The 52459-nt window shown below is 40.4% G+C and overlaps 3 protein-coding genes and 1 long non-coding RNA gene across 6 annotated transcripts; 2 read left to right on the forward strand and 2 right to left on the reverse strand.

Moving 5' to 3' along the window:
* Positions 1–235: 235 nt before the first annotated feature.
* LOC145438707 (general transcription factor IIE subunit 1-like) lies at positions 236–10930 on the forward strand. The gene is made up of 12 exons (XM_080316055.1): positions 236–413; positions 515–605; positions 1512–1610; positions 1704–1775; positions 2343–2472; positions 3325–3407; positions 3568–3686; positions 6506–6662; positions 7612–7758; positions 8975–9048; positions 9109–9274; positions 10646–10930. The coding sequence occupies exons 1-12, from the start codon at positions 349–351 to the stop codon at positions 10679–10681; spliced, it is 1239 nt and encodes a 412-aa protein (XP_080172181.1). The 5' UTR covers positions 236–348; the 3' UTR covers positions 10682–10930.
* A 4559-nt stretch (positions 10931–15489) lies between these two features.
* LOC145438709 (uncharacterized) lies at positions 15490–25787 on the reverse strand. 2 transcript variants are annotated; one of them, XM_080316056.1, is made up of 7 exons: positions 25242–25787; positions 25090–25141; positions 20402–20546; positions 19231–19353; positions 17936–18027; positions 17735–17872; positions 15490–15917 (listed from the first exon to the last, which is right to left on the reverse strand). In XM_080316056.1, the coding sequence occupies exons 2-7, from the start codon at positions 25110–25112 to the stop codon at positions 15596–15598; spliced, it is 843 nt and encodes a 280-aa protein (XP_080172182.1). In that variant the 5' UTR covers positions 25113–25141; positions 25242–25787; the 3' UTR covers positions 15490–15595. The 2 variants fall into 2 exon arrangements, with proteins under 2 accessions (XP_080172182.1, XP_080172183.1); XM_080316057.1 differs by lacking the exons at positions 25090–25141; positions 25242–25787 and adding an exon at positions 21143–22259.
* A 6816-nt stretch (positions 25788–32603) lies between these two features.
* Positions 32604–34343, reverse strand: LOC145440032 (uncharacterized). Its single transcript, XM_080317689.1, has 4 exons — positions 34189–34343; positions 34007–34128; positions 33576–33773; positions 32604–32899 (listed from the first exon to the last, which is right to left on the reverse strand). Exons 1-4 carry the CDS (start codon positions 34219–34221, stop codon positions 32854–32856), a joined length of 399 nt encoding a protein of 132 aa, XP_080173815.1. The 5' UTR covers positions 34222–34343; the 3' UTR covers positions 32604–32853.
* Positions 34344–42600: 8257 nt separating this feature from the next.
* On the forward strand, positions 42601–51893 carry LOC145438710 (uncharacterized). Of its 2 annotated transcripts, XR_013915005.1 has the most exons (4): positions 42601–45370; positions 45611–45761; positions 47407–47586; positions 51711–51893. It is a non-coding gene; the product is annotated as an uncharacterized LOC145438710 (long non-coding RNA). The 2 variants fall into 2 exon arrangements; XR_013915004.1 differs by having other exon boundaries at positions 42601–45761.
* Positions 51894–52459: the final 566 nt, after the last annotated feature.

Here is a 52459-nt window from a genome sequence, read left to right on the forward strand (position 1 = left end):
TTATTTTTGCCTACAAAACTGAAAACTGTCAAGTAGAAGTAGAAGTAGTCTAAAATCATAACTACTTAAAAAGTAGTGTGAGTAGGAAAAATCTACTTCAAGTACTTCAAAAAGTAGAAGTACTTCGTTACTGACCACCTCTGTGAATGAAAGCATAGTGACTGACTGACTGTGGGGGTAATTTGTGCTGATCTAAATCGGTGTGCCGCATATGACACTTTAGATTTGTTATGACTTGAAAACAATGAAAAGTCACTCTGCTCTCCTGTAGCTGCAGTGTAGTGTGTAGCCTGCTGTTTACAATTCGTCTAGTAATAAATACGCAGGATCTAACACCCACGCTAAGGGATGAGCACTGTAGCGGATGAGGGTGAGCTTCGAGAAGTTCCTGATTCTCTCCATAAGCTCATCAGGTATGATTTTGTTCGAGGATTTCTCACAAGAACATGACGCTAGTCGCTACGGCTACCAACACCGTTGCATTATATAAAGTACCGCATCTGGATTGTTTCAGATTAATAGTGCGCGGATTTTATGGCGTGGAACATGGGCTTGTTGTTGATGTACTGGTCAGAAATGCCTGCGTCAAGGAGGAAGATATCCAGGTATGAAGTATGCTTGGGTGATTGGGTTTGGGTCTAGTTTACCACTCTACTTTCTTATCCACACCATAAAGATATCAACACCACGAATCAGGGCTCCCTATGGTCATGTCAAAATTTAAGGCACATACAATCGCTTTACGATTAGAGATTAGTTTAAGCCCGTTGAGGTGTCATGAAATTAGGGTTGGCGTTTGGGATTAGAGGGTATTCTCGTCAGGGTTGGGTAAAATAAGGGTAAGCGGTTAGGGTTTAGTTAGGCTTGTTAAGATATCGTATAGTTAAGTTGGAGCCTACCGTTACATTATAGGGTTAGGGTTAGGTTCAAAGTTAAGGGGTTAGTAATTAGGTTGGCCCCCCCGCGCCCCGTTAGGGTATCATAGGATTAGGGACTAAGACCCAGACTCTAATCCAATTATAAACTCAAATTAAATTTAGACATGTTCATGCGGAACTCTGATTGGTCATGGTCATGTTGTCGTGGATAAGAAAGTAGACTAGACCCGTATGCTTGCATTGCAGATTAGATTACAGGCACAATCGAATGAGCTGATTTGGAATATTATTTGGAAAAATTTGCATAATTAAAAAAACCTTATAATATATGTTGATTCACGGAATAATTTTGGGCCCCCTTCGAGCTCGTCCCCCCAATTGAACAGTTTGGGGTGCGGCAGTTACGGTCTTGATTATATGATTCCAACGAATCCAACGCATCATGATATGTGATGTATGGTACCAGTACCCATTTGTTTGAAAGCATCTTTGCAAACTGAAAAGTGATAGAAAAAAATTCATGCCATAATCTCAGTTATTCCTTCATGCCACATGACCAGCGAGGTGTCTGGAATGATGTTTGACCCTACGGTATATTTAATGAATTTACTTGAGAATATATTTTTATAACAGGAGCTTCTCAAGTTTGACAAGAAGTATCTTCGCTCGATGTTGGTTACTCTGAAGAATGATAAGTTATTGAAAACGAAATTATGCTGCCTTGAAACTGAGGTATGGGGGCTAGCTGAGTAGTTTTACAGCATACTACATGGCGTGTCTTGTGACTTTAAAACTGAAAATTTACGATTTGATATTCATTTTCAGGAAGGGAAGGTGCTACGTCATAATTACTACTACATCAACTATCGGAGTATAAGTAATATCATCAAATACAAGGTAAGTGTAAACTGTAAACAGTCCGTGCCAACCCGACCTGGACAACTAGATAAATAAACTAGATTTAATTTAACTATTAGAGCGAAATGCAGATAATCTAATTTTAAACTGTTTCTTTGCTCTAATTCTAACACTAATCTAATTTGTGACATGTTTCTACGCTGTAATGTTAATTCTAATTTAATTTCTGGTTTTCCTGAAAGTGCTACCGGGGAACTGTGTTGTGCGAAACAAGCCAAGTTTACTGACTTTTGCCATTGTCGTGCTTATGAAAATGAACTCTTGATTTCTTATGCACTGAATTTCATTCGATTTCCAAGTTTTCAGTAATTCCAATCTAATTCCTATCGTTATCTAATTTGGAGAAAACTGTAGCTATAATTGTAATTCTAATCTATTAAAAAAACATGTTCCAGCTCCTTCATGAGTATAGTTATATTCCAATATTTGTGGTGTCGATCTTGCCGAGATCATTCCTACTTTTAAGACACACTCCGCAAAAGCTGTGATTACATATTACCATTTTTGAAATAATGACCGTCACTGTGTGGCGCTTTTTTCAAACAGCTTCATCACATCTTGAAGAAGATTGAAACGCAAGAACGCGATTCAACCAACCGCGCCGCATTCAAATGTCCGCAATGCCAAAACACATACACCGATTTAGATGTCAATTACCTAATGGATCCAATGACTGGTAAGAAGATTGTACTTTGATGATTTAGTAGCGACAGAAGAAATAATTATGCTTACAATTATTGGCTGGTACATACACGAGGCTGCGTTAAATCGAGTGCCCGAGTGATTTGATTCTGAATCGAGTATTAGGCTTCGGGTCAAGTATTTGGGTATCTCTCATTATGAAGTCACAGCAGTATGAATGATGCGGTAAGTTCAAATATGTACCTTTATGCTACCACAAAGAACCTAATGCCAGTTCTATATCACACAAAATTTATTTAGCACTGTTTAGACCAGTGGTTCCCAACGTGGGCGATATCGCCCCCCAGGGGGCGATTTGGCGGTCCAGGGGGGCGAAAATGACGAAGGGGGCGATAGGGGGGCGAAAATGGACAAAGGGGGCGACAGTTTGTATGCCCATTTTTCGGTACACAAAATTTGGGGGGCGATGATCGGTGTTAAGCTTGAAAAGGGGGCGATGGTTCGAAAAAGGTTGGGAACCACTGGTTTAGACCTTAACTACTACATTCATAATTTTCAAACTGCAAGAGCTTCGCGATTACCGGCTGGAATTGATTCAAATTTGGTGTGGAGCGTTATTTTAGTCAACCTAACAATTTAATCAGTGAATCCCCCCCAAAAAAGTTATTTTTGAACAACCCTGATAGCCAGTCAAGGCCCAAGTAGGCAAAACTCTCTCGTTAACAAAGTAGCGTGCTTCCTACTACATTACTGACCGCCTCTGCTTTCAAAACTTACCTACTGATCGGAATCATCCCCTTGGCTGGATTGTGTTACTACTATTTCCAACATGTCATGACATATTCGCTAAAAAGTATTATTGATTTTTGCAATTCTTCCACCGTAGGAACATTGCAATGTACGTTCTGTAAATCCGAAGTAGAAGAAGATGTTTCTAATGAAGTCGCAAGAGACTCGAGAACATTACAAGTAAGACTTTCATGAGATGATTTTGTTGACGTCTGATTTCACTTTCGTTATTTCTCGACTAACTGCACACCACTCCGATTTGTCTGTGGTCCTAGCAAGCAATATTTTCCTGGGTACCGGTATTGCAAATGTGTCGCGCACGTTCTTGTCTTCATTCCAGGCTAAATTTAACGAGCAGATGGACCCGATCTATAAGATGTTGAAGAGCACAGAGAATATTCGCCTTTCCTTAGAAGTATTAGAGCCGGAACCCATGCATATACATCATTTACATCCCGAGTAAGTACTTTCCAGTAGCAAATCTAGCAGTAGCTGCCTAATCGATTCTGCGGTACTGTTGATGGATCAAGGCGAGTTTTAGGTGTCTTAACTCTGGTTTAATATTATTAGTCTAATGGTCTACACCAGTGGTTCCCAACCTTTTTCGACCCATCGCCCCCTTTTCAAGTTCAACACCGATCATCGCCCCCCAAATTTTGTGAACTGAAAAATGGGCATACAAACTGTAATCACCGGTGGGTTGACTAAAAAAAAAAAAGGTCAACTTTTCGGCTCGATGTCGAATTTCACTCTTGCAACCAATTTTTCGTGGGTTGACTAAAAAAAAGGTCATTTCTCCGACTTGACTCCAATATAGCCGTTTTAACGCGTCATCACCCCCTTCGCTATTTTCGCCCCCTGTCGCCCCCTTTGTCGATTTTCGCCCCCCTATCGCCCCCTTCGTCATTTTCGCCCCCCTAGACCGCCAAATCGCCCACGTTGGGAACCACTGGTCTACACTCTACATCAGGCCTGGGCAAAGTGCGGCCCGCGGCCAAATGCGGCCCGCGAAGCCATTCTGTGCGGCCTGCGAAGGGTTGCTTGGAATTTGAAATTCATTTAACCTGCTTTTTGAATGTTGATGCAGGGACTCAAACCATAGGCTGTATCAACTAAACAGGTAATTCCAATAATTTGAAGCATGTTCATTCATATGCCACGATTACGCTGCCTACGTACCTCGCATGCGTAATCCAGATTCAATATAAAGGCAATTTGGCAAAGTATGAGTAGCAATTATATTCACAAGAAATCACTATTTCCATATAGTTTAGGTCAAACCTTCTTTGTTGCCATTGCCACATTACGCATTATTCGGTATGTGTTTCAAATTGTTATGTGAGGTGTTTCCAAATCCCTAATTCGAAAAACAAGTCCATCAGTGCTCGCGATTACTATACAACTCATCATATCTATCACCCATAAAAGATGAACGGGCATGTCAAAAATAGAAAGCTGTAATTCAAAGAAGGTTTAGAGCACTAAATATTTGTACACTGGAGTTAGGGGTAAACCCGTCCTTTTAGTTTTTGCCGAGCACGAATTTAAGAAAAACTGCAAACTTCTCTCAACATCAAGGCTATTTGAGCTGCACACTGTTCGGAATGCAGCAACCAAGACAAGCTTTGTACTGTCCCATATACATTTCAGTGCAGTGGTTCTCGAACTGCGGGGCGTGAATGCATCTGAAGGGAGGCGCGAAGCTGAAGATAAATGAAAAAATTTTTCGCGCTCAACGCATTTTAATCGTAACTTATAGTTTATTGCTATGTTTATTGTCCGACTTTGATATTACAGAATTCTCTCATCAACAACGATAACCTTCCATGCCATCAAACTATCCGTCGGGATGCTGGTTGCTATTTTCAATATGTTTTTCACTATCATGAAGGGGGGCGTGTCTAAAAAAAAGTTTGAGAACCACAGTTTTAGTGTCTCGATAGAAGAACGTGGATAGGTTTCTGAAGAGAGTTCGAAATGTATCATGTTTAACATTGTTTCGAATCATGACGGCAAATAGATATTTTTTAATTAACCGCCACTTTCTCATTGCCTTGCATCAACACATTCACTCAGCAGCATTTATTAACCCTTTTGAAATCTTATGCTATTGTCAACTTTCCCAAGAATTTGAATCGGTTCACTAAAATTTCGATAAAGTCACATCTATACGTTCAATCAAGGCGTGCATGGTATCGTAGTAACAAGAAGGTTGCCCTCTAGCGTATTACGCCTTCGAAACAGTTACCCGCAAGAGGTATCATAACATCATGGGCTGCTGAACGCGAGAACAGTTTGTTTTGATCAGCAGTTATGTTCTTATAGCCTGGTGTAAACCCTGATAGCCCCGTACTGCGCTCTGGATCATGTTGCCACGTCGAAGGTAGTGATATTCTCTTTTCAACAAAACATCAATGAATGATCTAGCATTATTTATCTCGTTATAACGTGGGAAATGCCTGTCAGAATCGCTATAGGCGCACTTGTGGTCGCGCGTCGCCGGCTAATCAAGGCTGAGTGAACAATGCTGGTGATAATGATTACACAATGCATCGGCTCTCCAAACAATGACACACTATTGTGACTCTCAGTATCTAAGCGATTAACGTGCCAACCGTCTCGTGTAAAATCGTTGATAATAGAAAATATATTCAACTTATACGTATAAACCTGGTATCATATGAATCAAAAGATTGCTAGCTTTCCCTACAAACCAAAATGAGGCCGCTAGGACGTACATAAATGAAGATATCAACAGATGAAGTTGTCCGAAGCCACCAGTGGCCCCAGACTTTAAAAGGGTTAACAATGTAATTTAGAAATAAAATTAAAATACGCTGGAGAATATCGCAAGAATTTTTCACTTGGCTCGCCAACGTATTTTCTACTTCTCATTTGGCCCGCGGAGGAAAATAATTGCCCACCCCTGCTCTACATACTGGATATGGTTCTTCGTTTAAGACACTAGACCTAAACCTAGATCCATTTTTACCTAGATATATTAAACATGACTGAGCTGTAGATAGAGACAATAGCATGCTATGTAGTTCTCTTCAAACTGTGCTTCACTGTAGTCCTAGCTCTTAAGTTTAAATTACCCATCTCAGCTAATATTATCCTTTCTCAACCAAGAACATACTCATATTTATACCATTGTTTGCATTGATAGACAGAATATCATAGTTCCACTTTGTCGACAAGTAACACAGATCTTTATCATATACAAGCTGAAATAGTGTGATTTTGGTGGTATTGAAATTGGGTGGGTTTGTTTGTAGCGCAAAGCAAAATACTTCCCGGCAGAGACAGATCGGCGGAAGGCATCCTGGGTCCGGCCACTGGACCGACAAGCAAGGCGCCGCCTTGGATTATGACCAGGAGGTCACGATTAACATCGGGGATGACCAGCCCACTGAAAAAGTCGTTGCTAAAGAGGTGAGTGGATTAGCGATGATAAGACAGATAAGACGCCCTGACGGTTGCCGGTGTAAAAAGTAGTTCATATTTGTCATACGGTATTTGAAATCGTAATTATTTCGATAATTTTTGAGTACGGCGTGTCATAGATAACATGTGCATTGTGACAGATTTTTGTTTTATAACTGAGCGAAAATTTGGGGTTCTATGAAGATTTGCAGGCTAGTACAGCTTGAGAACCACTTTGAAGAGCCTCTTGGAGGTACGGAACTCCAATATACAATTGAATAAGTGAACCCGAATATTTTCAGCTGACACTCGTCAGGGGTAATCGTCAGCAACTAGTAGAGAATCGGAAAGAACATTGTATTTCAACAATCGTATCACAAAATATAACGTCACCGGCATGAAATTTCGAATAAGAGACCGTTCAACGTACTATTTTAAGATGGTACGCAGACTCCTTTTGTTGACACAGCCTTGGCTGGTGTATTTTGATAAAAGTCGACTCCAAGGCACGCAAATGAAAGTGTGAACTGCCCCTCCCGACGACGCGAAATCTGTCGTCTCGATAATTTTTCGCACAAACGGGATTATCCAACAGATGCTTGCCGACGGTAGGATTTATGGCCTTTGATTTCGGCGCATCAGCCTTGAGGGGATGAGTCAAGGGTGAGATTTTCGCCGAAAATCTAGGGATATGCTGATTTACGCGTTCCTGCAAACGCTTTGGCGTTCTTCCCACTTTACCACTTTATGTCTGACTCACATCCAGTTGTAGAATTCGAATTTGTTCTCAGCCGATTCCATCACGAAAGTGTACTATTTCAGCGGGTTCTGTTACAAAATGTGTTTGCCAGTAACCAGTTTGGTTATCTCATAAAATTTCGTGAGGCAGTTCTAGAGAGCCGGTGCCAATTGGCTGAATCCGACCACTGTCTACAGCTGTCACTTGTCGCTTTTACAGACGCCGATATGGATTCAAAAGAGCACGATTAAAGGTTCCAGCTCGGCCGCCGTAGACTCGATATCCGAAAAAACGTCCAACGCCGACGACAGGCGAAAATCGGCTACTACGACTGACGATCGACAAGATAACAACGAAGTGATCCAGGTGTGCAGATGTTTAAATAATACGATACTGGATAGGACGTATATTTTTGTCCTTGATGTTTTTGCGGCATATACACCGACCGACTCATGATAGACATACACTAGATCTGTGCATATGCATACCATGAGTGCATGATGTGAAAATTCCGCTGGACAAGGAAGGTGCGGATCTAGCCCTGTCAGGCTTTCTAAGTCTTGCACCATCCTTCCGTGTTATCCCGGTAAGGTTGAGCTCAAACGGGGAAGCCATGAATATCAGTTTTACTAATCAAGTCTTTTGTGTGGCCCAGCCGGAGATTGAGCCGATGACCTACCGATCAAGAAGGCGGACGCCCCACCGTTACGCTATCTTGTCGAGGAGTTCTTTTTTTCGCAAATCAAAATTTTTCAAATGGTACCACAATGCCACAAACACAGATTGTGATGTGGTGAAATCGAATGGCGGTGTATTCAGGGCTGTAAAGTCTTCTCACTTCAACACCGACTCGACCTTGAGGCATTTTCAATATACCGACTCCAACTCTGAATCTTGAATTTTTAAACACACCTTCGCCAGCTCCGACTTTTTTAATTTCAGCACATAATTCAGGCTCCAACATTCCTGTAATTATACTCCGAAAATTATGTGTTAATTATTACCAAGAGAATGAACATATTTATTTGAATTAAAGAAAAAAGTGCTCACAGAAAGAAATGTAGTTTGTGACGGTCCGTCTGTGTGAAAAAATCGACAGCTTGTGTAACTGTAACAACGCATTTTAGTAATCAGTTTAAAGTGGGAGTCGGAGACTTAACAAACTCCGCGACACCAGACAGTCCGTGTTCCCAACTGTGACTCCAAAGGTTTTACAAAATTCATCAAGGGAGAATTTAACAACACTATGACTCCATTGCGTTGGTTGTAGTGCCCTAGTCGAAATTTGAAGGGCGTTCAGGCCTTTCGCCAACCCCGAGTATGATATGTACCCATGTACTGTTGTCACGTTTCCAAGTACACCAATGGGAAGAAATTGAAGATTATTACTTCCAGATACGTACAGGCGACTCTAGCTTTGAAGACAGCAGTCGTATCTGGTCTACCTGTCAATACCGTTTAATGTCATTGTGGCAATTGAAAACTGTCTGATTTCGTGACTTGCACGGTTATCGTAATTGCCTCTTGTATTTCATGGTTGTCGAAATAAATAAATCCCTACGACACACCCCTACCGTTTCAGATGCTGCTCATGCAGGAGGGGAGCAAAAACCAGAACGCGCCGGCAGCCGCGGCTGCCGGACGCCAGAGCGACAGGTACGCCATCGAATTTTGTATTCTGTACTAAGGTGCGGAACTTGTGACGCTGTTTCGCAGATCCGATTCGAGCGACGATGACGAAAATGATGACTTTGAAGATGTGGACGACAATGACCCGGCCGTTACGGTGGCGGGAAGACTGTACCGGTACAGCGACGTGGCGCTGCAAGGACAGTCGCTAGTCCAGATGATGACGGCCGAGGAGAAGAAGGCGTATATCGAGGTGAGCGTCTCGCTTGCGATAATGATATTGAGTTGCGACATTAATGTCATGAATTTCTAATCAGTTTTAAGTGGTCCAATTTCCAAGACATTTTAAAACTACCTTAAATAGATGTCGAAAATGTAGCTCTGAAAAAGATTCGACTATACTAAGGTTACCATATTTGCGATCCGACTAAGAGGACGCTATTTACAAGTTGCAAAAGATATAAAGCGAACGAGAAAACGTGTGATTTACAAACTTTCGTTATTGGATTGACCTAAATAAGGTCATTTTTCGAACTCGTTTCCGCGTAGAGTCAGTTGGAGTTGACCTTTTTTAGTTAACCTTGATGTTTCGGCCGTCGCTATCCAAATGTCGCGTCGCTTATGGCATTTTTTACTTGTCCCTTTACAATCGCCTGGCTCTCGAAGCTATAGAGAGGAACGAATTGTCAAAAAGGAGAACGTTTTCGATTTTTTGAAAATGTAGGACAAATCCTCGTAATTGAGATGTATGGTAAATCTAAGTAACGTTCTCAAAAAGTGGATTTGGCCGCACTAGGGTTGTTCAACAATAACTTTTTTTTATGAATTCCGGGGAGTCACTGATTGAATTTTTAGGTTGCCATAAAAATCGCTGCACACCAAATTTCGCTCAATTCCAACAAGTTGAAAATTTTGAATTAATTTAGAAAAATTGATTTTTTTTCCAATCCTACCGTCGACCCCATGAAATTGTTTAAGTTGTCTAACAGAACGATGCATAACAATTTTTGCTCACTTTCGACCGGTAGATGCGAAGTTCTTTCAGTTGAAAGTTTTGGATTTGCAAAATGAGCATTGAATGGTTGTAATTTCGCTTGTACGAGTTGGAATCGTGTCAAATTTCTTTTGCATCGTTTTTGTAGACAACGTACCAATTTCATGGGGTAAAATTTAACGAAAAAATTTCGATTTAAAAAAAAATAAATTCAAAAATTTCAATTGTATCTGCGGTGTCTTCCGCTGATTGGAATCGAGCCAAATTTGGTGTGCAGCCTTTTTCAAGGCGGAATCCGGGAAAAACGAACAACCCTGGGTCACATACTTTAGCAGCTAACAGCACCTGTCTATAACCCACCTAACAATATCATGAGGTGATCAGAGAATTAAATTTTTTTATTTATTCAATATATAATAAATATATGACTTTCTTCTGTCGTAGCAATGCGCCTATTGGTTGGAATTGAATCAAAATTGTTGTGCAGCGTTTTTTAGGTAATCTATCAATTTTATCAAGTAGCCAGTGCGATTCGAGAGAAAAAGTCCCTACTGTTTACCTTTGAGGAATGCGGGGTATATAGCTTCTATCCATGGAAGAAGTTAGTTTGTTGACCCGTTTTTTTTTCAGATCGGTCAGCAGATGTACGATGATATGGAGCATTGAAACGGCGCGTCCGCAGAAAAGGTTTCCACGAACGTGTCGAATTTGACAGCGGCGGCCGAGACAGCCGCGCGGCGAACTTTCAACCGCGCGGAGGGTCGGACTGAAATTGCGATTTAGTCCTTGCACCGACTCCGCACGCATGATTGAAACCGCGTGTGATCATCATTTGCGGTCGTTGCCCAGCACCATGACTCGCAAGACTTAAAAGCGTTGTTTTGCTTCAAAAAAATAAACTTGTCCGAGAATTCATTTGTTTGTCGTGGGGAGTTTTTGGCGGTATCATCGACGGGTGTAATTTGTCGTTAGGCCTTGGAATAGCCGTCAGGTGTTCTGAACGAGCAGTTCGCTGGCGCATAGATTCATCACTTCCCTAGGCCGAAGGCGCAGGTTTCTCCGTTTTGATTACGATTCATTCGTTTATTAGTAGACTATGCACCATAATCAGGTATAATATGCCTTACCGTGATAGTGAGCTACGGGAGATCTACTTCGGCACTATTTATTGACGATAGGTTAGAAATCAGCCGTTTCCGCCGTTAAGGCTACATTGGTTACAATGAAAGGGGCAGCATGACTCCACTGACGAAAACGGTTTCCGACCCCTGACTTAAAACGGACTAAAATATCCTTGACCAGGACAACGTCGTCATGCAGCGTTCGTACGGTCGACGGTCGTCATCGAAACATCCATTGAGCCATTCCAGTGATCTATTAACTATACGTGCTAGAAATGTGTGAACCAGCGACGATTTCGAGGCAGGGTTGTAACCAAATCACAAGGTTTCGAGTCACAAGCCAATCAATCCGGTCGAAACCACTTTTTTCAACTCTCAAGTGATACAGAATGGCTCGCATTCACAATACCGTCATTTCTCAATCTCAACAGTTTCTGGCCCTATTTTCCAAGAAGGCTATCCGAACTGATAGACGATATATCAATAATGTGGTAACTTTACTATTCTTCGAAGTTACTATGAAATGTCTGTCTTGGCCGTCCTAGCCTCGAGTCATATGACTTGGTTCGAGTCTCGTACAATGACTCGAGTAGCCTACGAGCCGAGTCAACACACAAATTGACTCGCGTCGAGTCGCTAAAAAATCGCGACTTGATTCGAGTCACTACAACCCTGTTTCGAAGGTTACAACTATATTCCATATCGTATATACGTCGACTGTTTAGTGTAAGTTAAAACTGATATTGGCTCCGTCGGGACCCTAAACCCAGTGGTGGCCCTACGAACGGGATGGGGGGGGGGCTGGGCGAGACTTACCGGGGGAGGCCCCCTATAAGTATCTAACCGTAACTTCTGGGGGGGGTCCGCCCCCCAGACCCCCCTTTACCATCTGTTATTATTATCTATCTTTCACCACGGCACGGTTTGCCCAGGTGCTGGATTCGGTAATGTCTATTATTGCATGTGTGCGAGGATAGACTACACCAAAACTAAGTAATTCTACAGCATGCAGAGACGTGACGATTATCGGGATATGGGACTTTTCTAACAACTGCACAGATTTGATGATGATTGACACCTCTGTACGGAATCATATTCTTGCTTGGTACACGTATTTCCATGTATATTCGTTATTATTCTTAAAAAAGCGCAGAATCCGAATAGGGGGGCCCCTTCGACCAGGGGGGGGGGGCGGGCGACTGCCCACCTCGCCCACCCCAAAAGCCACCACTGCCTAAACTCGTACCCTTCCATCTAATTCAGGTTTCATAACATCTACCGAGAACTTTACATAGGCTTACTAACGATTTGTTCATTAGGCTGCAAGCGTCATACTCAACTTGGAACAATATCTGATGCGCATTGCGACCAGACATGGGGTAATCGCGATTAGTAATCGTACTCGATTACGACGATTACAGCATTTTCAAGTAATCGTAATCGCAATCGATTACATTCGAAAAAATTACGAAGTAATCGTAATCGTAATCGACTACTTCCCATATCTAATCGATTTCTTTGTGAAAGAACGATTACTTTTTATTTGTACACGGACTATGACATAAACTGAACATTCGTGAACAATTAAGGAAGATGTATTATACCAGGTTGATGATAAGATTGATAACACAAACGTCTGATTTTTAAATGCCATTGCTCATTATTACGTCAGAAGTAGCCTATTAGCTTTGCTAGTCATTGCGTAAGAAGTATCCACAGTAAATAGATATTCGATGTACGTCACGTACATTCGTGTGATTGTAAGAACACCCGCCGTGCTGTATATCAGGTTATCAACCCGTTCCACACGCCAGTACCCCGGAGCAGGATAATTGATCACCATTCTACCAAGTAACTGTGTATTGATGTTTGGTTCTGCACACGCAGTTTGGCCGTTGCTGCTTGGCGAGCAGTAGGCCTATGTAGTACGTACGTTCACCGGACAGAGATTTGAAATTTTGTACTCGTCAAATATAACATTATGGTTTCCACAACGAAGCAATAAAAATCAACAGTTGCTGATATATATCACAACCGAGCCGTTTTTGTCGTTTCTCGTAGCGGCAGCTTGCAGTACATTATCTGTATGAAGTTGAAGGCAGAATTTTATGTTCTCTTCATCTTATTCTCATATGACTCTACTTGAAACATGCGCTAATCGTTATTTCATAATTCTTTACTCAACATTGGGACCTGCCGCCATAGCCATGGGCTTATATATCATGTTAGCGTGGACTGTAGCTAGAATCAGGACCAAAACAGCTATTCGTCCCCCAGTCCAAACGTTAGTCTTTGGCCCCCATAGGGTGATATTTTCAAGTTGAAGACTGAATTTCGTGAATAACATTGGTAATCGCATTACATTATTATTAATTTTTATTCCTCTATCTCTCTGCCCCCGATGGTCAGATTTACCTGTAGAGCTGGGGGCACGTAATTCATAATTATAACGTCTGTAATCTTGTTATAATTACTTTAGTGTATGTTGTTAATTCGTGATTTCCGGTATGTTATATAATCAAAAGATATTGTTGTATCCCTACCGTAGCAGACTAAAAGAAAAACTTTCGTGAGACGCACACACAAATTGTCATGTGTTTAATGCTCTGTGGGTGTCCGGGTGGCATTTGCATTGTGGGCTCGGATTGGAAGGACTGGACTATTAGTCACGCGCACCCAGCGCGGCTATTGACGATGGACACATACCCTATGTTACGGCCAAGGTCTTTCTTTAGTAGCACACTTCGTGAAGTCGCGTGTTGGTCGAAATTGCATATGTCTTTTGGTGTGTCGTGGCACGGTATTTACTGGAACCTAAATTCCTATTGCTACAAATTATGGCTGCATTTGAAACAAAAATAAATTTAAAGCGAGCATGTTTACAACATGCCCTTGATTAAAACATGTTTTTTTTCAAGCCTTGACGTCACCAATGTGGATTGACATTGACAATTGAAAATATAGGGTAAATATAGCTCCTTTGACGAAATATCTGTACTATAACTGTTGAACCGAATATTTTGAGGGGGTTCCAACCATCTCATATCGATGTACGTCGGCCAAATCGGGTGGTAATTGTGGAAAGCATTTACACAATTATAGCATAATTTTACAACTTGAAAAAACACAATTTAGTTTTTCTTAAAGCCTTTGTTTAAAACACTGTTTAAAACAAGTTCTAAACATTGTGTTTTAGACAACCATTTGTTTTAAATGCATGCCTACTATAAATTATGTATGCTTTTTTGTTGAGGGGGAGACGTATGCAGAGAGAATTTTCAAGTTAATTAAATCTTTCGAGAATACTCTATAATTTATGTTGGTTTACGAAATACTCTGAGTCCCCTCCAAGCTCGCTCCCCACCCTATTGGGAAATTTGGGGTGCGGCGTTCATGAACCTGGCAAGAATGCAATTGGTTGGGTGCGATAAATCGTCTTCTATAAAAATGGGCAATGGGTACATTATGACGTAACAAGCAAATGACGCATCTTTTTTAAAGGAAGTTTGTTATCTCCTTAGGCCTTTTCAGCGCAATCCATATATTGTCTTCCAATATAACTTCTAAAATGCAAAATGAATGTAATCGTGAGTAATCGTGATTACTTTTCCAATGTAATCGTAATCGACTACTTCCTGATTTTGCTGTAATCGTAATCGTAATCGCGTCATTCGGAAGTAATCGTAATCGCAATCGATTACATTCATGAAGTAATCACCCCATGTCTGATTGCGACAGCTATGCTTACGTGAACGACAGGAAGGCGATCATGCTACGATTATGTTACCAATATTAGGGTTACCATACGTCCTCCTTTAGGAGGATTTGTGTCCATTTTCGGGTTCTTGAATATGTCTTCCGAGGACGCCTAAATGTCCTCCTTTCTGGCAATTCGTCCTCCTTTACAGCTTTCAGAGCCAATATAGTGGACAAGTTATAGTGAGAATGGGCATAAATGACGTGGTTCGAACGAAAGTGACGATCTTTTTTTTTAGTCAACCAACCGCAAAGTCCGAATTTTACCCCACAATCCTGAGTCTGAAAATTTTGACAAAGTGTCCTTCATTCCCGATTCCAAAATATGATAACCCTAATCCTAACCAATAGAAATCTGTGGAGTGTAACGTTGAACCAGGAAAATTGAAATTAATTCACCATAATGTCAATGACTTTCATAAGAAATTATGAATCCGAGTAAAGTTTGTCGGAATATTGAAAGAACACTGGATTCCTAGACCTGTATCCTCGGGTCAAACCCAAGCATATAGCTTACTCATTTCAAGATTAATGTACCTATGTTACCATGCACTCGCCCTTTTCGCTTGAAGTAAATTGACCAACCCAACACCCATGCAGAGCACGTATAAAATATTTTTATTCACAGGAAAATATAAATTCGGAGGCAGTATGACAAGTTGGCCAATCTCGAAATTGCTACAAACGCTCAGTTTACTTTTTGCTACTGTACCAGTAGACGTAAATTGAGATATAGATAATGAATCAGCAAACACAAGACAAGTAAAATCAAAAATATTGTAAGTCCTATACGAAGCGACGACTCCTTATAAACGGCTTTCATGAAACCATAGTCCGCGTGCTCGCATTTTGCTACTTTGTCGACAATTGACGCGTCCTTGTTGAGGAACGGAAAGGGCGTGTCCGGAATGGGACGCTCCAGAAATTTACAGAGAGGCTCCCACCCTTCTATCACGTTGAACGCCAAAAGTTGTTCTTTTGGACATGTCGCTCTGACGTATGTGTTGTGCTGTCGGTATTTGGCTCTAGATACAAGTAAAGTAAGTATGTATATGTGAGTATAAGTCTGCATGTATGTAGGCCTATGTATAGGGAGAGGGTGCTTCTCGCCACCGAGGCCTTTTGCACAATGCCTGTTAATTTATGGAACTATGTCCCTAGTGGAAACTATAACAAAATCTATCAGTGATTGAACCGTAAGCGGACTTTTCAATAGCGAGCTAAACGAGACTGGAATGTTGTATCTATATAGTGGAGGCTGCTATTCGGCAAATTCAGACTATAAAATTTCCAGCCTTTTCAAATTAGATTAGAGTTAGAATTATTGCTACAGTTATTTTTGTTTCAAATGAGATTAGAATTCGAATTACTGAATTCGCGAAAACCTGGAAATTCAATCGAGGTCTGTTCATATAAATTCACACTTCATTCTCGTAAGCACGAGAATGGCAAATGTATGTACGATTGTAAGTGGAGGATGCTTGGATCTTTTTGTACGATAGGCCCGCTGTAGCATTTTCAATGAAACCATAGATTAGATTAGAATTTAAAGTAGAGCATAGAAACATGTCGCAAAATATATTGCAATTAGATTACGGGCATTTTGCTCAGTCAAATTATACAACTAGAATTGTCAAGTTGACCAAGTCTGCTGCCACGCCATCACTCGGTTAAACAGTGAAAGATATTGGCATAGAATAGCCTTGGTCACTATGCTGTCACTGATCGGCGACGTGGCTATTATAAACCCACTGCGTTCATTTCGCACAACTCTTCTCGATCAGTTCACGAGAACAGGTCGATCCACGATAGAATTACATATCACTACACGAGATGATACCTTGCTTCTGACATGTGCGCAATCATTATATTAACGCGACAAGATAAATGTCGAAAGCGCTGTTTACATCTTCAAGTTCTTATCGACGGGATGTCTTAAAGAGGTCATTGTGCCTTTCAATCCATATCTTGATAACATATCAAAGCGAAATACGAGTTGCAAGTTGATAATTTGTAGTTCCGTGGGCAAGGAACGCGTGGTGACACCACTGGTTATAGATCGAATCTTGAGTTATTGCTAACCCATTTGATATTTATTTGTCTTTCCCTGAATAATAATAACACTTACTGGCTTCATCAATTCTCCGTAAAAAATAAATAATCGACACATTCCTTCCATTATTCGCATAATTTCTTGTCATTTCCGTTTTGAGATTTTTTCGAAACATTCAGTCCACCCCCATTATTCGAAATTGTTTGCCGGTGACGTCATATTTTGTGGTTCGATTGTTGATGTATAATGATCTTTCCAATTCTCTACTTCAACTGCTGACGATTACCCACGACGAGTGAGTGTCAGCCGAAAATATTCGGGTTCATTTCAATATGAATATGCTATTCAAACAGCCGTAAAAGTGCGGCTTGACGGCGTGTAGTCATTAACGGCAGATACTTTGCGTGTCGGGCTACGAGAGAAATGGCTTGAAAAGTACTTAAATAGCGAATTATAATTAATTTTAGATAGTTCGCCTGGATAAATAAAAATGAAAGCAAGCAAAATCTGGGTTATTAGTCTAAAATTTCAGTATTCAGAGAAGCATATGCACATTTGCACAAGAATAAAGACATGCGTTGGACTTGGACATGCGTAGGACCAATACTCCTGGTCGGAATAAGCAGCCTACAATCATATATTTCGTTACAGACCAGTAACTGCATATTATTGGTGAATAACTCAACCGTGCACATTAAATGTCTTGAAAGTATTATCTTACAAACGCATTACCAGTAAATAGTAAATAGTTCTCAGCATCAATCTGAGGCATGTGCTGTGCAAGCTTACCTGGCTAAAGCACCGACCGGAACATCTTCCAAGTCATTGCATGCAACACATCCGGGATGAAAAGCCTTGCTATGCTGCTTGTATTTCATATTAGTTGGTCCCATGAATAATGTCACTATGTCATGAGGTATTCCCGTTCTGGAGGATATAAAATATTGTTGTTGACAGTATCGTATATTCCAATACATGTATTGGTCTTGCCTTTCTATTACTCTTTTAGAATTAGTCTTTCTGCATTGCTTCAGAAGGCTTTCATACCATTCATCTTCGCTAGACCTTTCCATGAGAATTACCTACAAATGGAAGACAGAATACCTTAAATACCGCAAGGTTCAGTGTGAAATATCAACATTCAACACATTAATAACGCGAGTTTTTATTTCTTCGGATAACAATGATACGCCCCGCGATTTGAGAGTTGATTGATTTGACTCGATTTAATTCAGTGGCAAAATTACGTCAAAACCCTGTTGAGTAGGTCTGTTCGTTTTAAGAAGTATAGATATCCTTATTTTACACATGCGACAACTGCATAGCAGAGGTTCTTTACCGGTGGGCCGCAGAAGCATTTTGATGTGGGTCACGGATATTTATGAATTTGGTGAAAAATTAAACATAGTAATATAGTAATATTGACACAATCATTTTACTTCAAGCTTTTTGGGTAACTCTCATAACGACAGCACGTCGGCAAATGCCATAACATGAATTCAAAATACAGAAATAATTTTGTCTCTTACGCAATGATGACCGGTGAACAGGTTCGCGAATAGCATACGACGTCGACAACCCAGCGCGAAGAAATAATACAGAAAGGCTGCTAACCAATCAACAAACACACATAACAGTTACAAAGTATTTTCAGGATTATATGTTATATACGCTGCTCATATAGGATTACTATCGGGGTGGGGGTATCTTAGTGTAATTGTAAGCCATATTATAACATAAAACATGCAGCAATTGCTACCTGTGCATTTCTATGCAACTCTTACTAGGAGGGAGACATGTACCTCATTAACCTAGGCTGTAGGCCGGTAGGGGATTCGCGGATACCTCATAACATTCACTAATGCAGGGAAGCGACCTATATATAATAATAGACTGTCTTGCGCGTTTCATCCTACTGTATCATACCATCTAACGAATTGGTATAATTACCAGATCGCCGGCGCAGATAGTCCTATTTGTACGTCACGCACTGGAAATGCCGGGCTGAGTCTATATTTTATGGTAAATTACAATAATTGAATCCCTTGGATGTAGTTAGGAAAACCCTAACGACAATATTCGCGTCAAATGTAAAAATCAGCAGTCCCAATTTCCTTCCTCGTCGGTTTTCCGGTAATCTTCGAAAGTATATTTACTTGTGACAATATCTAAGTAGCCTATATAAGGTTAGGCCCGGAATGTTTTGGATGCCGAAAGAGGGCTACGACTAGAAGAATTTTAATAACCATTGGTTTGGACACATACATGAGAGTTCATTGACCTACCTTGGACTCGGGAAAAGCCCGAAATATTTCCTCCCAAAGTCCACACGCTGGGTAATCGGTGACGGCGTCTACCTCCCCCAGCACACGGCGATAATCATCCGACGTCGCCGTGTTATCACGAACCTGCATGATACATTACAATTCAATACTAACGCGCCGAGTAATCCATTCCATGCGGTCATTGTAACATCAATGGTCCTACAATGGTGAGTAGCGAGGACGCAAGCAAATCGCACGGCCCACTGAGATTGGATTACGGCATTCTCTCCATTTGACCAAAGGAAATTTACGGCAATATTTAGACCGGCTTGTCGAACGCAAAATTTGATAAAATTGGTATCAATCGAAAGCTATCGCGGTTCTCATTACGAAAATAAAAATTTTATTCTGCTGGTGGCTCTGGAACCCTCTAATATCATCCTCGAATTTTGGATCGTTACGGAGATGGGCAATGTGACGCAGAAATGCTGCCTCTCATAACGATGCCGGAGCAGGCGAGCAGCAGTGCGGCGAGAGTTAGGATGCTCATTGCTCATTGCTCAATAATCAAGCTAAATCGGCGTTGCAACAATGGGCAATACGTTGCTCACTTGCTCGTGAGCTGCGTCGTCGTTGTTCCACACAGGACTGCTGTGTCACAATTATCAACTATACGTAACAATGCAAAATTCAAGGCTGATTTGGCAGAACACCATGTCTACATTGTTCACGTCATGTTTCCCTGTTGTTTGAACGCTTAAAGGCCGTGCTGGTGCTTTCGATTGATGGTGTCGACAAACAACAAGGTATCGTGAGAGTTCTTTTGAGTTTTCAGTACAGTGTAACTGATTTATGACATCCACTTCTTGCTGAAAATGCGAAAAATCTGTTCCCTCAACAACGTCTTTGCTAGTTGTTTTACTCCGTTGCAGTTTTACCGTGAACGAATGAAGTTGATATAATATGTACTTTTCAAATTGCCGTCATTAGCTGGAAGTTGTACTTGAAATATGTCTCATTTATCTCATTATCGGCGAACATTTCTTATATCGGTATCAGTTGAAAATTTTAATATCTGCCAGGCTCCAAATCAGCACCAAAGTTGTTGCATCTTCATTCGTAGACTAGGATGTTTCAAATCACACCATTCGCACATTCGGCACGGCACAATTACGCAATCAAATGAACATACCTTCAACCAGAGCTCATTGTCCAGGAAATACTGATCGAAAACGTCGTGAACATTGTATCCCAATATTCGCAAAGCTTCAGCCATTGATTTAGTTCCGGTCTTCTGCAAACCTGCGCATATTACTTTCATGGTGCTTGACGATGCACTAAAAGCAAGTATATATAATCCTCAAACTGAAACAGGTGATGAGAACGTGGTGTTATTCGGAAATGATGAGCTCGCGTTTAGCGATGCCATGAAGGGCATTTGTGCAAGTCTGCGATGAACTAAACTCCGCAGTTACTATATTGTAGCCCTATATATGAGAAATCAAAAGTAGGTATGTCATCGCCCAGAGTCGAGCCGTAGTTCTCTCGCATATCGAATCAAAGCTCCTACTTCTTCCAATTAAAATCTCTCAGACTGAAACTAAACCATCATCCATGGGCATTGGGCAATATCATGTCCTATTAAACTAAATCGCGTTTATTAGGCCATCGTAATATCCATCTTTCAAAATGAACTATTCTGGTCCCATGTCAACTTGACAAGACAACTTCGAATACCATATTGTGCTTTACAGCATGATGCAATATCCAGACGAAAAGTCAGAACGTATGAAGATAATAGCAAATCATACGCCAATATCGATAATATTGCTACTCGACTGGCTGTCATCCATATTCTTGACAGACGTAAATACTTCAATTGCATTGCAATCCTCATCTCAGTCAGACGAAGAGCGATCTTAGTTCAACTCACCTATTCTCACTTGCAAATCACACCGCGTTCCAACTGATGACGACTGATAACTGCGGCGAAGTGATCGTAATAATGAGACACATGTACCTTGTTATCGAAGTGAAGACGACTTAATTTAGCGCGAGAACAACCTTTGATGAGGTAACAAGGAATCGAGACTCTGCTGGCCTTGAGGCATCTTTGTAACTATATAGTCCGAAATACGGATTTAAGGAAAAGTAGCAAAAACAATTTCTGAGAGTACTTTAATTACTATCATCACTAACCTACACATTGTTTTCAAGAGCGCTTGACTGCCAACTATTAGAAAGTGCGATGTAGCGAGCGTTCGCTAATATTGTGGCCCGTGTGCTGCATTCTGTACTTGAGTCTATAAAGGTCATAATGCTGTAATAAGGCTGCACTTACAATCTTGTTCTGACTTATACTTTCAGATCACAATCCTCAGGTATAAGGCTAAACCCCTAAACCACAATCGTTCGTGGATTACAATGTAATTCCATTTGATAAAACTACTGCAATACAGCAGCAACAGGCCTATTGCCACGCTATCGATCCGGAAGCTTTCTAACGACACACCCTTGCGCGGAACCCACACACGGCCTCGAACTTTACTGATCCGCCAACCCGTAATAATTTGAGGTAACTCTACATAGCTTGTATTGGTCAGTGTGTCATACTACATTCATTCGACCAATATCGCTCTCCCCAAATACGGTCACTGTTACGTTTGTCTAAAATTCAGGAGCGATTATATTGTCATTGCCATGCTCCTTACTCATTATAACCATCGCTGACGTACATGCTATTATGTTGAGACCGCTGATAACAGTTCGGAATCGCTTCGCGGTACGGAGGGGCATTTTAAAAATATACCGCTCACCATACTGGATATTTGTGCGAATATCCACGAAGTATTTTAAATTGATAGAATGCGACATCCCTGTAGAATTAAATTTCTCGAAATTGCCTGACATTTCGCCAACTCCGTGGTCCGCTGCTAACTTTCCGAACACGCATTTTGTTGCTACCACTTCTGTTAAAAACGAACTTTTCGGGGATTCTGTTGCGAATTTGATATCGTGATTGAATCGTCCACTCTAACGCATAGAATGTGAAATATACAGTCACCCCGATACAACTTATGACGTATATTGGTAGCGACCTGCCTGACCTGCTTATCATGCTGCCCTGACCTGCCCGGTCTCAGCTGAACACATGTCACAGTTTCTTCCATAGGACGTTGCTCTTGACGATTACTCAGAGACTATATATTATTGACCGTCATAATATTTGGAATTTTTATATTTCGCTGTCAGCATTAATAGTTTTCTAAAAATGGGGGAAATAACCAAAATCTCTATATCTATAATATCGGAAAAGTACGATCTATAACTGCTGACTTTGACTTTACGAGTCTGCTGTAATAATATTTCCTTTCAGTTGCATTCATACACCGCATATCTGTTTACGAAACAGCTATTTTAATACAAATATTCATGACCACAACTGATATAGGTCATAGGAGAATATGTGAGCGATGCCAACGCAACTATGTGGATAACATTACAATATCTTTATGGATTTAGATGGGTTATTTTATCATTACTATGAAAATAAAGTGAACATGCTATATCGGAAAGAAAATTCCCCTGGCGGAGGACACCGGGAGAGATTTTGACAAGTTCTCTGGAATAAGTGATCGTGTTTTGCTGGAGGAAATTTTACGGTTGTTCGCAGGACTTGTAACGGACATATCTGCGTCGGTGATCTTTCTGAAGCAATCGCGATGGTAGTTTAAATCTTTTAAATGCAGACAGCATGTTGACAAAGAGTCGGGAAGATACGAATAATGACTGTGTGACCCATGGCCTTGGTTAATAATAATTATGCTTTAAATGTGCGCAATCTCGTGCTATAAAAAGTGGTAAAGAAGCTTTTATCTTTACCTTGGATATCAATAGAATAACAGGGACAAGGAAAACCATAGATTTCAGTGTCACTTATAGAGATAGTTGGCATAGTTATACATACCGAAACCAGAATTTGGTGTATCAGAATTTGTGTAGGTGCCAAATAAAAATTCCTATTTATTTACCTGCGGAACTATTTGTAAATGTCACTGATATCGCAAAATTGTTATTAGCCTGTCATTCTCAGCTACAGTAAAGGTGACTTTCAATAACATATTTCCGAGCTTAAAAGACATGGCACGAAGCCGATCGCTACACATCAGATCCTACACAAAATTAACTTTGCCAATGCGTAATAAATACGACACTCGATGATTCGCACAGTGGAGCTGTTTCTCGACAATCCTACATTTTATTGTAGTATTTAGGATAGGGGTGGCTAACCTTTTCGTTGATGACCTTTTTAGTCGTCCGATAGTTGTGAACCGAATGAGGCAACGATGAAAACAAGACTTATCTTACGACGCATCAAATCGAGAATAATTATACAATGAAAACTGTGAATGAATGAATTCGCTCAATACTATTGTCACTTCCATATATCGGGGGTCGCCTCTGTATACCGCTAAATTCCTTTGGCAAGGACATATCAATAGCGAAGATTTCGGCGAACATGCATCAATCATTTTGTGCAAAGGTTTCATCGTCGACGGTCTTTCTGCGACGGCAGACTCGAAGTCGCATGTTGCACGACACGTTCAAATGTGGCTGGCCCCTGGCTACGCCAATGCGTCGGAATTGATATTTCAGTTATCCCAAATTTCGCGTATCCCAAATTTTTGGTTGTCCTTGCAAGTTCATAACAGATTACTTGGGTATTTTTATAATACAACTAATTTCGAGAATTACCTCGCGGGCCATCAAAACGTTCTTGCGGGCCACGGGTCGGCTTCTCCTGATTTAGGATATCATATTATGGTCTTTCAACAAGTACCTAGCCTATCGACCAACCTGTGTAAGTGTGTATATAGCACATATCATCTCTCCCTTGTCTGTATATGCTATAACTTCCGAGCCGTCGTGTTCACTGCATTTATAATCATTCTATCATATCACTTGTACGTTATGTAACTCTTGTATCTGTGAGAACTCGCAGCTCCTAAATTTTCAAAACTTCTTTTCGTCCTTTGCATTTACAATACACTACCAGTACTCTGAAAATTCTGGATTCAGGCATACACTATATTTTAGCTTATAGATTATACATGGCAGTTATATCCAATTGCACTGCCCAATGGATGATGATTCACCATGATTCGAGTGATTTAAATGCGATGACGATGCATGAGGCAGGCTTGGTGGGTATCAACTTATTAACAAACAAAGCAGGCGTACTGCAGAGGCAAATTCAAGCGAAAGTTATTCGATCGTTAAAAGATATAGATGCAACGGTATGTTTCGAAAACTTGTTTTTGAATTTAGGATTATAGTTGTACATAATTGGATGTCTCGTAAGATGTTATTTCACAAATATCGCTCTATCTTTGGCTGTTGAGTTTTGAAAGTCCTTGTGGACTAATGAAATATACGATACAATTGACTATGGCAGGTATTGCGTACTTTCAAATTTTGGGTTTGTACACTAATTGCAGTTTTATGAGTCATCTATTCAGCAGACTGTGCCCTTTTAGCAAATATCGCTACTAGATTTTCATCAGAGTACCGATACGCATGTGTTGTTTCTGGCTTGAAAATAACGCAATGACAACATAATATAAATTAGCAATATAGAAAATTAAAAATGCAATAATCAACTATACAGAAAAAATAAACTGACAAAATTAGCGACATATATCTCTCTCCGTGCAGTTGAGAGAAGTTGACTGTTGAGTGATCGCTTGAGAGTGCAAATAATAATTTCTATTTTCTATTTCTTTATTTTAAGTTCAGATTCAACTTCTTCCGATTTAGTTTTGATTGTTTTTCTTACCTTTGAATTGTTGTCATTGAAACCCCAAATAAAGGGACATTTACCTTAGGTCGAGACAATCCGGCATAGCAGGGCGTTGACTGTTCCTGTTGTATCCTGCGAGTGCAATGCAAAATCACATTATTCAGTTCGTACCAGGGGATAATTAAGATGATTTCAACCAGTCTTGCCGATCACGATTATAGACTAGACTTACCCTATCCCGCATTTGTCACTTATCCATACATCCCTTTATGACCACCCGCGCTCTGCGGCCTGATGATCGTACAACCCGACAAGTCATACCCGCTGTACAAGCTTTCCATATATATACTATGCGTATAGCGAACGCGGGTATTCAGAGCGTGTATTGTGATACATAACCACGTTGGCACGATCACAAATATCGTCTTCACCCGCATGCGTTCTCCGATTTGTAGCTTACGCCACAAGCTCTGTTGACGATTCGAACTGACTGATTTCCACGGCAATATTATGATGATGAAAGACCAAACAGATCATTGGCGTTCGGCCGCGTGCTCACGATCCTAATGGGAGGTCGATTTATATATTCATGTTGCTGAAAAATAATATGCCAACGTGTAATATAAAGATACGGCGCATGGAAATTTGAGTCGCATTCATAGTTGTATACATCCCAACATACGGTGCGCTGAATGGTGTCAGACCCGAAATGCTTGCTTATTAACGTAACTGAATGCGATGCGAGACCGATATGTGGTCAACGAGTAAATTAAAATGCAATCAATACAACATGATTAAGATATTGTCGAGTCCTTTCATGACTATACTATCCACCAATACAGAAGTGACATACCGCATACGTTTGGCGTCATCCTGTTATTTTACGGCAACAACCATGAAATGGTGATGGCGAAAGTGAGCTGAATACCTGTCGACTCAGACTACTCAAAGGTATAGTATCACAGGTGCATATGCAGGGGTGATCAAAGTAGTCAAGACAGCTACTGGGGTACACTCTTAGTCTAAGAGATAAGACTGTGCATTCACACACAAAAGACGGTACATAAAAAACAGATCCTAACTCAGAATTACATAGCGGTTAAAAATCCTATCGATGCCTACGTACATACCTTCCTACGCCCCTACGTGCAAGCATCATTTGGATCAAAATGTTGTGTTTGATTTATACAGTGGCGTACGTCTGAGGTAGGTTATTGTGTCATGTTGGCCTACCACCATATTTATGTGAGCCAAATTACGGACACTCTTTAGCGCCCACTAGGGGATTTCAAAACGAGTTATTAGCAAATTGTCTATCAATATGATGTCACACTAGCGAAGCTTCCCTCATAGATGAGAGGTGGTCACGATCCGGCTCAGTAGTTGTATGTGGCCGTGTTTTGTGTAACCGGGACCGAAACCGCATTTTTAGCCCCCTTCCCCCCAAATAAACAATGCTTTTGGGCCCACCATAGGGGAATCGATGTAACTTCTGGTGGGCTTGCAATATGCAGAGGTGGTCAAAGTAGTGACCGTCGCTACTCAAGTAGAAGTAGAAGTAACGCCGGAATTTCTACTCAAGTAGAAGTAGGAGTGGTTGTTTACAAGTAAGTAAGTAAGTAGGTATTTCAAGCTTATTTTTGCCTACAAAACAGAACATTGTCAAGTAGAAGTAGAAGTAGTCTAAAATCATAACTACTTAAAAAGTAGTGTGAGTAGGACAAATCTACTTCAAGTACTTCAAAAAGTAGAAGAACTTCGTAACTGACCACCTCTGGCTATATGCATATGGTCGTTAAATTTTTTGAATGAATTATGTCAATAATATTGGATCTCCCATGTATTACCATATAGTTTGATCCTCTCTCCGCCCACATGATCAGAGTTAGCGGTAGAGCTGATGGAGGATAATAACTTGGAAAATACAGGGGGCGTAATTGTACAATGTACAATTGTACATGTACATCGCCAAGTCATGTTCATGTCCTACCGATAAGATTGTTTATCAGCCTTATGCCGGTGCCCACCTCAGAGCTTTATAAACACCCCTGTTCCAGCGGCTTCCAACCTTTTATGATCGCGACTCCATCTTCAATTTGAAAATGTTCCGTGGCCCAGATCAAAATTTGACGAGCAGATTACTGAAAGAAGTCAGCACCTTTGCCTAGACTTACTCACGGGCTATTTTGGAAGCTGACTACGTTCAACATCTTCGCGAAACTAGAATAAAGACAAACGACCCCCACGTTTGGAACCACTATCTTTAAATAAAGCGTTCAAACGGCCTTAACCGTTTCTAGGAATATACCGCTCTCCTATAATTGCGATTACAATAAGGCTTATTTCAGTAAATGAAGGTTATTTTGATTGACGTCTTTTTGCAGTTTTTGCGAGGGTGTTAGTCCCCATATTAAAATCAATGAATGTGATGGTAAATCGCGCGCGGCGCGAAGAAAAATATCATGTAGCATAAATATTCCCAATAATTATGTTATTATGTTGATTTACGAAAAAATTATGAGCCTACGTCAAGCCTTCAGAATTCCGGACATTTGGGCATATTTTAGAAATTCCTCTTGGACGCAAGTTTGAACAGTGAAATTCCGGACGTGTGGCAATTCTAGCCAACCATGGGTGTATAACTGTGTATATTTACAGCCGTATATCAAGAGTGGCACACGGGGGTGAATAATACACGCGTTTTTACGCTAAGAGATGCAAAGAAGTGGAAGTTGGGGAGCAGCATTCTACTCAAGAACGAGTAGAATTAGAATTTGTTGACTTTGAAAACTACTCAAGTAAGTAAGCAGTCATATACACTCTCGTGCACATCCAAAATGTGGAAATGACATAAGCGAACGATGATGGCTGGTGTTGCTATGTTCCAGAGAGAGATATTTTCAACGGGATTCCACAGCATCATCTTATACAAATAAAAGATTGATATACAGTATTTGTTCTTAACCTTTTTACGCTAATGCCCCGGTATGGCACCCACCCCGTGCTACAAGGCCCGTATAGTTCATAAAATGATAAGCAATAAGGATGAGTTGTAGCGGATAATATAGGGTTACCATATTTTGGAAATCTAAAAAGAGGACACTTTTTCAGAAATTTCAGACTTGCAAAACCGGAGAAGAATTCTCAAAAACGGTGAATTTTCCCCACTTTGTGGTCGTTTGACTAAAAAAAGGGTCAACATTACGCTCAGAGCTCAAAATACCGTTTTTCTCTCCACATTGCTAGGTGGTTGACTAAAATAAAAAGGTCAACTCTTCGCTCAGAGCTCAAATCACCGTTTTTCACTCCGAAATACCCGCCGGAGCGTCACTTCTGTGCTAATTTACGGCATATCAGTCGCATTTTGCTCTAAACATGACCTCAATTTTCAAAAAAAGGACAAAATCTCAAAAAAGTGGACAAAAGGGCGTCCTCCATGGACACTTTCAAAAAAGGCAAAAAAGAAGACAAATCCTCTTAAAAGAGGACGTATGGTAACCCTAGGATAATATCCATTAACGCTTTTCGCGATTAGGAAGGTAAGTGAAAATATGGTAGATCATAAATAATTCGAAACATTTTGCTGAGCCCTATTTACTGGAATATAACTGACATACGGGCACTATGCTGCCAGAAATGACTCACATAATGATCCGCGCAACCGCTATACAAATTATATTGACCGAAATTTTGACGGAAAAATTTTGGTCACACCATTTATATTTCGCGCGAGCTATGACGATAATTCAGGACTCTCCGCGAAAAGAGCCGTCTTTCTCTCTCTCTCTCTCTCTTTTTCTCTCTCATGATGCTTCTACTTGACAAACTGCAAATCGCGGAAAGTAAGTAATTCACAAAATATAACGATGCAGAGCCGAGGTTCTCAACCGCCGGTCCGTGGAAATTTTCCTGCCTGCCCGCCAAATACATTAGCATTTTATATCTCAATTCAAGATGTAAGGTTGGACGCGTGCCCGTTAATTAGAGAACTAACACATCAATTATTATTTGTATTTGGTGCATATTTTTCTCCTTCGTACCGCAACAGAGACTTTATGGTCTGATTTGGTTGAACGTCAAGATGTTGCAAGTTTTGTACGAAACTGTTTAAAAGTATAGCGTAGAAATCGTTTCGTACAAAATCGTTTCGTATTTGTCAAAGCTAGGGTGACTTTTAAACAAACTTCGTGAAATTCTGACGGTGAAATTAAGCGACACTTATCAATAGAGGCTATAGCAAACAGCAAAGTCGCATTTCTTTCGGAGGATACCGAACAATCACAATCCAGCTTCGCGAGCATCGTTTGCTGAAACTTCGAAAAGGCAGCATCAAATGAAGTTTTCAATGTTACATTCGAATTTTATAGTAATTAAATTAAGAGTAAGTATTAGGAAAATTAGAGTTACTAGAGTTAGTCGTGCAAGTATATCGGAAAACTACTTGAGTACTTCGAAAAGGTAGAAGTACATCGTTACCGAAAACCTCTGTACATATGCAAAGTGTCAATCGTACATGATAAGCGACGCGTTTGATAACATTTTTATGATCTCCATGATCCAACTGGTATTGTACCGTTCAGAATTCTATTTCAGTCTCTCGACAAGTATATTTATATATCTGCATCCTATGTGAACTTCCTCTCCCTATTTTTGACTGAGTATATGCGGAAATTAATGAGGATGAGTTTCCGATGGATATCAACCGGTTATGTAGCTTTGAGATAAGTTTCTATTAAGATCTACTGTGCCTACATATTTATACACGTCTATCCCTAAATATCCGCAACGCATGCAGGTTGAATGTGTATATTGAGAACGTCATATCAGGCGTGCACTTTCTCCATACCTGCTATGCTTGCATTCGGCTCAGTGGCATATGTAGTTATATATTCACCTCGGTTTTAGCAGACACGAATGTAGGCCATACTCGATCACCAAGCAACTGTCATTTTAGTCGCAACTAAGTTTAGGCTAACACAGCCTCTTTAATTTTGATGTTATCTGACCACGAAAATCGTGAAAAAGTGGTATGTAAGAACTATCACTTACATCACGCATGTGGGATTTCTTTATAGTTTATATCATATCGAGCGTTGCATTTAAAACAAAAATCAATTTGAAACATACATGTTTAAAACAGGGCCATTATATGATACCGTGATAACACGATATTTCAACGATGACGTCACGAGCATTCAATTGTGACGACACCGTGGGTAGACATTGTTATATGTCTCCTTGAGAATTACAATTGAAAATAGGGTCAATATGTCCCCTTTCACGAAAAGGGTTTCCGAACCCTGTCTTAAACTGACCAAAGAATATCTTTGACCAGGACTACATCGTCATGCAACATCTTTGCGGTCGGCGGTGATCATTATTAGAATATCCATTCCGTTTCAGTGATATAGAAATACGTGTTGAACATACGACGATGTCGAGGTTCCAACAATTTAATATCGTATACGTCGACTGTATCTAGTGCATGTCGTCCAAAAGCTCATGCCATACGTGTTTTTTAAGAAAATATTTACACCATTATGACTTAATAATTTCGCAGCTTCGGAAAAATACATTTGGTAATAGCATGTTTTGAAAACAATGTTTTGAACACCCCTTGTTTAAATACAACCGTAATCACATTAAATGGTTCATTATACGAAATAGTGAGGTCGAAGGAATCATGCGTTACATAATTTGTTTCTATTGCACATTGTCCTTGGCAATCTCAATGTCACTTGAAACCACCAATCGTCTTCTTTACATCTGACGACCGTCTGCGGCAACGATCATTATCTCGAAACCAAATTCAGTGTTTAAATCCGCCTGACGGTCACGGCAACTATGCGTATGGCGCTGTGTTGCAGAATAGGGAAACTACAGAAATTTATTTCGGTTATCGGTATCTATTTGATCACTTTTCCCTGATCCTATTTGACTAAGAAGTTGAATTAAATTTTGAAATATTATTATGATATTTGGAGACGCCCATTGCCCATTGTGAGCAGTGTTCCTTGAAATCTTTCCGATCATATTCCGACATATTCTTCTCAAACGCACCGGTAATAGCTATTGCCGCAACTACTATACCATAACGATAACACCACTGAATATAGTAATAAGAAAAGACAATAGACCATGATAGATACAACTGTTTCGTCTGCACAAGCTTGTAAATCCATGGTTTAACGTTACTCGCAGCACATCGGAGATAATGTCCAGGCTCACAGTGACGATTCTTGGACTTAATCCTCAACAAGTCCGCGAACCCTTGCACACACTGCCGTATCGAAACGGCAGGGATATCGATTTCTCTTTTCAGCACGGTTCGGATCAAGGGCCGTGTTAGGCTGGGCTTCGTGGCCGCGTTAGAAAGGGTTTTCATACAAACCATAAATTGTGGCAAACACCATCGTTCGCGTTTGCTTAAGATTAATCTATGACACGGTTAGAATTCATCGTTCTTATTATACTGATGAATTAGTATGTTAAACCCAGTAGCCTACCTACCAGTTGTTGCTAGTTAAGCTATAATTTAACCGATTGCTTGGTTATGGTTATACTGTGAAGCGATCATGCCAACGTGAAATTGTTGCACAGCCAAAGCCATATTCCTAACAGACTTGACAACTAGAAAATTCTCAGCTTTTCTAAATCAGATTAGAATCAGAATTACTGAATTCGGGAAAAGTTGGAAATTGAATGAGGTTTAGTTCAATTCTGAGATCATTCTCATAAGAATGAGAATGGCAAATGTCTGTAGCCTACAGCAAACCCGGTTCTCGCACTAATACAGTTGATATGTAGAATTTTCAGGAAAATCAGAATTTGGATAATAATTAGAATTAGAGCGCGGAAACATTTCACAAATTAGATTAGAATTAGAATAAGAGTATATAGAAACAATTATCAAGTTAATTAAGAACTAGATTACCAGCATTTCGCTCTAATCCCAGTCTCTAATCCCAGTCGGACTCCTAGTGCATTGGCAGTGGTATTAGCTACTGCGAATGACAGGAAATTCTAGACTGAATGCAATTAAAAAACGAACTCTTTGCGTGCAGGTACAACTAATGGTCGGGTCATATTTTGCACAACCAATACTGAACTCGTACTATTCAGACATGAGTTCAAATAATTCACAGTCAAAATGATATACCGCGTTCCTCATTGTATCCTGCGTACACAATGTAGCTTGCCCTACCCAAGATTCTGGTTGTGAATCGGCTATATCTAAAATCAAGTTTGCGATTTCAGCCGCACTCAGATAAAATTCGTGCGAGAGAGTTCAAAGCCTGCTCTTCTAGCTGGTTTCCATCATAAATCATAACTGCAATGAACGTAATACCTATCACAGCAGGCTGATCGGTTTTCAGTCAAGATGTATACCGATATCTTGAATTTGTGACCGACTACATGCGACTATCGCTGTCCTTGACGATTTTGCAATGCTCGTAAACTGTTTAGAAGAATCGATATACTACGCGAAATTACAACAAAGAGCAATGTGCATCTTCGACGTGCGTATAGAAGCCATGGTTCCAGTCATACCACACCACCAGACAGCTGTTTACAGTGCTTGAAATAATTTATTCGTATTTTTGCATAGATGATTGAGTACGATTTAAAAAAATGCAATACAGCAATAAATATGAAACTACAGTTTTTTGCGTGTGTGCGGATTGATAAAAAAGTAAGTTGAAGAAATAGTTTGTGCATAAATAAATATATAAATATATCATAAATAATTTTGTGTAAGTCATAGAATAAAATTTGTCTGTAAATATCGAAAGTTGAATAAATAAACCGCAGAAATTCTTGTCGCGGTGACCCGTGAGATTTTCTCAGCATGTCGGAGGCCGAAAGACGTATTTCGATAAAAGCACGCATCTGGAAATAGAAAAACGAAAAAATGTTTAAAAGTCTTGTAATCGCGCCTGATACCGAAGTAACATATACAAGGTTTGCCGAGCCCTTAAGCTAGGGAAGTTACCTCCTAATGTTAACCAGAATTTAGAATTGTTCACGCAACCACATTCCTATGACAGTATTCTTCCGAATTTAATTGCCAATTTTCAACGGCATTCAGAATCAATATCTGTACTCACTAAAGCGGGCCATAGACCGATGCCAGACTGGATATCAGGCCGGATTTTTTCATTTTCTGCTGGAGCCGAATTCATATTTTTTTGATACTGCCGGAGTCGGATCGAAAACGGATTCGTACGTTTTTGATACGACCAGCATAGCTATTGGGGTTATTGATGAGTATGACTGTTGTAGCTACCAACCACATGCCAGCAGCAGCCAATACAACCATGTATGTTCCATACAAATCAGTGAGTTTTTATTGTCATATCTCTTTTGTTGCAATGTTTAGTATACAACCTGAACTCGTGTCGCATGATCTACTGATTTTGCAGTTTACTAGTGATAGGGACTCGCAGATGATTATTATCTGATCTCGGTCATTTCAGGGATACGGTCTTTAATTCAGATCGGAGTCGGACCAGAGAATTTGTCGATCCGCCCCTCACTAAATACTAACAACATATAGTGAACTTACTTGCAAGCATACGGCACCGCTCTTCTTTCCGTTATCAACTCGCCTCCTCTTCGTATTTGCAAGCTCATGCATCTGTATACGGGCACTGGTTTCAAGCTCCTGGACATTTCTCTGTCCGGAAAGAGTGGATGCGAGCATCTGGCGTCGCAGGTCACTTTTTCCAGTAGGAAAGGAAACACATTCTGCCGGCATTTGTAGCTGTAAAGATAACAAAATATCGTTGTTATGCACGAAGAATATGATGAGAATCTTGGCGTCTTTTTGTGCATCCGCAATCCATTCTCGCGGTTATTATAATTAGTTATAATGTTGTCAGGAATCACGGAGCGAATTGGACAAAAGCCAAGTTCGATACAAAAGTGTACTTTGGATTATTAAACGATTTTAGACCGTTACATTCTACTCAATATTAACAACGATTCAATACTTACTAGGTAGATGTGAATGGTGCAAACGAAAAGTGATAATGTTTCTCGTGGTCCACTATACATCTGTGCGTATTCCGAAATTCTTTGTCTAGATAGGCGCTGCACGCCGTTACCACAAACGCGATCTGCAATAGAAATGGTTCATGTTGTCCTGCGATTTTCGGGTGAAATCCGTGCGAACTTACCGTTAAAAAACTTGTAAGTACTGCGGAATCCATTTTTATCGTTTGAATAGTTCAGTTGTCGAATGAAATCTTGAGTTGTGTCTTTCTTGATCGCGTTTGCATGCAATGTCAGGATGTTCAACGGTCGCGTATTTTATACCAAAAGCGCCATGGATAAAAGTGGTGAATTTCCCCTGGTTGAGAGAGACAACGTGACATCAGTGTCTATAATTAGTTCCAATAACGATCACTTAAAATACACGTCAATTTATAGTGGAGTGTAACTTTTTCCTATTCACACACGATTCCTAACAGCAGACGCTATGGTATAGTGGAATATTGATGGAATTTGCCCCGCAAAACAATGAATGTGACGTTATTGTCTATACGAAATTCGATGAATGCAATTTTGTATCGTCTCCAACATCGGCGTAATAAACAACGTAGTATACCATCATTATTCTTTGGAATGCACATAGCCCGTGGTGGTTAACCTGGTATTGCGATTAGCACATCACACTATGACTTGTTATGTTCTTGATCTTGTTTGAACAATAACTCATACGACGAGGTTGCAATATGAAATCAGTATAATATCAGCAGAATAACTTTAAGACAGGCGACACGATCCAGAGTGCAGTTAAACGAAAGAACGAAAGAACACAGGGTATAAACACAAGCACAACACACGAGGAAATAATGATTGGCTGTAATTACTAATCCTATAGAAAGAAAGAGTTGTACGACACTAAAACGTAAATGCAGGAACATAACAATATTTTTGTATGCAGGGTGTCCTCTGGTATCAGAGTCACACGAGCATACCTGCATAAGTGCATATGCTAACAACTCGTCTCTTTCCTTTGCAGGTCAATCGGGTCTGATTAATATCATTGTGGGCTTCATAGTACATTCTCGCCCAGGTGCGCTCACTGATTAGCAGCTATCATTCATATACTATTCCGTTGCATGATTTGTGTAGTTCTTTAAATGCAAACTCATACGCTGTGAGGTATAGCGTGGCCCCGGCTGTCACTATAGCAGTAAGTGCAACGCAATAGTTAAAACAATACCATCGCGCAATTAGCGACTTGAAAATGTATTACTCAACTCAATGCTTTGTTGCGTGCACCATAGATTTTCGTCGGCGAATATACTTTGCGTGAGTGTATTTTCCACGTTATTTCTATGTCTATGGCGTCGGAACTTTGCGCTAATCCGTTAAAAGACGAGATCACTATACATTATACAATCACAATACAAAAATACATCTGGGTCACAAGAGGAATCTCAAGAAATGTATCCAAACGAGGAAATGGCAACAAATATCCTCCTTCATCCTATTCTGATTACGGGGCGACATTGTAACCTTAATTTTCACTTGCACAATTCGAATTGTCATCCAAATGAACTATATGAGACGAATTACAAGTTTCAGGGGGTGATGGCGCATGTATAGTAGCTATATCGACATCGGCGACATTTACAAGAATGTACACGGCATTATAAAGTATCAATGGAGCTCGTAAAGATACTTTCTAGCCCCCATGCCAGTACCGCAATATTCCGGCGGAAGCGGTGTCTTATAAAGCGTAGACGTGAGCCGTGCTACAAATCGGCAGATACGGAATCATAATAAACCAGTCGAAAAAAAAACATGATTACCGCAAACAGAACAAAAAACAGTATACTAAATTTTGATATCATCTGCCAGACTTATATGGCGTCCATTTCAGCCTACATCATTAGTATTAGTATTATAAAAGTCTAGTGCGCCACGTTTTTTTTATTTTATTTTTTTATTTTTGTTTTTGTGATATTCATGGTGCTTGTCGACTACTATGGTCATTTACACCAGGCCGATATTCGTCATTTTTATTCCGTAACTGCCCACTTATAGCATGGCCCACTTCTAGGCTTTTTGTAAGACACCGCTTACGCGAATGAAGTGGCGAGGAGGAGCCTAGATAAACCTCCAACACCTAGGTGTAGGAATTCTGGAGTCGACCTCGATCGGACTCGTACCCGCAACCCATTGGTGTTGCAGCCGTGGATTACACCACTGCGCTAACTCGCCACAGTGCACCACGGCCTGTAATGTAATATGTTACAAAATAGTTTGGAAATTAACGCAGGATCATCAATACGGATAATAATTATAAAAATGAAACAAGCTATAGTATGACATATAGCGGAATCGGCGACGGGGTTATTAGCTCAACCATAACTGTAAGAGATACTCTGTTGTGAATTTAACATCAGAATTGCGCTTTCTTCGTATGAAGAGCATCGAATTGATTTGATTGATAAGACATGGTTCATAAATTCATTGGTATATAACTGTACGCACTGTTTCTAAATATATATGCCGCAGACATATGCAGGCATCGATTTGACAACTGTATTTGTATGTTGAGCATAATATGCATGTTAAAACAAACGCCAGTTAGCGCGATTCAACACTTTATAGTTAGGGCTACGAAATGGAAAAGCATAAAGTGTTGTGTTGCATAGTAAACGTCTGAAGTTTACTAAACATAATGATGCGATCTTCATTGTTTGGCAGCTGTTCGATGCTGACGAATGAAACCACCGATTGCGAAATAAGAATTGAAAGTTGACGGACGTAATCTCCTAAAATTATTCACCACAAACTCTTGAGCAATTCGTATGCGTCAAGAAAACTGTTATAGTAATGCACGCAGCCAACAGGGTGACTTCGACTAGCGAAAATTTTGAACATTTCGATGTCAACTTAGATAAAATACTGCAAAGTTGAAAATGTTAGGCCGAAGGTAAGCAACTAGTCTGAAAATGGATTGGATATAGGTTTCTCCAGCTATCTATATGTTTGATATAGCACAAGCAGAGATATATGATGAGCGTCTTCTTACTTGAAGAGCACACACACACATAGATATATATTACAGACACGCATATATACGATTTATTTAATGCGCCTTCATCAGTAACGTATTGATTCGATATGTAGCTATGGCGGATCATAAAGGTGACTATTCTGCAATGAAATGTAAAATTAATGCATCGTAATTACCTACTGTTTTCAATCATCTATTTTATACGTTGTGCCAATGTTTGCATTCCTTCTCGGTGTCACAAACTCGTGTAGTATCTTGGGACTCTGCAAAATAACCTATGCAAGCACAGGGTATATTGAAAAGAATATGTAATGGGTTTCATTTTAAACAAATCGTGTTTTAAAACACTTTGTTTAAAACAGAAGTGGGCAACCATTTTGCTATTCATGGCCGCATTCCGATTACTGATGTAGCCCATGGACGCATTCCAGTGCATAGCCGTAATGAACTAACTGGGCGCCAAATACCCATGTTAAACTGTCCATTTCCAGTGAACTGGGATACGTTATCATCGCGCGAAGCGCAAAAATATTTTCGGGCTCATAAATGAATTTCGTCATTATTATTAACACCTGGTACCATCAAATATTTATCTTTTATCAGCCCATGTGCTCAGATTCACTGGTGGAGCTGACGGAGGTAGTTACACATGATGATGCATCTTCGGGTGGACAAATTGTTATTAGTCCCTCTGTTTCATGCTGTTATTTATTGACCTCCCATCGAGATTGCCGGTAGGCTATAGTGGAAATATATTGGAATAGGGAAAACGTACCAGAAACAAATTCCTTTCTTGAGCACGATTTCAAGTCGGCATTTTCCTCTGCTGTTCGCATCTGTACTATGGGGCTCGGATTGCAAAGGGCGCTACCGTATTAAAACCGAAAAACAGTTATAGGACGTAGATATAGTTCATTGGCACGAAATGGATGTTCTGATGATAATGACCGCTGACCTTAAATATGCCGCAGATCGATGTAGTTCTGGTTACAGATATTTTTGGTCCGCTAAAGACGGAGGTTGGAAGCCTTTTTCGTCAAGGAGCCATATTTACCGTTTATTTTCAATTGTCAATGTCAATCCAATGTGATGTCATAATTAAAGATTCGTGACGTCATGGCTAAAAACAACAACAATAAAAAACGCGTCTTAACAAGGCTCATGGTTTAAACAAGTTTGTTTTGAATTGATTTATGTTTTAAATGCAAGCCTAATTGTAATTGATGTTATTCCTGTAAAAGTATTATCAAATAATCAAAGGGATACCTCTATCATACCTCAGATATAACAAATCAATCAATTATGTTAGTCCAGCGATACGTCATGCGGCCGACGGCCGTACATGTTATCACGAGATATACGCACACGTCATATGTCCGACTTCGCGGAACGAATAAACTTGGAGTCTATATTCAAGGATTGATCAAGACTAGGTGGAAAGAGTGATATAGACTTCGTATTGTGCCAAATTGAACACTAAGAGCCAGTAATGTGTGTACTCTAACTAAATTGTATTAATCCCGGAACGTATTTTCCATCGGACGCATATAATCCTAAATTGTATGCCAACACACGATCGATCTAAAACCCTACGATAATACTGTTTGCTATTTATGAAATTATTTTGTATTTTTCCTATTGCCCTATCCACTTTGTTTTCCTCTGTCTCCATTCACGATCAAATCATTTCAGAACTTCCTCCGTAGTAATTCTTCTGGCTAAATTTAGCCAGATCTGCCCGCAGGCTCAATCAGTCCCTTCATGTACCGTTAAGCAACATTTAAGCAAGGTATACACGACGGATATGTGTACATGGGGAATATATTGTCGTTTTGTCGCTAACCATTGCATGGGCGCTACCACTTACACGGTAATAATTTTGTTCCTAAACTCAACCACGAATATTCATCAGAGAGCTTTCGCGGTGTAGCGCTATGTACAGCAACCTGCCCTTCGTGATGTGCGTACCATTCTATCGATTAATTTTGTATAGTGAGTTATCGCTATTTTAGCAACAGGATTGAAAGAAATCCTCCTAATTATACTGCGCTGGAAATAGGCCTATGTTCAAAGGCCCATTGCTATTCTGTTTATGAAATTATATATGCATATGTGATCATAAAACTGGAGCGATTATGTATATTGCTGGGTTGATTTTTAAATCAAATGATGCACATGGAAACATACTCCACGGATGATATAAAGTTCCAAATTCAGTTAATTTCCGCCGCGGTTTCATCCTTTTATTCATTCTTTTTATTTTGCGACGCAGGAATAGCCATATGAAACATTAAACATTATAATGTTTCATCATTCATCATGATCTTTTATTCGTGCTATTACGGCTAATCCGGGATACGTAAATAAGATAGGAAGGTCGAAAGAGAATGAGTAACGGCGTGATGTCATATTATACTGGTGACATCGCGAACATTGCTGCGTAATAATGCCCAATATTGAGCAGGAGCGCTGGCCCCCGCAACGCTCCCTTCGTCCATGGTTCTATCTCACTAAGTTTCATTTGTTGTACCTGCCAATTTTATATCGTTATCTAGACTTCAAAACTTTGATTGTAGTTTGGCACCTGAATTATAATAAACCATGATCGCGCTGTTTCGGGCATATTTATCCTGTGTACTTCAAGCCAAAATAATGCTATAACATTTTACATTATATGCAGTCGACTTCGCTTAATTTGGAGACTTTGGCCCGACAAATGACCCGCTTTGGGTTTAATTAAGCTAAAGAAAACGGCTTTGTCCGAATTTAACGGGAAAATCAATGGATCGAATAAATGGTCATGCGTTAAGGCAGACATCTTTTTAAAATACTGTCCTGTTGCGGCATAAATGAATTGCAGCTCCGCTATGCTGCAATAATCGGCACTGATCGCAGAAAAAGCACTATCTATAGTTATGCCTTCAGGTTAATTGCATTACACAGTATTTCGATGCCAAACGATACAGCAAATACTGTATCCCTATGTAACACACCATATAGGATAAAAATAGCAGGCCTACAGTAATTCTTCCAATACAGTACTAAGCCATGCAGCGAGGGCTGAAATGCTATTTAACTTGATGAAAGTAAACCATAAAATACCAGGAATTAAAAGTAACAAAGCTTCTAGCCGGGCAGAATATCATTCATAGAAAACCTAACAACGCTAACCGAAAGCTAAATCCACAAAATACAACGCTTAGATGGGCCCTTATACGCTTGCGCTACGGTCGCGACAGAACGAAGGCGTCAAGTCACCGCATTTACTGCAAGAGCAGTCGCCAAGAATGAATTGCGAGCCTGTGTCAGAATTAAGCGGGGATCAGTCCGAATTCACGGGAGATTTTTACTTGCAATATTTATTCTTGTTCCGCTCCCGAGCAATTCCGCTGGATAAAGCGGTTGTCCGGGTTATAGGTGTCCAAATTAAAGCGGAGTTGATTGCACGTAACAGTGGAGCAGTGTTTCTAATAACGAAATCATGTGCAAATATAGATTTGTTGCTTTGTGTTGCTACCCCCATAACTTAAATCAATTGCTCTCGAGGTTACTGTAACGAAGTAAGTCTACTTTATCGGAATACTCAAGTAGGTTTTCGATACTTGCAGCATGTACTCAATGGGTTATGTTTTTGGAGTACTTTCACTTCAACTTAACAGTATTTAGGAGAACACTTTATCTTCGTCTACAATACGCGCGACGAGAGATTCACTGTGTCTGGACTATAGTAGTCAGTTAAGAATACTCGACAGTCAGTCATTACTCGCAACGATTATACTTCAGTCCAACTCATCAAAGAGTTGTTTCAGTTCTACCGAAAAAGTGATGCGCAGTCTCACGTGACCACACCATTTACTGTTTACACATTGTGTTGTGTACGGTAGAAAGTATAGTTTGAGAGATCTTTGCATTACTTTTATGAGTGAGGTCGTCATAACAACCGCGTGAAATACAGCCACCGTATCATGGTAAATGGATATATGATGGATTTGCCCCTATATTTGTGTCACTTGTCATTATGCATCAATCACGAAGATACAGCGTGCTTCCACCATCATGAACTTCCCGATTGACCCTCTGATGTTTCCACACGCTGTGTAATTTGTTCTCGCGGCGAAACCATACGTTTTAGATTATGGTTTGTATGGCCCACCCCTGGATATAGGCAAAAGAATACTCAGGTATGGCGAACAAAACTACTTGCGTTGTAACCGAGAAACAAACATGATCAACTACAACCTATTTGTAATATGATTAGTCACGAAGATGCATCTCGCAATTTCGAAATTAGCCACGTACAATAAATTGCTGAAAGTATGAGACCCCCGATCAAATTAACTTTTCGAACATACATACTGGAGTAATATGCTACTTTGATTGAAGTAGGTTGGGAATGTCATGGAAATCTCTATTTCTACTTACTTGAACAGAAATGTACGACCTTACTTTAACTTCTACTAGAGTACTTTGACCACCTCTGGATAAAGTGAAATGTCTAGATTAGGGAGTGAGTCAGATAAACAGTGACAAAGACAAATCACTAATCTTTAATTAATCTTAATTTAATCTTGCGCGCATGCAGTCAGAGTGGCTACATAATGGACATCATTCAGAGAACTGAACATAGATGGGCTGGTATTGGTATCCAGCGAATAACCGTGACTGTAGCAACTGCGACACAGGTTCTTTCCTGGTATTATTATCAAGGGGATGACTTTCCGAGGAAACTTCGTTTAAAACGGAGTCTTGTCCTACGTAAGCATATGGTTGCGACTCAGGGAAGGACATACGTTACACAGCTTTCAGGATGGTCATTATGTTGCAAGTGTCTTACTTGAAATGTATTATATGGCATGCCAATGACGCTTATCCAATCGAATGACGAATATTATGTTGTCGGAAGCAGGAGGGTAACTACTAACTATCGGGCAACATCGCGATCCTTACACAGACATTGCTCATGCAATATTACATTAACGTTACCTGACCTTAAGTTAACCCGAAGCTAACGTTAAGTATCGCAAAACACGAAATAGTATTGTAAATTATATACAACTATTATAAATGATATCGCAATAACGTAATGATTCAGAAAACGTGCACTGAAGTATATCATATCTAGACGCAGCGCGTCATTATCATTCGCGTGCCTTGCCTTCCTGTGTATATGCGAGAGAAAATCTGTTGTCAGTCAGGCACATCCGTTAAATGTGTTCTCGACTGCCGGTGATTTCCCTGGTCATTTTCAATGTTGTTGCATCTGGTAACCGAACGGAACCAGTTTACGTCACTACGATTTCTACAGAGCTGCTGTTTATTAAACAGATTTGGTAAAATCTCCTGTGTTCGTCAGTACAATAAGAAATAAACAAATTATCATTAGGAATAGAGCGTTATATATTTTTATCCTTAAAGTTTTTGCGGCATATACACCGACTCGTGATATACATACCTACACACGATCTATTGTGCACATATGCCTATTATGAGTGCATGATGTCCATATGTGCCACTGGACAAGGAATGTGCAGATATGGCCTTGTAAGTACCCAGCAAACACAAAACCGTAAAAGGATCATCCGGGATCATCTCGATTAGGTTCTGATTTTCTATGTGTCGAGGGAATGTCTAAAATACGTAGTAGGATGGTCTTGTGGTTATATTCAATCAGAATAAATTCATACTCGGTGTTGTTCCATCTCATGCATTAGGCTTCGTTATATCCGGTAGTTAACCTAATAATGCAAATTTTCTATCTCTCGCTGGTATGACTAAAATACGTAGAAAGGATGACTTTGTCGGTACATTCAATCACGATGAATTCCTTTCCGGGTTTGTTCGATCTCATGCGGTAGCTTCGTTCTATCCATTAGAAAACAATGTTCTCCCTTCGTTTTATTGCGTGAGGATGTCACCGGTGTTGTATATTCGTGTTGTTGCTCTAAGGTCGAACAGTTTCGTTTTCTTCTGATATATATGATCTTCATTATATATATATTCGCTCTTTCGGTAATCTCGCATGTTCAACGAGTATGGCTAATAGTTTTATTCAGAGAATAACTAAATAAGTGAGATGTTGTACGTTTAGGAATATGATTATCGATGCGTGACTTCTAGAATATTTCGGCGATTCAAATTTTACGTCATCGCGCCGACAAAGATTTGACGCGCAACAGTTCGCAGCCAGGCATAGTTCGCTCTTTCTGTATGGTAAATGCCGTAAATATATAGGAATTGTGACTGACTGAGGTAGCGGGTTAAAGGTATATACGCAGTAGCATATAGCTTATGGGGTATTTCGAATTGCCTGTAGTATACGACGCCTGGAGCTGTTTGACTTTCTGCAAAACAGGTGTAGACAACTATAGAAAAGTTTCAGCTTTTCCAGGCTAGAATTAGAGCTAAACCGTTTTTTCCGAATTAGATTACAATTATATTGCTGGCATTTCGCTCTAATTTAGTGAAATTAGACCACTATAATTATCTAGTTGTCCAAGTCGCTTCAAACATCTGAATTACCGGTACCTATACCTACGGTATATCATAATATTTATGCTTGAATTTTCTAGGTATATAAGTCATATAGATACATACCTGTAGAACACTGATTCGTGATTTTATAAAAGTTGAGTGCAAGAATGGACATTTTCAACTTGATGTTGATTAATGGAGCAAAATTTGATATTTGAGTGCAATTATACCTCGAATCCAGTGACAAGATTATTAATCGTTGAAACCAAACGCAGCTTGTTTATGTTGGCCCAGAGAATTTGGCTAGCCAGACCATATTGATAGAATATGGTCACAGTAAGATAATATTTTGGGCTAATTTACATGAACTTTCCAACATTTGATTTGATATGTCCGCTAAAACAGTTGTTATTCTGCTTTCGAATAAGACCTAAATTGCTGATTTCAATGATAACTGTGTTTGTCAAAGGCTGTAAAGGTAATTTCTTTTCCATGTTAGATGTTTGTTTGTTTGTTTGTGGTGTTCATGGTGGTGGTTCGACTACACTGGTCATTTTACACCAGGCCGGTTCTTATTATTATCATTCCGTATCTGCCCGATTACCAGTGAACTCGGCACTTAGTGAATTCGGCCGCACAAACTCGGCACTTGGTGAATTCGGCCGTGGTAGATCTCGTAGCGGTACCGGTCCCCATGATTGGTTACTGGAATGTTTGCCGGTGAACTTGGCACTTTGAGTGGTTGTCAATGTTGTACGGGGGTCAGGGCATGCGTAGATCACACAGTCACGGCGTGATTAGATCACAGATTGCGTGATCGCGGGAAATAACGCGACGCTCTTCACTTGGTGAACTCGGCCCTTGGAGGAATTTGCACTAGAACACCTTCGCATTAGAAATGCATTTAATATGAATGAACAGTATCAAAAAGGAAATTTAAACGTGTCGTGGCTCGCGGTAGATCTCGTAATCTTGGGATCCTTCAACCCTGTTATCGAGACACCCTAACCCCAGAGTGGAATCATCTCTCCAAAGGCAAAAAATAATTTATTTTGACGTGATCATGCGAAACATTTGTTGATGAGGGACACTGGCTTGTCGTGATCGATAAACGAAGAAGCGCCGCTTGATCTTCCACAGTTTCGATCTCACATACAACGCCAAGATCCATCTTCTCAAAACTTACACGACACAGGCCCGTCACTCACGCCATCGATTCCAAGCAGACCGCGCGTGGTCGGTATATGAGCGCTGCGTTATTTCCCGCGGCTACGCAATCCGTGATCTAATCACGCCGTGACTGCGTGATCTACGGATGCCCTGACCTCCTTACAAGATTGACGAATCACTTGATAATACTATTATTAGTTTAATAATTCATATTAATAGCTGTTAATACACTTCATTACACAATTTCCCGAGGGCCGGATTCACCAAGTGCCGAGTTCATCTGCAACCATCTGCCCACTTATAGCACGGACCACTCCTAGGCTTTCTAAGACATCGCTATGCGGATCAGATGGCGAGGAGGAGCCTAGATAAACGGCCAACTCTTCGGTAGGAATTATGGAGTCGACGTGTCAGGCTCGAACCCGCAATTCATTGGTGTTTAGCTATAATGGAGGGTACCACTACGTTACCTCGCCATACCTTGTAAAATGGGACCGTAGCATTTGGCATTTCGTGTGGCAATTGACTTTTGTGTGGAAAATTGTGTTCGTTTTAGAACTTATCCGAAACTTTTATCCCGCCATAGATTGTATATGATAAAACGAAGCCACTCACCACAACGGAGGATTTAAAGAAGTTTGATGACATATTGAATGAAAGCAAAAGCCTTTGCAAGAGATGTGGTATGTTGAATCTGTTTTGTTATTTTCAAATGCTTGCCGATAGCAGACGGTATATATAAACGTAAGATGTGGAAGCTATCAAGGTGTTATGTTTATTATTTTTAGAAATTCAGTCAGTCAAAGTGGACGATCGTATTGCTTGGATTATATTTAGGCTTATTTTAGCATCTTTGAGATGCAACTCTGAACGTGGACGGTCATGAACAGTCAACTAATTCTGTTCCTATATTGACATATCAGACATTTGCACTCGTACCGTTGGCGGCGACAATATTGGTCAGTCAGCAAAAAGCATCATGAAGAAGGTTGCCAGTCTGGTGAAATTATAGCAGAGTCGGAAAGAATGGGAAATACGCTTTCATCAACCTCCATTTGAACAAGATCACACATAGTAAGAAAGAGACATTCATGATATGCTGCAAATGTGACTGTGTTCTTTGTCTAGTCACCCCACTCATGTAACTATTGAGGCTTCATGCCAGGGTTGTAACCAAGTCACAAGGCTCCGAGTCGCAAGTCAATCTCACTTTTATAGTTTTGACTCGAGTCATTTTCAATTCACCACCGAGTCAAGTCCGAGTCCAAGTCAGCGAGCAGAGGGCCGAGTCCGAGTTATGGTATTATGACTCGAGCCAGAGTCATTGTGTTAGCTGCTCAGTTTCCAATTTAAGTCTTGTTAAACCAACTTTTTATATATTTTTTGTGATATCGAGTGGGTCGCATTTATAATATACGAATTTTCCTTACTTTTAGCAGTTTCTGGCCGCATTTTCAAATACCAGTATCAATAGACGAAATCCCAATAGCGATTTGCTGTACTATTCTTTGAAATAATCATGAAATGTCGGTCTTGGCCGTCTGAGTCTCAAGTCATGCGCAATGAGTCGAGTAATTTCAGTACTTTGAGAAGATGACCTGAGTCAAGTCGAGTCAACAGAAAATCCTGACTCGAGTCTTACAACCCTGCTTCATGCAATGAGCATTTACTTTGAAGATAAATAGTAATTAAGTAACTGGTTGGTGGTACAAAATTTTAATACTGCTTTCAAAAGTACCTTCATGATAAACGTTATTATAACCCGAAGAACTTTTCGCGTGCCTATTAAAGAGCTACCGGCACGATAAAGGAAGCAAAACAGAGTTGAATTCAAAACCAGATGGAGAATTATGACGCATTAATGTCGAATTTAGAAATAACATCAATGGAGCGAGAACACAGCAACAATGCAGTGCATAACAACGGTTGCGTAAAACAGTATGACAGCGTGACACAATTCTTTAATTTAGTGGTGCCCACCGTAAATACTATTTTATTAAAATCCGAATTTTTCGATGGCAATAACTCCGCTTCCACTTGTTTGAATGGACCCAAATTTGATGAACATCGTTTCTATACATAACCTAACACTTTCATGGGGTGAACAGAAAATTTTCAAATTTTTTTATTTATTTTTATATAATAAATAGAAACTTTCTTTTCCTGTAGCAATGCGGCTACTGGTTGGAATTGAACCAAATTTGGTGTGTAGGCTTGAATTAGGTAACCTAACAATTTTATCAAGTAGCCAGAACGATTTGAGAAAAAAAGTCATTTTTTAAGAGCCCTAATGTCCATGTCAGAGAAACGTTTTAGGGTAGGCCTACTGACATGTCTCGCAGCGTTCTCTACATAATTGTCAATTGCGATACAAACTGTTCGCTTGTATTGGTCAAGCCATCCAACTTCGAATTGTAAAATGTTGGGAGTCTTGATATCAAATTTTTGAAAGGTGCACTTTGAGAAGATTTCGGAATCTGTCAAACTATACAAAACAATTTAGCAAATTCTTTGACATATTTCATCCATTTGGGACTCGATCAACGTAAAAGAATTAGTAATTATTTTATACAATATATTGTATTTGTAGTTGAAGTATAGTAATAATTCTTATGGTTACCGCACTTGTAACGATTCACGGCCATAACTGGAATAATTAGAATGATGTAACTTTCAAATTGTCATGCATTTTGCAACAACATTGTTCTCAATTTTCAAGGTGCTGACCATTGGAGGAAGAATCACCCTTAAGCCGGGAATTCACGATCCGTAAACGCGGCCGACTGTTTCTCTCCTCAAGAGGAAGGAAGAGAAAAAGGGAGCAGAAATAGCAAGAGTGTGACAAGTCGCGTCCATTCGCTTTAATGCGTATTTCCATCTGCGAAGCGCGAAGTAGTAGGTGGGAAAACTAATGGGCGTTTGTTTAGCGCTTTATAAGGTTGACTCCAGCGCTGTATTTGCTAAATGTTGCGGTGAAATAGGGGTGGTGTCATTTGGTATCAATATTGACTATTAAAAGACCATTTGTTAATGGTCATGGATTTGTTCGGCCAGTATGCAGTAATTTCTGATGGTCACTTCCCGGGCTTCTGTTCTCTAACCCCTCATGATTGTTATTCTGCTTCTAGTAAGACTGTCGATTCTAATGTTTTATCGTATCATTTGTCGAAGGTTTCGCTCGCTTTTTTTACGTTTTGCTCTCTGCTAGGTCAATTACTGGCTGAGTATCACTACAGCCTAAGAAACTGCACTAATTCTCATTTTAATGTCTTTCTGGTTATCTTGCTGTCAATTCTAATAATTTGTTAATGTCTATACCAGTGCCGCCACTCAAATGTTTTGTTCTCTGTACACAATATTGTTAGGTCTTCAGCCTTCCAGGCAGAGTATCATTCGACTTTCTAGACTTGAGTATATATCTCTCCAACTAGCTGCCAAATAACTGATTCATTTGGATTGTTGAATTGATCATTTTTGACGGAATGTGAAGAAATTTTAGTCAAGAATTCTTTTTGTGTTAGTGGCTGTTTTCAAAGATTGCTGAAGTAGTCATCGTTGATCTTGATAATCAAGTAGAAGTGGCGATTGAAGTCAGTTCTCTAGTCATCAGGGGCGTATCTAGCCGGAAAAAACGGGGGGGTACCTTTAGAAAAGGGGGGTGTTTTTAAAAGGATAGGGTGTACCTAGTTCTACCCGATTGATCGGGATAAATGCATGCACAAATGCAGATATTACCATGGTCAGATAATCTTACTCGTGTTTGTGACTTCTTCATTCGCATATACAAACTAAGTACAACTAAACATATCATTATAACCCGTAAGTGATGATAACAGCGGAAAGAGAGACAGCCAGGTATCTTGACCTTAATTACCAAAGCGAGGATGTTATCACGACAGTGCGCGCAGATCATATTACAGCACAGCGGGAGATCTCTCCATTCGCGCTCAAATACGAACACTCGACTGTAAAGACACGCTAATGAATTATAGTCTGTTTTCGTTTGTGTCAACTCTTCAGCCTGTTCTTACACATGATCTGGATTAATTTTGGTCTAAATCAATATGATATCTACTGTCTGTCAAGATAGTGTAGTATTTTTGGTGTGTGGAGATGGTAAACGTCACGTGAATAACAGCGGCCCGACGCAGGCTTAGGCTCGCGATCAAAATGCATTCCTAAATGCGTCTGCGGTGCAAAAGTGACCATTGCGAATTGTCAAGGCAAAGACTATAACTTCTCGTTATTACAACATTACATTGAACATTGCCTGCGCTCGGGACGCTTGCCTGGTTTATCGCGTCTCCAACAAGCCTAGTTTCACTCGCTTGAACAAATGAACAATCACATCAGCAGTAGGCCCGGTGCGTACTGTACCATCGGTGCCTGCACTATCGCATCTGCATTGGCGCAGACGATATTATCGCTTAACCACACAATCGCATCTGCAACAGGCCTGTTACGAAAGGTATCATCGCTGGCCATTTGGCCAACAATCGCGTCTCGAGCCTAGCATGCGCTGGCTCCGATCTCTCGAGCCTAGCTGGCGTTGGCTCCAATCTCTCGATGGCTTGGTGACAATGCCGTTAGGTGTTCGCTGATTAGCGATTGTAATTAGAGCAGTGGTTCTTAACCTTTTTTCTTCCAGCGCCCCCTTTCAAAAATTATCGTGCTCCAGCGCCCCCCCCCAACTTCATATTGTAAGGAATGTAATAAAGACAATGAGTAAGAGGGAGGGCCGTAACAGCACTTCGTTAACCCCCCTAAAAACGATTGCCTTGCGCACCCATAGCGTGATAAACCGAACTTCTGAGGGCTTCGCCCCCACGAACCCCATATCGTGATTTTGATGGTCAGCAAAGTTTGTGTGGCCTGGCCGCCCTAAGTACCAAAATTTTCCATAATGCATGAATGAATTGGTGGTAATTACATATATAAGTCGCTATATAAACTTTTTATCCTCTCAGCCCACGTAATCAGATTTACCAGTAGCACTGAGTGAGCTGTTGTATAGGAAAATAAAGGGCACGTAATTAATAATTGAACATATTCGGGCGTGCCCGCAAGTACAATTATTCGTTACCAGGGCCGTAACAGCACTTCGTCAGCCCCCCCCCCCAAACTAAAAACGTTGGTCCTGGGCCCCATCGGGTGATAAACCAAACTTCCGGGGGACTTCACTCCCAGACCCCCATTAGGCTGTCCGCTATTTGCTGATAGCCTATTAGGTATCTACATTGGGTGTCCATTTACTGAGGCAGCTATTCTCGTCTATTCGCGCGAAAAAATTCACTAATTAATGATTGAATTGGTCAATATCACCGGGAATTGCATGTAAATTGAGATCAATTTTTATCCTCTCTCTGCTCACGTAAACGCATTTACCGGTAGAGCTGAGTGGGGTGCAATGTTCCCTCCAAGCTGCGCACGTGCGCAGTACTGACACGGTCTCTGCACACAGAAAATCTACGTTGCGCACAACAAATCCGGAGTTATTACCTTTTTTAAGTCGTTACGCACTGTTGTCCAAGGGTCAGCGCAGTGAGTCGTTGAGTGTGCGCAGACTAATCAAAACTTAAAGCGAACATTGTGAGGTTTCTTGGAAACTGTAGGGCCCGTTACTAATAATTAAACATATTCGGGCGGGCGAACCCGTTGGTATGACTTCGTTGCATAATGTTATTTCCTGACCCCCTGTCTGCAATATCAAAAAATATAGAATCGCTCAACGGGGATATCGCCCAGCAGGAATATCCCTGTCGCCCAATCGTACTAAACTAAAAGACGCACACGATTTCAGGTTGATATTTCTTTACTGACATATAATTTTTCCCTGCCAGATGGAATTCGTCTTCTGGGGTTCTGATTGCCAAGACAGGAACATTCGGTGTCAGTCATTTAGGCGCCCATGGACAATTAAACCTATATGTATTTTGAAGGCTATATGTAACGACGTTTTCGGTGTTAATTTGCTCTGAATACTCATTAAGGATATGTCCTATCACCACATCATCTACTGCGAAGCCATTTTTCTCCAGCGCCCCCCATACCGCCCCCCTGAGCCCAGCGCCCCCCATATCGCCCCCTGAGCGTTTCCGCCCCCCTTCAAGATCGCCAGCGCCCCCTGGGGGGCGCTGGTGGCAAGGTTAAGAACCACTGAATTAGAGTGACATTGCTGAACTGAGTGACATCGAATGTCTGCAGACATGTGCGATTGTGCGTGCGCCGTGCATGCGTAAGTGAATTCCGCTAATATCTAAACATAACCATCAGAAGATGTGTGTCAACGGTCAAGGCTTGAGTTGTAAAAGACGAGAAAGGTTTGAACAACCTGTGCCATTATAGAACAGATTCTAACTCGGACATTTTGCCTTGCGCAAATCGTCGCAGAGGTTACGTAATACGCCTTGATAAGCGGCGTATTTAATTGTTCGCTAGCGATCAGTGACTCGCTAATTTACAGCACTTCCGTTCTAGACATTTGTTGATAGTAAACTGTTAAACACGAAAACCAACTAGCGCAACATCGAAATTTCAGGACATCTAATGCAAGTGTTATTGTAACTGGATAGTAACGTTCAGATGAGGCGAGAGAGCCATGTGACGATGCGCTTTTCGGGCTTCCGTAGACGAGAGAATAATACGAGAAAAACGCATCAGCGCACTGCGTTGTTTGCTCGATCGCTGGCGTGATGATGCTGAGCGGCAATACGGGGATTATCGATTTAGTAGAATAAGTAATATTGGATCAATGGAAATAGATTTCGGAAGGGGGATAATCGAGCTTGGAAACGGGGGGGGGGGGGGGTACCGGACACCGATTACCCCCCCCCCCCCCCCTGAATACGCCCCTGCTAGTCATATAATAATAAAAACTTGAAAACTTGAGTGGAAATAGTCCAGAATCATATCCATTTTAGTAAGTATGGGTGAAAAAAATGTAGGAGTCATTCGTTACTCGCTACCTCTGCCATTTTCGCAGTACGAATGTCTTAGCTAATAATTTTCATTTTATTTCTACAGGGTGTTGAAAAGATAACGCCAGAGGGATTATCATCATCAGACGATGAAACCTTCTGATTACTGACTGTTCTCATAGTTTCATTCATTGCTACTTGGCCCTACAAGTAATTTCGTTCGTTTCATTTTTTACACCGGCATTATTTACTTGCCAATTCGTTTTGAATTAAATTACCGCAAATGTGATTAATATGTAGTAGATAATGTGGTGTGTGTGTAAGTACGCAGCCGTGATCAGGTTATGCCCAGTGGTAGAAAACAGGTTATTATATCAGGATATTCTTTTAATGTAGGATCTACATTCTACTCACCATGTTTAAAGGCTGTAGCATCTGCATAATATTTACATTATTGAAGGACATGGAAAAGACATTGAATTGAGTCGACACAAAATCCCCCTTTCTACGACCTGCCGAGATCTAATATCTACTATATCGGGCTCGGCTTTCTACATCTTTGGTCTGTACTGTGTTTACTGGGTAGGGATGGTGTGAACGCGAGGTTCACGTTCACAAACGAACCTTGGTAGGTTCTGCAGCGTGAACCTTTTTCATTTATTACAATTTTACACTTTATTATGACATCTTTGGTTGCAATCTATTGCATTTCAACTACAGGCCACTCTGTGCATGGCGCTGGCAGCATAATAAAATAACACTAAACGGGCATGCACCTTGACAATATCAAAAATTTTACTGGCTTTGTTACAAAAGTTTGCACGAAATATCCGTCTTTCCATTTGTGAATATTTA

This window comes from Botryllus schlosseri, chromosome 5 (genome assembly GCF_051294905.1).
Source record: "Botryllus schlosseri isolate E-star chromosome 5, Bs_hap1, whole genome shotgun sequence".
In the NCBI taxonomy this organism is placed as follows: domain Eukaryota; kingdom Metazoa; phylum Chordata; class Ascidiacea; order Stolidobranchia; family Styelidae; genus Botryllus; species Botryllus schlosseri.

Excerpts from the sequence above, each read along its gene's own strand:
- LOC145438707 (XM_080316055.1), top strand. The coding sequence starts at position 349 with ATGAGCACTGTAGCGGATGAGGGTGAGCTTCGAGAAGTTCCTGATTCT. Across the intron at positions 414-514 it reads TCTCTCCATAAGCTCATCAG|ATTAATAGTGCGCGGATTTT; the intron begins GTATGATTTTGT and ends GGATTGTTTCAG. Across the intron at positions 9,049-9,108 it reads GCCGGACGCCAGAGCGACAG|ATCCGATTCGAGCGACGATG; the intron begins GTACGCCATCGA and ends GCTGTTTCGCAG.
- LOC145438709 (XM_080316056.1), bottom strand. The coding sequence starts at position 25,112 with ATGCCGGATTGTCTCGACCTAAG. Across the intron at positions 20,547-25,089 it reads CCGGATTGTCTCGACCTAAG|TGCATCGTCAAGCACCATGA; the intron begins GTAAATGTCCCT and ends ACTTGCTTTTAG. Across the intron at positions 18,028-19,230 it reads GGGCTTTTCCCGAGTCCAAG|GTAATTCTCATGGAAAGGTC; the intron begins GTAGGTCAATGA and ends TTCCATTTGTAG.
- LOC145440032 (XM_080317689.1), bottom strand. The coding sequence starts at position 34,221 with ATGGATTCCGCAGTACTTACAAGTTTTTTAACG. Across the intron at positions 33,774-34,006 it reads GCACCATTCACATCTACCTA|CTACAAATGCCGGCAGAATG; the intron begins GTAAGTATTGAA and ends TTATCTTTACAG. Across the intron at positions 32,900-33,575 it reads GCGGTGCCGTATGCTTGCAA|ATGCGTGCTTTTATCGAAAT; the intron begins GTAAGTTCACTA and ends TTCTATTTCCAG.